Genomic DNA, 72,089 nt, shown 5'->3' with positions numbered 1-72,089 from the left:
AGAGAGAATCCTCACGATGTACTGAGGAACTCCCCGTCTCTTCATTTTATCAAAAAGTTTTCTGTGGTTCACTCGATCAAAAGCCTGAGAGGCATCAATGAAAGACATGAGGACAGATGAATTTTTAGCCCTGTACAACCTGACTATTTCCTTGAGTGCATATATGCACATGTCAGTGCCGTGCTTTGAAGCCAAACTGATTATCCAGAGAAGAGATGAACACACTAACTCTGTCAAACAAGATTCTTTCTAACACCTTAGATAAAATACTGGCTAGTGCAATCGGCCTGTAATTATCCAAGCAGCTCACTTTTGCAGCTTTGTCCTTCATAACTGGTACCAGTAAAATACACAGCATTGAGTCTGGTAATATGCCATGAATCATAAACCCAGTGAAGCAGAGCGCTAAAAGAGGAGCTAGCCTTAAACTAGCATGTTTTAAATGTTCTGCAGTGATGTGATCCAAACCAGAGGATTTATTATCAGACAACCTATGAATGGCTTCATATACTTCATGTGTCCTTACACTTATTGTGTCATTACTCATGTCAAGATTGTCCTCATATGGTTCACTTTTTATACAGTTAAACAACGCACTGTAATGCTGTCTCCATAATGCTGCAATGTTATCTGCCCCAGAAACACCTTCAACAGTTGATGGTAGAGATGGTTTACAGTTATTAAGAGCTTTCACCTCTTTCCAAAAATCTGCCGTATTATTACACAGCATTTTCCTGGCCAAAGAATCTGCTCTCAGCATTTGCTCATTTTTAGTTATAAAGCGAACAGCGTACTTATATCTGGCATTCGCACATTTTTTCTGTTCAAATTCTGGGCCTTGTTTAGGTCTTCCAGCCATGGCCCAACATTTATAAGCTATGCGAGCTTCATCATGGTACATGGATACATGTTCTTTCCAGCCAGGTCTGATGTTAGGTTTCTTATGCTTATATTGTTTATCAAGCAGTGTGCCACTTTTATACAGAGCAGTCACTATATCATCATACATGGAGCAGAGTAAATGTTTATGCACAGCATTCTTACAGTTGACATCTTTGCACAAAATAGCTTCTTTATTTATATGCATATTAATAATCATACGGTTCTTGGAGTGAGTGCATACACTCATGAAGTTTAGTAACGTCAGGTCACTGCAACAAGCCCAGGTACAGTTTACCGACGGATGGGTGCAGGACCTTGAAATGCACCGTGTAGAACGAAAGACCATCGTACGTATCATAAGTTTACCAATCTCACAAATCGTCGTCATAAATACAGATTCCTTAACCGTTTATTAATATAACCTTTGAGCTCAACGGTAATTAATTAGTAGTGGAAATAATTTCTTGTTCATCACAGAAATGTAGCAGTGACAATAATACTGTATGCTGTAATCGTACTGGGCAATTAGTGATACAAAACAACTGTTTTATCCTGTGAATAAAAGTATGTTTTTGTCAATGTACCATAATAACAGAAGCGAAACGCAATATTGTGTCAGGACAATTCACTATTTATGCACAATAAACAAAGGAGCATAGCGCGACAATTTCTGTTCAGCGCCAGACTTGCTTGTAACCTATATCACCAATTATGTTATGAAAATGACGCATTAACTACAACAGCAGACTGACCTTCGTGTAAATGCTTGGAGCAGACTAACCTGTGAGCTGGAGGGTTCTGGGATGTTATATTTGATCTTTGAATGGCTGCAATCCAGGCCATCCATCGCGTCTTTGTTACTTCGGAAACATGGCTTGAACAATTTCTCTTCAACGACGTAATCCGATAACAACCGATCTCTTTACCCGTCGGCTTCCCGTGGCTGTCATGCGACCGGCTATTGCAGTTAATAATACAACAGCTTCTTGACATTTTTGTGTTTCTTTTTATCGCTGTGTGACTGATTTTAATTGAAAGCCTGCGTGCGCTAGTACCGCTTGCCACGAGTTCCCAGAATCCTTTGCGGTTCTACCCGTGAATGACGTCACATTTTCAATCTCTATATAATATGCATGTTAAATTTTATATTTGGGGTAAAATATCAAGTCTTTTCAAGTAAACCGGTTCAAGTCCAATTCAAGTCCCAAGTAATTGGTGTAAAAGTCCAAGTCAAGTCACAAGTCTTAGAACATTTTTTCAAGTCAAGTCTAAAGTCATAAAATTAATGACTCGAGTCTGACTCGAGTCCAAGTCATGTGACTCGAGTCCACACCTCTGGTAGGCAAGACAGGTAACCCTGACTAGCATGGAGACAGGAAGCAGAGAGAGCAGACAGGCATGGTGACACGACTGAGGAGGCAGAAAGAGTAACAAAACATGGAGGCATGACTGACTTATACAGGAGATGATGACGACACAGAGACAAGACTGGGACACACTGGGTTTGAAAGGGAAGTAACATAATCAGACAAGAAACCAAGAACTACAAAATAACCAACTCAGAAGTATGAGAAAGAACAAGCTCAAAATCCTGGGGCTAAGACCCAGCATCATGGCACACAGAGGGCTTGAAACAATATGTAAACCACTGGTAACAATCAGTAACAGGAAGGCAGATTACACTTTGTCCAAAATCTTTCCTAGAAGTCTGTGACACCAAGATTAACTGAGTTGGAAAAGTATGCAGAGGGAAAGGGAAACTTTGACACACAAAACATTATCACTTGTCAAACATGGATGCATGGCGTGAAAAATCTCTCTCTCACTCCACACACACACACAGACACACACACACATATATATATATATACACACACACACACACATGCAAATACCTACAAAAACCTATTAAAAATAATTATGCAAATTGGTTTTGAGTGACTGGAAAATAATTTAATAACCCGAGGTAATCAGTGTGCAAGGTTAATGTGCAGCTGGTCTGTTGAGAGGCTTAACTTTAACAAAAGGAGTCAGAGAACATTTAGCAAAGTTGGTACAGGTGAGTTAGTACAACTTGGTGGTTTCCAAAGTGGGGGGGCAGGTCCATTGCAGGGGTGTTTGAATGCGGAGTATGAATTAAACAAAATGCTTGGACACTGCTAGCACAATGGACAGGTTTTTGACGAGGCTCCCACACAAACATGCTTCAAAACGAGCTTCCTTAAAGTCAAAGACTAGAAAATATGATGACATATCCTGCCTTTGTCTTCACCTGCACGTGGGTACCAAGGTAGGGCTCCCCGACAGAAGTTATTTCCCCTGCGTCAGCAGCAGCTGCGCTGTCCAAATCACGGACAAACAATATCCACTCTCTGCATTTTTAATTCTTATAACGACTAACTACTCCTGACATTTTGGAGATGTTAGCTCTTTATACAGTAAAGTTACAGGAGGCTACAAATAACGTCACGGTGATCCTACCACGATTTGTTGCCCCTGCCCAAATTGGGGACACAAAGTATCTCACAGTCGTTTATGTTTTTGAACCCATTTTGCACAGAGAGGCATTTTTGAAAAATGTGTTGATAGCAATGTTGAATATTATTACACAGGAAAGAAACAACTACACGTAAAATAATGAAACCATAAAGATGTATTTCTGTTATTTAAGGCTGCATCCACACATACATGAGTATTTTTGAAAACTTTTCCATTTTCGTTTATAAAATTCTGTCCACATGTAAATGATAAAAAAACAAAGTCAAACGCTGTTAAGAACATGCCAAATCCTAACCGTGTAGAAATGTTGGCCAATCAGAAGTCTAGCAGCCTGGGGGGGAGTAAACAGCATTTGGGCGCCTCACCAAACCTGAAGCCCTTCTAAAAGGTTTTTGTGTTTTTCTGCAAAGGCAGCTGTGTTACTTTTCAAGTGCCTTCATCATTTAAATGTTAATGACTAAAGACTGTATTTTAGATGTTGTCTCACAGGCTCTCATGGCGCTGTGAAGTACGGCTGGTGTGGACTCACAGCTTTGGACAAAATGCATACAGCAAATTTAATTTAAAAAAAAAAGACATTTATTCGTTGGCGTCGGGATTTGTTTGTGAGAGCGTCTGTGTGTAGATGCCACAAAGTTCACTCTGACGCTTTCTTAAAGCAGGGACAGTAACTGTGCAGTAACAGCATTTTGTCTCTATCCGCCACTGTAGAAATTCATCTTACGTAAACAATAACGTGGCGCACAGCGTGACATCAAACAAAAGCTACAACGCACCTCCACCCGGCAGGAGTTTTTAAAGGTCTCTGTCTTCAGTGATCCAAGACACCGTTTCCGTGTGGACGAAAGGCCCAACAACAAACCCGGATTACCCTAGAAATTAAAGTTGTCCTCAAGCAGAAGAGGAGGGCCTTCAAATCTGGAGACAAGGAGGAGCTGAAAAGGGTGCAGAGAGAGCTGAGGGGACTGATCAGGAATGGGAAGGACAGCTACAGGCAGAAGATTGTTAGCGAGGTCTGGAGAGGCCTTATAACCATCTCAGGCCACAAAGATCAAAACTCTCTGCTGGGGGGTTGATGTGAGGTGGGCAAATGAACTGAATCACTGTTAAACAGTTTGAGAATGAGGAGACTCCACTCAGGCAAGTTTGCTGGACCAGACGGGGTGAGTCCCCGTGTCCTCAAGGTCTCTGCCCCCCAGCTTTGTGGAGTCTTTCATAAACTGTTCATGACGAGTCTGCAGGGGGTCCCAGTGCAGTGGAAGACATCATGCCTCATCCCTGTACCAAAGACATCACGTCCCAGGATTACAGGCCTGTGGCACTGCCCTCCCACATCATGAAGACCCTGAAAAAAACCCTTGACCAGCTCCGACCCATAGTAAGACAACATCTGGGTCCCCTTCAGCTTACCAACCCTTTGTCACGTGGTGTGAGCAAAATCATCTGCAGCTCAATGTGGCTAATTGTGGTCTTTAGGAGGACCAGGAAAATCTTGACCCCTGTTTCAATCCAGGGGGTCAACGTAGACATTGTGGAGGACTACAAATACCTTGGAGTACACATGGACAATAAACTGGACTGGGCTAAAAACACCACAGTACTTTGCAGGAAGGGCCAGAGTCGTCTCTATTTTCTGAGGCTGCTGAGGTCTTTCAATGACAATGATCAGGATTTTCTATGAGTCTGTTGTGGCCAGTGCGATCCTCTATGCTGTTGCATGCTGGGACAGCAGCTTGAGGGTCACAGACACCAACAGACTAAATAAACTGATCTCTAAGGCCAATAATGTTGTGGGGATGGAGCTGGGCTCCGTTAGGGTGGTGTAGATAAGGACAATGCTGGATAATACAGGAGCATGCTCAGTGAGAGACTGAGATTACCCATATTGCGACACAGGAAATCATTCCTGCCTGTGGATTATTAAAGTATTCTGATTCAGTAAAAAGGACTAGATGTTACAGTCCCTGATAAAGCATTGCTTTAGATGGAGAGACTCTTGAGGGATGGCTGTTATGAGGTAAGGCAGCCCAGAAACACAACCTGAGACTGGAGACAGTCCCACAGCTCTGAAAAACCTCTTGTGTGGTACTGGTGCCAAAGACTCCACGTCCCAAGGACCTCAACAGCTACAGGCCGGTGGCTCTGACATCCCACCTGATGAAGACCCTGGAGCGGTTGGTCCTGGCTCAGCTTCGGCGCCTAACAAGCTCATCACTGGACCTACTTCAGTTTGCCTACCAGCCTGGCATTGGAGCGGATGATGCCGTCATTCACCTCCTACATCGTTCCCTCGCTCACCTGGAGACCGCTGGAAGCACTGTGAGAATCATGTTCTTTGATTTCTCCAGTGCCTTCAACACTATTCTTCCCTCGGTTCTGAAGGACAAGCTGGAGAACTCTGGAGTGGACCTCACTACCTGGATTTTGGACTACCTCACCGACCGACCACAGTATGTGAGGACTCAGGGCTGTGTGTCGGACAGGGTCGTCTGCAGTACGGGGGCCCCACAGGGAACGGTTCTGGCTCCGTTCCTCTTCACCATCTACACTGCAGACTTCTCCCACAACTCCACCCAGTGCTTCCTGCAGAAGTTCTCTGATGACTCTGCAATAGTCGGCCTCATCACTGATGGGGACGACAAGGAGTACAGAGGACTGACCCGAGGCTTTGTGGCGACTTTGTAGCGAGCTCAAAGTATAAAACCAAGTGCTTAGCCATGGAGTCTGCCTTTACAGATATTTATGAAAGAAAGAATTCCTCTAAAGACAAAACTGAATTTGAGCATGGTGCTGTAATAAAATGCTGCGTTTGCAACCAATCACTGTTGCATTGCTTCTCTCCTGGGAATTCTTTGCCAACTGGAAGTGGTACTGGCATTGAAGAAGGTCGGGCTAAAATCAAAATGAAATGATCATTTAACGTCCTACACTGGGCTTTGAGTAAAATAAAGCTTACAGCTCTGTCTATTCTAAAATGATTTTTTAGTACCATTTACCCCGTCAATTTTCTTTTTAATCAAGATGAATCTGTCACATTACGCTACTCGGAGACTGTACTCAGTTACTCTCAATAAGATAAATAACTAAGTATACATGGAAAGCTCATGTAAATCTCATATTTCCTGTGGGTGGGCCCACCTTAGGGCCCCTGGGCTTGTCTATATCAGACCCACGCCCACGTGGCTCATTTCCTCCTATAGAATTGAAGGGATTGCCCCTGGTCTTTTTCCCCAGGAAGCTTCTGTTTCCTGAGCCGCTCCCACTCCACGAATAAACGGCATACTTCAGTGTCCACCCGCAGACTCTCATGTTGCTTGACTGACACTCAGACAGGCTCCTACTTTCATTATAAATTGGCTGCATAGCAATCCTCTGTCTAAGGAGCTGTTCCCAGATCTGTGCACACATAACAGCACAACCTAGTCTCCTCCCTTTCCTTTTCCTCCTTTTCTAAAGTTTTACCCATTTGTCTGTTCATCCTTCCCTCCACCCTCCACCCATCCGTTTACTTCAGACACCATAAATAAGAGCAAACAATCTTTTAAGAATGGAAGAAGAATGAAGTTCAAGTTTGTCTGTGGCCTCTTTTCAAAATGCTAAATATGCTGCAGAGAAATGTGATGTTACATCCCAGTTTATCAAAGGACTAAAATACTGACGCTTTTTAAAAATAGTTTGCCTTCAGGATATTGGAATTCTAATCCATTTGAAGACATTAAACAATGAGTATTCCTCCTGCCACATCAGCTCTGATATAGAAAGAGAAGAAGTCAAAACTGGCAGCAAAGACACAGACAGAGGTAATGTTGAGGTTAGACCTCACAGCGTTAACAAAATGCCACATTAGAAAGTCTTTTTCAGCCTAACCGTGGTCTGTGTTTGCTGTCACATTGTAAGAAAATGAACATTATGCAAACTGTGATATAATTTTTTCATTTTGAGGAGAAAATGTTTCACCATGATCATCCATCCATCTTCAAATACAAAGCAGACTTTGATGAGAGTCAAGGTTTTTAATTTCAACTCAATTCAATAAACTTTATTGATCCCAAAGGGTGGCCCCGAAGGAAATTCGGTCTGAAGGAAATTGGGTGGTTTGACTGTCATCATCCACTGAAGTACAGATCTGGTCTCATCAGGAGCTACTCTCATCAGGAGCTACATTACAGAGGGAACACCATCCCCACAGACAGCGCTGACAGGAAGCAGAACAGCATCATATCAAACAGGACCTGAGTGAATGTGGTTACCCCAGCTGGATATTTGTCAAAGCTGGGAAGCTGCCTAAAGAATGCTCCAGACGATCCATGAGAGAAGAAGGATGACTGCTAAATGTGAACTTTCATGTGTCAAAAGTATCAGCCCAGCTGAGATGGATTTTTCTTTAATGCTGGATGTCTGTGGCTTTCAAACATACTCTAAACCAGAAACTGGTCCACCCCAGGAATCAGGTCTAACCGCACAGTGATACAGTGTATGCAGTTCAGCACCAACTGGATAGAAATTGAGGAAATCAAACAACAGCTGGGTCTATGCTGCAATAGAGAAGCAGTCCAGCTACACTGTGCAGTGACCACTCTTTCAGTGTTGTGCATGTTTGTGGACGACCTGGACAGAGAGGGAAGCTGTTTGAATGGGGAGTCAAGGAGGCCTTTTCCAGTCGGGTCCATAAATATTTGGACAGAGACCACTTTTTTTGCTACAAGATACATTTGTAAAAAAAAGGTATTGTTAAAGAGCTGGATTCCCATTAAAACGTTTGAGAAACACATGGTGGTCATTCTGCGTGCTCATGGATCAGGTCAACACTTGGTGGTGTCACTCAGAGATGTGCCCATTTAGCAGCATCTGCAGATAAGTTCTATCTCACACTGAAGCATCTGTCCACAAGCTGGACCCCTGCTGTCGCTCATTCCTCCGAGGCTCCGCAGACTGATAGCGTCCTCTCAGACCTTGCATCTGGAGAATGTTCATTCAGGACAAACACACACACACATTCTCCATCCTTCCACTCCTTTTTTAGCTTATCCTACGTCAGCTCCTTCCTCCCTTTAACCCTCGACCCCTTGTCCTGCCCATCTATTCTGCAAGCAAAGATGTTTGCACGGTTTGTAGCTTAAAAGATCATCAAAGCTTTTCACAAATCACAGGAAGGACACATTTACCCAGAGCAGAACCCCCTGACACTAAATCTTTTCCAAAAAATCTTTTTCACACACACGCGGTTAATGTTAGGCATGCAGCTCCACTTGGTACCACGCTTCTGATAACAAGGTGTGGGGTGTTCTGCCTTGCATCATTACTCTCATACCTCCTCCCACACGAGACATCCTGTGCAGAGCAAAGAAACAAATAATGGAGAACATCTTCCTGATGAAAGCTTTGCAGTGCACACATCATCCCTCACCCTAATGAAAAATCTCTGAAGATGAAACTTAAGCAGATTGTAAAATGCTTACTGAGAGTCAAAACCTGCAGGAAGGACAGATAAACAAAGTAATTATGTTTAAACTCATTTTCAAAGACTGCTGTGCTCCTGAGAGATTCACTAAGCATTACTTGAAAGAGACCAGTTTGTGACAGAGATACTGCAGTTAGGAAAGTGTTAATATCATCAGACTGAAACAGCTCATAGATTCGTCACCACCTCACCCACACCGATGCAGGTCTATCAGCATTTACAGTTTTTTCTGATTGCTTAAGCACATTTTTTGTAACTATTGGCTAATTTTGCAAAACTCTTCACACAAATAAGAAAACCTGTCACCCAATAATCAAAACATTGTAGTTCTCTTGCAAAAGCAAACACAGCTGGATTAACTCTTCACACCTTCGTAAAAATGGTGTTTCCGTATCAAACAGTACACACAAGCCATCATCTACTAAGCACACAATGCGCCAACTGCACACTGATGGTATGAATACAAAACACATCTGGCTTTTGCTTTCTCTGTGCACAAGGTAGGCTATGTCAGTTTGAGCTCATACTTCTGTCATAGATCCATAAGCATAGAGGGATCCAAACTTCAAGTACTGGTGTTTATTCACACACATCAAAACAACCACAAGTGTTTATTTCCAAGTATAGGATTATTTGCAATCGCCATAATGACTATATGGGTTACTTGGTCTGCAGTGAACATGCTTCCTCTGCCCCAGCATCTGGTCATCTAGCAATTCTGTAAAGTCACAACTTCAGTATTTTTACATCAATGGTATTGGTGTGTTTCTCATTGGCATATGGCAGTGCTACAGATCTTAGTGCGAAGTGACTGTACTAACCGATTCTCATTTCAAAATGTCCTTATGGTGCTTGCTACAGTGTAGCGGCTCGAGTTAGGCTGGACCCGTTGGCCAGCTACCCTCAGGGTCATTCCACGGTTGATTACATGGTCCACTATTGTAGCTCTGATGTCATCAGCAATTCTATTTCTTACTCTTCCTACCCTTCCTCTCCCCCCTCCTCATCTTCCTCTCCCCCCTCCTCGTCTTCCTCTTGCTCCTCCTTGTCCTTGTCGTCCTCTTCATCCTACTTCTTCACCTCCACGTCCTCTTCCTCGGCCTCCTCTACTTCTCACTCTTCCTGCTCCCTCCATTGTACTCCGCACACACAGCTTACCTGTATTATAGTGCTTAGGCTGATTGCAAAGTGAACTAATTATCTAAAAAAGTTTTCACATGTGAAAGTGTGCCAGACAGTTGGCAAATTAGTGTTAATGATAGCCATACATGTGTATACTTTTGCTAGGAGTGTGTTGGAAATTTGGTAATTTAGTGTTGTGCAGTGAATTGTGCCTACAGTTTTGCAAAGTGTGTGTTACAAAATTGCAAACTGAGTGCAAAGCAGTTTTTGTGCTTTTAGTTTTGCAAACTCAGTGAGTGGTTTTGCTATAAGTCTGAATAGTTTTAGAGATTGTGCTACAGGAATCACAGTTAGGGTTTAAGCAATCAGAAAAAACTGTAATCATTGAAAGCATGAGGTACTGGCTGTGTACATTCCAGCCAGTGTATGTCTCATCTGTAAACACGAATGCACTGACTGGTTCTTAGATCCTGCTTTTCTGCTGTCTGCACTCAAAGTGCTCACACTCTAGGTGCTAAGGCCTGTTTTTAATCAAAGAAAACAACTGAGAACTTGAAAATAATTACAGAATTAATAATTAATGATTTAGTGAATTAAAAATAAATATGATTTTTGCCATTGCCAGTATGATTGCATGGGATGCAGACCCCATCTCAGTGGTGTCCAATGTCCTTTGCACTGTGCTGCTCTTCATAATCACATAGATTCCTCTTTGACCTGGCTTATGGAGAATGTTCCTTTAGGACACAGACAAAGACAGAAACCTGAAAATGATACGTCAGCTGACCTTTGGCTTGACGTGGGATGTAAACTTCCCTTTCCTGGTTTGGACTTATGTGTGACCCAGTCGTCCATCATAACCAGGCCAGTGTGCCAGCTTTGTCACGTTTGTGAGTCCTGAAGGCCAAACTCTCCACAGGCTGGTAGAAAGTCAGTGAGTCCTAGAAGACTCTACAGAGTCAAAGGCTGCAGAAATACCAGACACAACATTTTGGTTTCTTTTGAATTTCTGTTTGTTTGGGTTTTTCAATCAGTTTTGATCCAAACTGAAAAATAAATACATCAATAAATAAATAACCTGGAAATCTGTCCCCTGAGTTCTTGTAGTTCTTGTCCCTTCACTGTATTCACTTTATTACACAGAATATGTTCTTTTAAAACAGGAAGTTGCAGAAACTCGGAGTCCAGGGAGGCCACCATCTGCAGCACGCATTTCTTAAGGTTACACAGTATTTCTGTATGTTTCAGGCCAAAATATGTAAAAATAAAATATGTAACATCACCACAAGCCCAACACAGTTTTTAATGCTTTGTGATAGACCGGTGACCTGTCCTGTACCCACCTCTCACTCTATGACAGCAGAGATAAGCTCCAGAGACACACACACATTCACACACACAGCCAGTTTGGATGTGTGTGTTTAGACTGTGGTTTGAAGCAGACATCACTCACTTATAAAGAAGTCCAAAGATGTCTGTTACATGGATGGATCTCATCATGGCATACAGTATGGTCTCTTTATAATATCAACTATAAGATTATAAACTTACCATGAAAAAGAACAGCTGTTTGAATCCTGCTCTATTCATGTAAGAGTACCCGCAGTCCAAGGACACGCAGGTACACACAGTGTTGGGCAAGTTACTTGAAAAAAGTAATTAGTAACTAATTACTGTTTACATCGCCAAAAAAGTGATCCCATTACTTATTTTCAAAAGTAATTAGTTTCTTAGTTACACAGATTTGAAGTTTCATTTTTTGCTGTAGTAAGAAGTTTTCTTCCCACGCAGAGTGTGGATGCTAATGTTTTTGTCTAAAATTCAAAGTAATGTTAGTACTTCCAAGCTTTAAACGCTGCATGGTCATACTCTCTCCTGTGCTCCATATTATCCATTGTTGGTCTGCACGCGTCTGTTGCTGCCACGGACGTCGCACACTCGTGTCATGAGACACTCTCACAAACAAAATCACAACGGTTTAGTAACACAGTGTGCTTACAAGAAAGCAACAGTAATCTAATTACTTATTTGCAATAGTAATCCCTTAAATTACTCATTACCTGACAAAAGTAATCAGATTACAGTAATGCGTTACTTCTCTCGCCCCAACCAATCACAGCAGATGGCCCCGCCCCTCCCTGAGCCTGGTTCTGCTGGAGGTTTCTTCCTGTTAAAAGGGAGTTTTTCCTTCCCACTGTCGCCAAAGTGCTTGTTCACAAGGGGTCATATGATTGTTGGTTTCTTCTCTGTATCTATTATTGTAGGATCTACTGTACATTATAAAGCGCCTTGAGGCGACTGTTGTTGTGATTTGGCGCTGTGTAAATAAATTGAATTGAAATTACTTGTAACGTGTTACTGCCCAGCTCTGGGTGCAGACATATTGCTTAAAGAAAGTTTTTTATTTCACTCCAAAAGTAAAAGAGAACTGTGACCTAAACAGAATGTGAAAGCCTGCGTAACAAAACAAGAACAAATCAGCAGCATGTATCAGAGGAGCTGGTCACTGGGACCATAAGCAAACCCATTTACCCTCTATTTCAACCAGCCTCAACCCCAGTGTCCACTCTTTCTGACACAGGAAGGAAACCGTGTCCTCATCACTTGATGATCATTGCCAGATCTTTTTGTCAGTGGCACGGCTGTGAATAGGACAATCCACCAAAGTGAAGGGGGCGGGGTGATTTGCTATCCTCTGTGGTTGGGAAAGAAACGTTTCATCATCACCAGAGCATCTGGATCGTCTCACTCTAGGAGTCCAGGAATGGTTTTTGCTTTGATTTTGTCATTGACTTGATTTATTTTAGGTAAAACTATGGATGGAAAATGTTACATAAAACAATTATCAGGAAAAATAAACTGGCTGTGAGGGGGTCGCTGCACTTTTCCAAGCCTGTGAAAGTGTTTCGTTTTGCCTACTTGCGTAATCAGGTGCTTCTGTGATTAATTTCCTTTTCCTCATATTTTTTACTGATTAAAATTTAGCTCACACACCTTATCTGCTCAAGAAAAAGCAATGAGAAACATGTCCAGAGAGCATTGGTAAACAATCAATCTGCTCAAAGGTGATGCAAAGAATGCCTTAAATCACGGGGAGGATTAGCATCTTATCTCCCTGTGAATGGTACCATGTCTCAAGAGAATGTCAGAAAGCTACATGATAGCCCTGGAGAGAAGCAGGGAGCAGCACCGAGGTGGGAGGTTTGAGCCTGGTGAGGGGGACACCAGGGGGGCAAAAGGGGATGTGTGAGAGGGATGCTATGCAAGATGCAGGGGAGTGTGTATGTGTGTGAGGGGAGTGGATGGTAGGGTGGGGGTATGAATCAGACTGTGAGTGTTTAAAGGAGACCCAGAAGGTGCTGAGGAGGTTACTGGTGGGGAGTTGTGGGGAGGAGAGCAAGGGGAGTGTAAGGAAAAATGTACGCTCACATTCCTGGAATGCCCACCTCATTGTAGCAGGCTAATGAGGCAAGGGAGGGAGCGAATGGTGCTGCTCCAAGCCCGGAGACAGGACAAAACGTGGAGAGTGGCGGACGGCACAGGGCGTCTGAGCTCACGGCGAAGGAATTCCAAACACCGGACATGAGAGCGCGGGCTCCATGCCAGCATCTCTCACCCTGGGATTTAGCAAAGCTGGGCTGCTCTGCAAAATCACACATCATCACAAGCAAACAAACACATTTGATTCACAAGTGTTTCTTTTTCTCTTAGCAGAGCAGCAGAACATCCAGAGGCTGTCTGCACACTGAAGGAGGCAGGGATGGTGGAGACAGAGGGCTTTCACTGACTCCCTGAGTGGAAATGCCACTGGAGAAAGTTACAGTTTTTCTCAAATGCTAAAACACATGTCACAAACGTTACCACCATGTTCCCCAATGTTCCACAACACCCTTTTCTAAAGCTACATAAACACAACCACACCTTCCCACTGCAAAACTCAAACTCCCACACCAAGAGAGCAGCTCGAAGCTGTCAAAACTGTAAACACTATACACAGCATTACACACTACAGCAAAACAATTGAAAACACAATGCTCAATTTGTGAGAAGGTTCTTTGTTTCATAACTGCCAATGCATATTTTAGAAGCTATACAGTAACGGATCGTCGTAGATCTCTGCAGAGGATTAGGCATTTAGATTTGTGAGTTTCATATGAGTAGTATAAATCTATGGAAAATCCTGCATGTACGTACACTACTGTAACACAACTCAATGCAAAAACAGAATCTATTGCACACAACAGTAATCTTGAAAACATGAACAGGGTGTGAAGTTTTTTTATTTACGTTATTCACACCACACACACACCACAATCACTGTGCGGCATCATGTCGCTGAGCTGTTGCTCGCATCTCGTCCGTAATGATGGTGCGAGGTTGTCTTGCTCTCCCTCCTGGACCTTCTCCTCTCCCATGTTGGCCTTCTCCTCTTCCTCGTTGGTCGCTCCTCTTCCTCCTCTCATTTGAACTCCTCTTCCTCATTGGCCTGCTCCTCTTCTTCCAGGGCCAGCTCTTCTCCCTCCTCTGCATCAAATTCCTCTTCCCCTGACTCTGCCTTCATCCATTGTGTTTGTTTGGAATCTTCAGCATACTGTGCACTCTGAACTTGCTTTTACATGTGGGTACAGCATTAGCAACAAGTGTCTTCAATTTTGAGTCATTGTGTGTAGTGACTGACGCCAGGTGTGTTCCCTGTGTTCAAAGATTGGTGACTGTGGCAAGCATTTTGCATCACATGGGCTTTCATTTGAGGATATGAGCAGAGTTGTTTTGCATTGGGTTACCACCAGGTCCCCCACCATTGGGGGACCTGGTGGTAACCATTGGGGGACCTGGTGGTAACGTTTGTGACATGTGTTTTAGCATTTGAGAAAAACTGTAATAGGTAGCTCCTGTTCAACTCATACTGGGAGAGTTGATGCATCCTTAGGCGTGTTTCATCTTTTTAACCACATTGTTACATCAGCAAAGGGCTGACTCTGAATGAGACGCCACCGTGGACACCAGTCCATCACGACCCTCCAAGTCCATAAAACAGCTGAAATAGGATAACTGAGCTGTGACACATCAGTCACAAACAAGACAGGAACAGACATAGAGAGCTCAGAAACTGTTCACATCATCCATTCATGATCAGGTTGTAATTAAAGCTTAAAATGGGAATATTTAGATCAAGACCACAGTTTATATAACTGGAGACTTTCTCTGCTCGTGTCCATCTGTTACGTAATAGCCTTAATTCAGCCCAGCAGATGAAAAGAGTCAGTTTTGTTCAAACTTTTATGGCAATATGTGTTAATATCTCAGTAAATATCACAGTTCCAGTGAAGTTTAATGTCTGTCGTAGCGTAACAGAAACAACATGGTACCCTCAATGCTTTATCTGGTTTTTGCAGTTCTCACACATCAGCAACAGTGTGGGCCTCCTCGGTTTTAAATGGGTTATGATCAGCAGTCTGCAGGGAACTGAAGTGAACATCAAAGTGGATAAAGAACATCCTTTCAACTTTTAGATCACAGCAGGGAGAGTAGTGACAAGAGAAAATATCTCCACCACAGTCAGGAAGCTGTGTGACACATCCTTCCCTTTCCCCCAACCACAATCACTCAGTTTACTGAAGCATGAATGAGCCTCTCTGAGGCCACACAGAGGTGATGCACAGCGATGTGGACCTATGTGGAATTCCACATGCTGTGCAGAGGCTAAAGCTAACATCAAGCATGACTGCCAGCTGTATGCTGGCCAGTGCTCATCTGATGGCAGACAGTGGAAATACAACTGTTTTCTATTCTATTCTATTTTAAGTCGACTGCAGCATGAAGGGATGCAGGGGGGTGAGGGAAAGTGTAGGTTTTACTATATTCTGGCTAAATTAGACAGACATACCCCTCACATACAAGCAGTTACCTTAAATTAGTAAATGAGTTACATTACTAGTTACTTCTATCAAAGGTAACTCAGTTACTTCAAGTTACTCATTACTTTCAAAGTAACTAGTTACTAGGGAAAGTAACTTTGGTTTTACTCAGAATTCGTCAATGCGTTGCTTCTGTAACTGGATACCCAGCCAGACTGCCAGTCTTCTAGCTTGCTTACTTGCCACAGTGCACTGTGCCACCTACCAATAGAAAGGAAAAGATAATGTGCATATTTCCACGAGAGAAGTCCCACGCCTGGACCGTCGTTGACCGCCGCCATGATTCTAGCCTACGTCACAGCGTCATGTGCGCCTTTTGCATCCAACACAAAAACTGCAGTCGTGGTGCTTTGATTGTACTCAGAACTCAGAAATTCTGCCTTCTGAATAGGAAGATGTAGGTAACACCAGACTGCAGATGAGCTGCATACAGGGCTGGACTGGGACAGAAAATCAGCCCGGGCGTTTTGACTAGAGACCGACCGCCATTATAGGAAAAATCATAAAGCCTTTGAATGAAAATAAACACTGTTGTGACAGTGATGTTCACTGTTCTGATGGTATATATGCATCAATCTATCAATCGTTTGTTGTAAGATTCAGATAATTATTTAATAACAGCCAGACATTTTAAATGAGAATAAGAAAGAAAAGTATTTCTTTGTGCCCCCCTCTCCCTGTTAATGCCCTACCTGCCCCCCTGGCAACACTTTGCTAGACCCGCCCCTGCACAGTTACCAGCTGTCAGCTGCTTAGAAAAGGATCCTGGTGTTATTTGTCTCTCAGAAACAGTTCATAACTTCCCTTCAACTCATTCATGTCACCTAAAAGGTAAACCTGTTTCTCCATCACCTGTTCAGCTCTGATGATTCAGTAAGGACATCTCCTGGTTTCATCTTCATGTTTCCCTCTCACCACATATCCAAACCATATCATGACCAGCAGGTTTACAGCTGTGGCTCCAGCAAACATCAGCTGATACTAGAAATTAATATTAAATAAATTCTAACAACAGCTGATCAAACGCCCCGCTGTTGTTTAACGCGACAACGGCTGGTTTCTTCTTTCTGGCGCAAAGTGAGCGATAAACAAACAAGAGAGACGATCAGCTGATCATTGATCAGTTTCATGATTGAAGTAGAAACAAGAGAGGGAGGGGAGAGAATGAGAGAAGAAGAAGCAGCTGTGCAGCAAAGACACAGAATAACTCCAGCTTTGTGTCTTTTCCATTGTAGCTGTCAGCACAATGAAAATAAACTCCACCTAAACTTGGTTTATATCTGACCCAGATACCTGAAGTTCAGTTCACCTGACACTCAGACCGGCGGCCGCCTTGGATCTCTCCTCCTCCTCCTGCCTCCCCTTTCCCTCATCCACCTGCTGGCCATACCATATCACCCTATTAGAGCACTTGGCTCTCGCTCTGCAGGCCTACTTGTTGTTCCTAGAGTATTTAAAAGTAGAATGGGAGGCAGAGCCTTCAGTTTTCAGGCCCCTCTTCTGTGGAACCAGCTTCCAGTTTGGATTCAGGAGACAGACACTATCTCTACTTTCAAGATTAGGCTTCAAACTTTCCTTTTTGCTAAAGCATATAGTTAGGGCTGGACCAGGTGACCCTGAATCCTCCCTTAGTTATGCTGCAATAGGTGTAGGACGCCGGGGATTCCCATGATGCACTGGGTGTTTCTTCTTCACTCACTATGTATTACAGTTTTTGCCCACTGCTTGAACACATTTTGCAAAACTCCGCTCTCTGTGCCAAAACTGTACACACAAGTACACATGACACAACACTGGGAAATATACCATTCACATCTGTGCCAAATTGAAACTCCACTCCCAAAACCTAAACTCTGCTATCAAAACCTAACATTCCTCTGTCAAAATGTAACTCTGTTGACAAAATGACACATACTTGCATCATATGCAAACACTGACAGATCAGGGGGAACACACTAGTCTCCTTTACATAAAACACTGCAGTCCTTGATTTCCATTGTTTATTCAGAAGGCACATTTACAGGAGACACATTTCCAAACAACCAAAAACGCAAATAGACCTACTCAATACTGTACATTGCAGTACCATGAATTCAGATAAAGCAAAAAAAAACAACAACAACAACAACACAATAATACTGCAATAGAAAAAACACTATACTGTAAACACAAAAAACCATGACAATTGTGCATAAGTGGGCTCATGGATCCCGCCGTCTGTTGGGGTCTGGCCACAGGACCTCATCAACATCGCAAGCAATGTCCTCTCCTGCTAGGCACCGGGGAAAATATCCTCTTGCATGTCGAAACCATCCATGGATTGCTGTCACCTGAATGTCGCCGCAGGCCTGTTCCATTGCCTGCAGAAGAGGCATGCGGGCATGTGGTTGGCGGTCATATACTCGCCATCTCCAAGCCGAAAAAAATTCCTCTATAGGGTTTAAAAATGGTGAGTAAGGGGGCAAGTATACCACTTCAAATTGATTGTGGTTGGAGAACCAGGCCTGGACCAGAGCAGCCCAATGGAAACTGACATTATCCCATATCACCACAAACCTGGGCTGATCTGCTCTGTTCTGTACAACTACAGTGGGGCAAAAAAGTATTTAGTCAGCCACCGATTGTGCAAGTTCCCCCACTTAAAATGATGACAGAGGTCAGTAATTTGCACCAGAGGTACACTTCAACTGTGAGAGACAGAATGTGAAAAAAAAATCCATGAATCCACATGGTAGGATTTGTAAAGAATTTATTCGTAAATTAGGGTGGAAAATAAGTATTTGGTCACCTCAAACAAGGAAAATCTCTGGCTCTCACAGACCTGTAACGTCTTCTGTAAGACGCTTTTCTGTCCCCCACTCGTTACCTGTATGAATGGCACCTGTTTGAACCCATCATCTGTATAAAAGACACCTGTCCACAGCCTCAAACAGTCAGACTCCAAACTCCGCCATGGCCAAGACCAAAGAGCTTTCGAAGGACACCAGGAAAAGTATTGTAGACCTGCACCAGACTGGGAAGAGTGAATCTACAATAGGCAAGCAGCTTGGTGTGAAAAAATCAACTGTGGGAGCAATCATCAGAAAATGGAAGACATACAAGACCACTGATAATCTCCCTCCATCTGGGGCTCCACGCAAGATCTCATCCCGTGGGGTCAAAATGATCATGAGAACGGTGAGCAAAGATCCCAGAACCACACGGGGGGACCTGGTGAATGACCTGCAGAGAGCTGGGACCAAAGTAACAAAGGTCACCATCAGTAACACACTACAACGGCAGGGAATCAAATCCCGCAGTGCCAGACGTGTTCCGCTGCTGAAGCCAGTGCACGTCCAGGCCCGTCTGAAGTTTGCCAGAGAGCACATGGATGATACAGCAGAGGATTGGGAGAATGTCATGTGGTCAGATGAAACCAAAGTAGAACTTTTTGGTATAAACTCAACTCGTCGTGTTTGGAGGAAGAAGAATACTGAGTTGCATCCCAAGAACACCATACCTACTGTGAAGCATGGGGGTGGAAACATCATGCTATGGGGCTGTTTTTCTGCCAAGGGGACAGGACGACTGATCCGTGTTAAGGACAGAATGAATGGGGCCATGTATCGTGAGATTTGGAGCCAAAACCTCCTTCCATCAGTGAGAACTTTGAAGATGAAACGAGGCTGGGTCTTCCAACATGACAATGATCCAAAACACACCGCCCGGGCAACAAAGGAGTGGCTCCGTAAGAAGCATTTGAAAGTCCTGGAGTGGCCTAGCCAGTCTCCAGACCTCAACCCCATAGGAAATCTGTGGCGGGAGTTGAAAGTCCGTGCTGCTCGGCGACAGCCCCAAAACATCACTGCTCTCGAGAAGATCTGCATGGAGGAATGGGCCAAAATACCAGCTACTGTGTGTGCAAACCTGGTAAAGACCTATAGTAAACGTTTGACCTCTGTTATTGCCAACAAAGGTTATGTTACAAAGTATTGAGTTGTATTTTTGTTATTGACCAAATACTTATTTTCCACCCTGATTTACCAATAAATTCTTTACAAATCCTACCATGTGGATTCATGGATTTTTTTTTTCACATTCTGTCTCTCACAGTTGAAGTGTACCTCTGGTGCAAATTACTGACCTCTGTCATCATTTTAGGTGGGGGAACTTGCACAATCGGTGGCTGACTAAATACTTTTTTGCCCCACTGTATATCATGGAGAGCATCTAGAAATGTGAGTATGTGTTGGCTATTGTATGGACCTAGTATTGCATGATGGTGCAGAAGCCCTCGAAGGCATATGGCGGCACATAATGTGATGTTTCCCCCGCGCTGCCCTGGGACGTGCACAATTGCCCTTTGGCCAATTACATTACGACCCCGTCGTCTTGTTTTGCTCAGGTCGAATCCAGCTTCATCAATGAAAATGTATTCATGAGGCTGTGCAGCTCCATCCATGGCCAAGATTCTCTGGAAAAAAGGGGAACATATCACTGTACTACAGTGCTACACATACAGCACCCTCACCCCATCACACAGGTACCTGTGTAGCTCTCAGAATAGATCCATGTGGTACTGATATGGTACATATTCAGCTGCTACTGGACTTCACCAATACTCTATTGTAAATGTAAGGGACAGTTACACGTACCCGTACATATTCAGCTCGAAGTCCTTTGACCCTGTCACTGTTCCTCTCGAATGGGACTCTGTAGAGCTGCTTCATGGTGATGCTGTGTTTACCCAAGATGCGTCTGATGGTGGTGATGCTCACATGGTCTATGTTGCTGAACACTCGCCTGTCTGCAAGTATTTTCCGTCGTAGCTGGTGGAGACGGATGGCATTGTCTGCCCTCACTAGGTCCACAACGGGAAGTTCCTGCTGTTGTGTGAACAGGCGTTGGCGTCCTCCCCCAGAAGGTCTTCGAGTCATTCTAGAGAAATACAACCACATATTGTCATCGGTTTGCTTATTTTTCTTACAGTACTTTACTGTATGTACTGTGTCATCCACTGTACAACACTGTACTTCAATATAAGGAATCAGCCACTTTGGCTGCAAAAGGAGCATTAGCACCCCGTACACTTGATATGGTAATGTGATATACTGTAGAACAGTGCTATGGAACCATCTGAGTAGAGCAGAAGGTATGGAGGTGAAGACAGACCTGTTTTCTAGTCGGAATGTTCGTATTACAGATGCCACTGTGAAGCGGCTTAGATGTGGGTGGACTCTCTGCCCAGCTTCCCTCATAGTCAGGCCATGGTTGATGACATGGTCCACCAAAGTTGCTCTTATTTCATCAGAAATATGGGTCCGTTCATGGCCTCTTCGGCCTCCTCCTCCTCTTCCTCCTCCTCCTCCTCCTCTTCCTCTTGCTCTGCCTCCATCCATGCTTGCAAAGTTCTTGAATTGGCTAAACTGAGGGCTTTTTGTAGTTGGCTAATTGGTGTTCGGTTTTGCAAGTAAGTGCCTTCAGGCGTGTATTTGAGTGGTTGCAATTACCCGATGTGTTTTGTATTTTGGATACATGTGTTTTCCAAATGGCACCCTGAGATTTCATTTTGTGAGCGAAGTGTCTTATGTATGAAATAGAGTGTAGTATGCAGGACCATGTGTGTTGCATAAAGGAGTAGGTGTGTTGCATAATTGGAACTGGGGTGCAAAGCAGCGCTTTTGTTCAAGGTATGGGTACATGTGTTTGAGGTATGGTAACAAAAGCTTCAAGGTGTGTTACTTTAGTCTAAGCATGGGTTTATAGTGTTCAAGCAACGGGCAAAAACTGTAACAGACCTCTCTGCACTGACTCATACCTGTTATTAACCTCTGTCTCTCTTCCACAGCATGTCTTCATCCTGTCTTCCTTCTCTCACCCCAACCAATCACAGCAGATGGCCCCGCCCCTCCCTGAGCCTGGTTCTGCTGGAGGTTTCTTCCTGTTAAAAGGGAGTTTTTCCTTCCCACTGTCGCCAAAGTGCTGCTCATAGGGGGTCACTGTTGCATCCTTTCTACATGCTTGATATCCTGTCGTTGGTAGATATAAACTGGATGTACATGATGGCCTTTGTCCCATAGAAGAGGGTGGAGTTCATTTTCTAAACCACAGATGACAGACTCAAATCTAAAAAAAGAAAACTGTCATATGATCTACTCACACTAACTGAGATCTACTGGTTGATCACAGTCGGTGTACGGGGAACCTCTGCTGCAGTAATTCAATGCCCCATCATACTGTGTGAACACCCTGGAAGAAACTCTACCAGCATGGAAACGTTTCATCGTAGGAGATCAGTCAGAGCAACTTTGTATCAACTAACAGGGACTTTTCACCCTGAGGGCACAACTCAGCCCAGAGTGTAGCGGAGGCATCACACTGTCTTGTGTCATTGTAGCGTCTTCACCTGACATTATAAGGTGCCTGCTGTTGTGATTTAGTGCTATATACATACAGGGATCGGAGGGTCAGGGGTTGAGGTTTCCCTCATTGACAGCTCTCTGTGTCTTTGGGTAAATATTCATGAAGAAACAGGCTAACAGCAGGATACACCACAGCTCACAGGAGTGATAGCAACACACACGTGCTCACACAGTTGCAATCCTGACATCATTTAGTGTAATTTTCACTGTCTTGGAGTCCGAGCGTGACTCCTGATTGGTGACTATGTCTCTGATGCTCAGGCTTTTCATTAATGACTTCTAAATGTTCCATGGTAGGAAACACCCTTGAGAACCTCCACACCCCTGATCTTATCTCTCCTGTCTACATTTCCTTTTACAGACGCTTCCCATCAACAGGCGGCAGAGCCTGAAGGTTTACTTTGACTTCATTTTTATGTGCAAATCATTTTTCAGTTACAAAATGATTAACAATAATGAATGCGACAAATATGAGAAGTTAAAAATAAAGACAAAGGACACGAAGAACTATTTAAAATGTGAACGAGTAAGAAAAGAGAAGAAAAACAGCAACATACTTATATTCGTGAGTGATAAAGGCACTAGCATTTATAGAAAGCCAAATAATAAAACGATGTGTCAGGAAGAGATTTTAAAAAACGGTTACAAGATTTGCATCTGAGGTCGTCGGCCAGGAGACTCCAGAGCTGCTGAGCTCAGACTGAAAAGGCAACAAGAACATGCCAATATCCCAGAACATAGGCAGCATGTCACAGGTAGAGGCGGGGCCAGACTGTGTAAGGACAGTGAATGAATGATATTGTTTTATGATGCATTATACTGCTGAGTTATAAGAAATACTGTTCGCAGAAAGTCATCGCCTTATTTGTCTGATTAGAAGAGAACATGCTGGAGTTTTCTGCCCCATCTCAGCAGGAGCAGATAAACAGGGAGCCAAGGACGTAGCTTAGGCGCTGTGAGAGAAAGCATGTGAATGTTTAGGCTTTTTATGATAAGGTGGGGGCCACTAGAGGCTATAAGAGGTTGATCAATGCTCCACCATTTTGAGATCTGATGCTGTCTGCGTACGGTGTCCATCTCCCACGCGTGTGATCATTAAAATCATCGTTTGACTCAACCCGGCCGGACCAGTGTTGTTATTGTGGTTTTTCTCTTGTCTCCATCCCCAATATTTGAATCCGTAACAGGTACCAATCACACTTTGTTAAAATAAAAAGTATTTTGAAATTGTGACAGGTTGTGAAAGAAAAGTGTTTCTTTCTTCCTCGAGTTTCAGGTCATGAGCAAACATCACAATCTTAAAAGCAGACAGGAAGCATTGACTTTGTTCTTTTTCCGTTTTGTCTCATTTTGTAAATGTCTTAATTCCTCATTTAACCAAAAGAGAGCATTGGATTTTAATATTCTGGAGCTGACTGGGGCTGCAGAGCACAGAACACATCGTGTTTACTGCTCAACACATTGTGGGAAATCAAAGATTAACATGCCGAGGTGCTTCACATGTGGAACCAGAGTGAAGGACTCGATCTGTGATCAGAAAATTCTTACATTAAATGAAAGTCATCTTCTGGAAACTGCAGATTAAAGAACATAAAAGAGACAATTTACACTTCCACATAAAACCGACACATTCAGAATGGAATAAGTCATCATACACACCCGAGTGCACTGTCACAGCAGTTAGTCTCACTTAAAGAAGTGAAGTTTATACTGTAGTAGTTTCCTTTTGCATTCACAGAAGGTTCTGGATAAGATCCAGTGCCATTCAAGTCAGATTTGGACTCTTATGAATGGAGGCATAGTAAAAGTGTACTGCAAGCAATTCCTGGAACCTTTGTAAATATTCGTCATCGTGGCTACTTCGACTCCGGGGTTCCAGTAGGGCAAGAATCCAACAAGCTGCCAGAGTTGAATCCAAACGTCAAACACAGCACCAGCAGGACCAGTGTGACCCTTTCTAGAGTCGGTGCTATTGGAGGATAACACCAAGGGACCAAATAAATATTCTTTAAAAACTTCCGCTTGAACAAAAACAACTAAAACGTGTTTAAAGATCCACAGTGGGAGAGAATGGCAGTGATAATCAGGGTCTGGTGCTTTTGATTGAATGCTGAATAAGAATAAAGGTAAGCAGTTGGCTGATCAGTGTTTGCAGTTTTTAAAGTCTGTTTTCTATATCACAGTTAACTATATATATATATATATATATATATATATATATATATATATATATGCAGTAATGCAGCGTCTGCATTACTGCAGCTGCAGCCCCAATCCGTCTGTTGATCTCCGGCTCCCTTCTCCCATCACTCGCGAACAAGACCCCGAGATACTTGAACTCCTCCACTTGGGACAGGGTCTCGTCCCTGACCCGGAGTGGGCACTCCACCCTTTTCCGGCTGAGAACCATGGCCTCAGATTTGGAGGTGCTGATCCTCATTCCCGCTGCTTCACACTCGGCTGCGAACCGCTCCAGTGCGAGCTGGAGGCCCTCACCCGATGAAGCCAACAGAACCACATCATCTGCAAAAAGCAGAGATGAGATTCTGAGGCCACCCAAGTGAAAGCCCTCCGCCACTTGGCTGCGCCTAGAAATCCTGTCCATAAAAATTATGAACAGAACCGGTGACAAAGGGACTACTGCGACATATTGCCGGCTATGCGAACCAAGTTCTTGCAACGGTTGTATAGGGATCGAATGGCCCGTAGCAATGGGCCAGACACCCCAAACTCCCGCAACACCTCCCACAGGACACCCCGAGAGACACGGTCGAATGCCTTCTCCAAGTCCACAAAACACATGTAGACTGGTTGGGCAAACTCCCATGCACCCTCAAGTATCCTGGAGAGGATAAAGAGCTGGTCCAGTGTTCCGCGACCAGGACGAAAACCGCTTTGTTCCTCCTGTATCCGATGTTCGACTAACGGACGAACTCTCCTTTCCAGCACCCTGGCATAGACTTTCCCAGGGAGGCTGAGGAGTGTGATCCCCCTGTAGTTGGAACACACCCTCTGGTCCCCCTTCTTAAAAATGGGGACCACCACCAGGGGCTCTGCCACCAAGGAGTTGTTTAACTGCCTCAGTGACCTCGCCCCCGGAAATTGGCGGGTCATCCCCCTCATCCCCAGATTCTGCTTCCTCCTCGGAAGACGTGTCAGTGGGATTAAGGAGGTCCTCGAAGTATTCCTTCCACCCCCCGACAATTTTCTCAGTCGACGTCAGCAGCGCTCCGTAAGCACTATACACAGTGCAGGTAGAGCACCGCTTTCCCCTCCTGAGACGCCTGACGGTTTGACAGAATCTCTTCGAGGCAGTCCGAAAGTCTTTTTCCATGGCCTCAGCGAACTCCTCCCACACCCGAGTTTTTGTTTCAGCCACTGCCCGAGCCGCATTCTGCTTGGCCTGTCGATACCTGTCGGCTGCCTCCGAAGTCCCACAGGCTAACCAAGCCCGATAGGACTCCTTCTTCAGCCTGGTGGCTCCCTTCACCTCTGGTGTCCACCATTTGGTGCAGCAGCTTCAGCAATGGAGATGCTGAACATGGTCCATTCGGACTCAGTGTCCCCAGCCTCCCTCAGAATGCTGTTGAAGCTCTGCCGGAGGTGTGCGTTGAAGATCTCACGGTCTTAAACTATTCGGATTCTGATATTTCTCTATTAGAATATTTACTTTTCAACAATGTTCAACTGTTGGTATTATTTGGTGTTCAAAACAACTATCAGTTAAGCAAGTTTACGTAGACCTTTAATAAACCAACAAAGACTTTGAGCAGATAAACTGCTCTCTCTCTTTTATTACAGCGAGCCTCAGTAGACACTCCAGTTCGTGGCACTTACACAGGTTTCATTTTTCAGTCCAAGAGGTGGCCAAACCTTGTCTGCTGGGCAATACACACACACACTCACACACACACTCACACACACACACACTCACACACACACACACACACACACACACACACACACACACACAAGAATCCGGGTCCCCTCAGTGAAGCAGGCATTTCCTTTGATCCGGCTGCATGTGTGACTTCACCCCGCGTCCTCCAGTCAATTTTGATCATTTTAACTAATGAATCAAAGTCAGTGGAACACATTGTCTCACTGCTTCCTATGTTATCCAAAGTGTCAGGAGAAGCGGTGAGTTGTGGGACTGGATCTGCCCCTGCTTTCTCATGATAAGGGAGGCAGGGCAGTGCTTCTGGTCTGCAAACAGCTGAACACTTTGCAGAAGAGTGAGAACTGACGATACAGCAGTGGGAGAGAGAGCCTGAGGAACAACGGTGCAGCCAAGGAGACCACAGAAGCACTCTTCCCCCAAATCCCCGACTCTGTGGAGAGAGAGGGGAGAAAGACGCGGTGCACACACACAAAGACATTCTTGGCTTTCAGTTTAAAAGAAGAAGAAGAAAATTACAATACGTGGGGCGCGATCATTTGTTCTGAGATACAAATTCAAGAAGAAAGGCGTGACAGCCGGCTGCAGGACTCAGTTTTACCATTAGCGCAACATCTCCCGATACAAAGTGAGGGATTGTAGCGCAGCGCTGCATGAAGGATAAATCCATCCGGGAGAAGAGAGCATCAGAGACAGGATGAGAGCGACTCTGCGGATCAAGTGGCTGACAGTTTTACTCGGTGAGTAGCCCACGCGTTCACATCAGACAGCTCCACTGGTTTGTTTGTTCAGCCTTTCTGTCAGAATTCGGGCTTTTCTATCGTTTATGTCTCTTTATCTCTTCATTGTGCGTGAAAGAGTGCTGCAGCAACAGGTGCTGGATCCCGGTGGTCTGTGTGACACGTTTTTTAAACTTTTGCTGTCTGTTTGTTCAACCTCCTAAGACCCAAACTCTTTAACGGCATGCATTTTTAATTTCTCTTTGCTACCTGGGCTGATTGGGAACTGACGAATGTAAAAACAAAGAATGATCTTTTTACCTGATTTTGCTCTACAAAGGCCTGATATCAGCGTAGTAGGACATTCATTTGAAATTTCAATAGCACAGGGGCAGTATAACGTCCTCACAAGTGGATATCAGCCCTTGTACATATGTGGACGCCAGGTCCTAGGAGGTTAAGTGCAGTGATGAACCAGTGAGCTTTTAAAGCGTTTAAAACTCCTTTTACTTCTAACAGTCTGGTAAAATTAACAAAGCCATGCTTAAGTTATAGGAAACATAAATTGTAGATGATAACCAAACACAGAAGTCAACTGTAAAGTCGTCTGCATGTGCATATCGTGCTGGACTCTTTTACATACATCACGCCTTAACAGTGATGGAGCACACGAAGTACACAGTGCATTACAACTATGAGCTTAAGATGTGAAATCAGTGGAATAAACTTATTAGCATCAAAGCAGAAACACTAAAACCTAAAGGAATACTGGCTGTTTCATTAGCTTTCCACTCTGTTAGTTAAACCTGGCTGTTTTCTGGGGATTTGAGGTCAGGTCTTAATTACTGACTGCAATCGTCTGTAGGTGGAAGTGTGCAGCATCTCCTCACAAAAGTCTTGTGTAACCTTTAAAATAGAAAACAGCGTTGTCACTTGTAAAATCTAACATTTTATTTACTCATGTTGGCACTGCAGAGTTGTTTCTTTCCCCTCGTCGTGTAAATTCATCCCAAAAAACATGTTCGTGTGTGTGTGTGTGTGTGTGTGTGTGTGTGTGTGTGTGTGTGTGTGTGTGTGTGCGTACTGTAGCTACATAAATGCCAGTTCATTTCTAATCTTTCTTCTCATCCCCTCTGCTATATTATGTGGTTGTAGAACAACAAACTGTAGCTCATATGTAGGATGCAGGTTATGGTTAGGTAGTAATGCTGCATCACACAAACACTGCAACACTCTAATGTAGAAACTAGAAAAGTGTAAATGGTACATGAGCTCAGGATCAATGAACCGAACAGTGACAGATGAAGGAGTGAGTTTGGACTGACGAACACTTTAAGCCTTTTTTATAGATGCTTTTATTTCAAACTCAGATTCTGTCTCAGCATTAATAATAAGAGCTCTTTTCTTCTTTGCTCCGTTTTTCCACCGTTTTTGTCTGAAACTTGCAGTAAAACAGTCACAAACACAGACCAAGTGGCGCACTCGGGCTCAGACCTGAAACATCTGCCTCCACCCCCCACAGTCGAGGACTCACCACTGCTTCGCCCTCCCTCCAAAAACACACAAAGTCCACTCAGAGCTTTGCAGAGAGACAGAAGGAGCCTGAATAATGAAGTGCAACCCCTGACCCCCCTCCAGGGCTGAAAGACCACAAAAGTGTTTTCCTTTAATTACGCACCTGCTGCTTTCTCACCACTGCAGTAGGTGATTTCAGACGGGAGGCTTTTATTCATTTATTTCTTGTAAGCGTGTGAAAAAGAGTAAGCGACACAGCCCCAAAATTCCACCCGAAGGCTGTCAGCACCTTTTTTTCTAAAGATAAACGCTGGCATGTTTTTGTGCTTGTGAACAGCCACCTGTGTCTATTTGTTTAACACTATGTGCATGTAAGTAAATGCTCCACACATGTGCAAGACCTACTGCTTTTGTCTCTGCTCTATGAGATCACTCTAAAGTGAGCGCTCCTGATGTCTTATTGTTTTTATACATATATGAGATTTCAGTGGTGCTGTGGTTTGCACAGTCCGCTGTAAAACTCAAGCTTGCAGAGCAGCCTGCTGTGGCCACACGTTGCAGGATGGGAGCGTCTCCATGAATATGAATCACTGGCCTTTAAGTGCAGGTCTGGATTCACAGACTGTATTACAGCACACAAACCTTTGCCACTGACAAACACCAAGCATATTATATTTAAAAAGACCTGAATTAACAATGAAATGAATCAAAACTAAACAAACTCTTTGAACACTAAGTGAAACTAAACTCCAGAATATGAACCACAATGAAAACTCGGCCCAGTGATGTGAAAAAGAAACGTTTTCACAGGAGTCACTAAATGGAATCTAAGAACTGGGAAAAACCCTGAGATTCAGCAGCTTGTAGCAGAGATAACTTGAAGTAATCAGGGTTTTCTTTACAATATTCCTTCATTTCATGGAGCTTTGTGCGTAGTGATTAATGCACAGCTCTCTTGGGGTCCCGCTGCAGCAGGTGGAGGTCTGGACTTTGACTGGGGCGTTGCACCACCTTGATTCTTTTCTTTGTCAGTTGCAGATTTGAATTTAATGCTGGTGAATCATTGTCCTGTTTGTGCCGAGTGTTCGCTGTCCTACGGGACTGATAATAGACATAGTGGAGTCTGCAGGGTGCCCGGGTCCTGTGGCTGCAAAACAAACATCAGCTCTCCACCACCGAGCTTCACAGCGAGCGGGTTTGTTCAAACGCAGCTTTGCCTGTAAAGTAATGCTGCCATGGTCTTTGACCCTTTAACACCAACTGTATCCTGTTTGATGCGTGAGAAGATGTTGAAACCGTTACATCATCAGTGTGATTTCTCCCCTGAAAAGTAACTTGCACAATACATTTTATTACTTGAAGATATCAGTGCTTACTCAATAAATAAGATGGAATTTAAGAAGAAGGTATCATTTCTTATCAGTTTGCTCCCGGACTTCCTAACTTCTTCTCACACCATCTGCTTTTCCTTTATCACTTCCTACAAGAGAACAGACAGTCAGGGTTCCAGGTTCAGTCAAACACCAGCGAAGAAGCTGCCTGCCTGGCACACTCGTCTGAGTCTGCAGCAGCCAGTCGATGGGAGAAAACCGAGTAACAATAGAAGGGGGGAAATACCTTATCAACATCCCAGTTCCCAAGGAGGGTGTGGTGACAGGAAATGACCTTGAGCACCGTGTTGCAATCAGGCCTTTTTCTACAGAACTGTTTTTAAGTCATTGTGGTTTCAGTTCAAATGAATGTTAACATAAAGATGAACTGAAACTGGAGTGAAGAAGGTCCTGGGTTTGAATCTGGTCTTTCTGTGTGAAGCACGTTCTCCTTGTATCTGTGTCGTGGGTTCTCTCAGGTCCTCGGGCTTCCTCCCACAGTGCAAAGACACGCACTGAGTGGGGTGCTGTCTCTCTGTGTTAGCCCCGGGACAGCGACCTGTCCTGAGTGGACCTCGCCTCCTGCCCTAAGGCTGCCGTCATAGCGTCCGGCCCATCCACACCCCTCGGTTGGATTATGGAGGGAAATACATGGGTGGGGCTCCACAATGTTGTGCACCCAGTTGCAAACCAGTGGAACCAGTGAATGCTAATTAAGTAGATACGGACAATTTGTTGGTTTGATTTAAACTGACTAACTAGTTAAGTTACGCTCTCTCGTGTTGCTGCATTCAAACGCAGTAATAACTCTGATGTCCATGCACTACAAGAAGAGCGCTTTGCCAACATGCGATCCGTGCTGTGGAAACATGTGAGCTCTCAGGTTTTTTCATTATTGTCATACGGAAGTTGTTCATTAGTGACAGACATATTATTTAGTTTTAAATGAATATATATTGTACATGCCTGTGTTTGCTGGTCCCTGCTCACAAAAAATGGATGCGATGTCATCCCAGTGTCCTCCTGTGTGCTCGGCCCTGTGGTGCAAAACCCACGAAGCCTGAAGCTAAAAGGCTGCTGCTGGTAAATATGTAAAGACAGAAAAAAATGAGATTTTTGTAGATATAAACTTTCATATGCCAAATGTCATAACATTTACACCTCACAAACGCAATAGCTGAGAAACAGCTAAGCAGCGTCTGAAAGCACCTTTACTCTGCAGACGAGCTGATTTTAAAGGCCAGACACTTCTGGCAGCCACGTGCAGGTTTTATCAGGGAGGAACTTTTACTCTCCGTAAAGCCAAGCCATTCATAGCTGTCCATCGCTGCAGCCTTCAGCTTCACCTCCAGAACACACTCCTTCCCTCCATGCTACGCTGGCACCCAGGTGTCCATTAATCATCGCTGTGGCTGGTACCATCAAGGACGTGAGCTTACCTCCTCCTCGTTCTTCGTCTTTCACTCCTTACTGTCTCAGCACGATTCTCGTCTGCCTCATCAGTTTGCGAGCACTCCCCTCACGTCTCAGCTTTCAGAGCAAACACAAAATTGCTGTTGCTCCATTAGCTGGGATCAAACTGTTTGTGATTTACCCTCCTAATAAAATATTTGTTCGTTCAATAAGAAACACCCTCACTTTCTGCTCAACAAGATCAAACGTTTGGTTTTAGCCTCATTTGCTTGCCTGGTTTAAATCATTAACAGTAAATGAAAAAGAAAGAAATAATAATAATGTGCATTATTTTCCAACACCAAGTGTATTTGATAATGGGGTTTTTTTAATTAGTACAACAGCAAAAAGGGATATTTTGGGTCATCAGTACAGGTCGGTGTCATTGATGACATTATAACTGTCACACCTGGACTAAAGGTTTGGCTCCAAACTGGTCTGAGGATAAATAAACATGTATGCATCCTTCAGTCACGTATGTTCTGACCTCAGAGGAGGTTAGGCTTCAGACATGGTTACAGGACAGAAGAAACTGAGTGTACTCGCATGTGACAGGAGGAGCGAGCTGACGCATGTCTAACACTCAACTTTTGCAATGAGAGCACCGACTTGTATAAACACACATACCAGTCTGCTTCCAAGGATAGGGAGTGTGTTGTTTGTGGATAATGTGTGTGTGGTCAGTCGTTACCATGTGGCTGGTGGAATTACTGCTCTTCATCTTATTCCTCTTTCTCACCGTTTCCCTCCCTCCTCCCTTTGGCTCGTCTCTGTCTTTTATTCTCACCGAGTGCTTTTAGATTCACAGCTTCTCGCCTCCTTTCAGTAAAGCAGAGGGACCCTTTGCTTCCTTACCCACGCACCACCAGCAGCCCACCCCAGACCCACAGAGAGCTGAAATACCTCTCTCAATAGGACACAGATGGGGGCCTAGCTGCAGCGGTCTGCAGCGAGGAGGTGGCTCATCCGTGCGCGACCGAACGAGGGGCCTTTGTGTGGACTGTCAACAAGCTAATGGGGTAGCACTGCCTTACCAGCGCTTTGGAGTGACAGCCACATTCATTTATTCCCTTGGCTCAGTTTGGCGTGTTCACATCAGGCTGAGCTTACAGTCAGACTGCTTGGCATGATGGAGCGATAGCTGACGCTCACACAAAAGGCCAGCCTGCTGGTTTCTCTAAGCCCACAGATCAACGTGTACTGAGTTCTGGCTCTCTTCCACTGTGTGGCTTTTGTCCCGCCTTCCTCCCTCACAGCTGGTTGCCCTCCCCGAGCCTGCTTCTGCCAGAGGTTTCTATGTATTTGAAGGGAGTTTGTCCTTCCCACTGTCGCCAAGTGCTGGCTTGAGTGTTTTTCTGTATTATTGTCTGTGCCCTACAACGTAAAGCGCCCTGAAGCGACTGTTGTTTTCATTTGGTGCTATACAAATAAATACAAAGTGAAATCAGTGTTTTCTGAGGAGAAATGTTTTCAGGAATACAAACGTGAACAGCTGCTCAGGAGACACGTTTTCATAAATCATGGGAGCTGTGCCAAAGACGACAGCACATTCAGTGAAAAATGAACACCTGATACAGTCCATAATAACTTCGAATGAAGCTTTTGGTTACTTTAAGAATAGAAAAATGTAATTCCTATCATTAGTACAATAAACACACATTCTGGACCATCCATCCATTTTCTTCAGCTTATCAAATGTGGGATGACAGGGGAGGGCTGGAGCCAATCCCAGCTGCCGTAGGGTGAGAGGCGGAGACGCGCTGGCCACGGTGCCAGGCTAACACGGAGACAACCACCCCCAGACGAGTTTAAACCCCCAGTTTCATCTCCAACAGCTTTCGTCATGAACCTTCTTTTTGCATCATCCTTTATATCACTGCTGGTTGTTTGTCGAGGCCAGAGGCCAAACCGCTGATCTTTAACAGGAGAATGATGGGAGGCCGTCATGGTGGACGAGCCGATGGTGGCTCTGCTGTCACGGCTCTGCTCGGTTACCACGTGTGCATCTGTGGAAACATCGAGATTTATGTCTGGAACCTCGGTGACAAGTTAGAGTGCAGTTTATTAAAAACTGTCTCGATGACATCAGCGAATGTTTGGGTCAGTAAAACAAGCAAATTGATGGAACTGATTTCTCTGATAAATCACTTGGTTAAATAAAGGCACAAAGTTTGCTGTCCTGTTTTGTTACAACACCTTAATCTTTCTCTTTATTTTTAATCCTTAAGATCAGGCTCTAATACTCTGAATCCACCTTTTAAAAACAGCGTGTAGACTGTGGTCCTTACAAGACAGCCAACAAACATGATCACATAGAATATTATACACTACTGGAGATTAAAGACAATAAATAGAATTTAGGGTTAAAAGTCTAGAGCAGTAATACTGATCCATGTAAGACTGCTTTGACCGTTAATGTTTTATCTACAATTTGCCAATAAAGCCATTTCCTGTGTGGTGAGGCGCTTTCATACTGTTTCACTGCTCCATTTCTAAAAGAATGGCTCTAAAAGATCCTCCACCACCCTCTAATGTTAGCTAATACTACTTATTTAATAAATAGTTATTTAACAATTAAATGTTCTCTCAGCCAGGAGTGAGTGGAGCGAGATGAAGCACAGGCGGTGTTTCAGTCATGTGCTCGGATAATGTTCTCAAATTAAAACACCATGAGTAGCAAACGCCGCAGCGAACGACCGCTGCTGTAAGCGGTCAGCCAAGTCGTTTCCTTTCCTCACTTTACAAATCAAAATGACAGAAAAACCAAGATGATGACTCGGCTGTTGGTTTTTTCTCATGTTGTCAGTTTGAAGTTTTATTTAAACAGAAGTAAAGACGGGCGGAGGTTTCTCTGCAGCTGTCAGTCATGATGCTACACCCAAATTTCACATTAATTACTAAATAAAATATTATTGTGGTAAAAACGACGCTTTGAGCCCAAAGCAGCACAGATGACCTGCTGACGGTTGGAGGAGCTTTATTGCTTTAACCCAGCAAGGTGTCGGTAACATCCCAAACTAGCCGGTTCTCAGGCAACACCTCGGGGAATAATGTGCTTCAGACTTCCCATTTCCTGGAACAGACTGAGGAAGAAGGAGCTTTTCACCCCACTGCATGCGACCATTACATGTTTGTATCCGAGTACAGATGTTCTGGTGTTTCCTAAACTGATGCTAAATGAATATTGGCTTTAAAAACCAACACACGCTCAGCAGACAGAAACACGTCTGCAGCCGCCCTGATCGCGCTCTTCCTTTGCAGTAGCACTGGTGTGTCGGTTCAGGTACCAGGGTTTCCTGTAACCCAAATTTATTTATATACTGATGTTGATCCAATTCACAAAGTCCCAAATCACTGAGCTGTTTTGCCTCACTGAAGGGAGCCAGAAAGAAGAGCCAGGGAAAGGACAGCAGGTCATTTCCCACACAGGCTGCTGTCTGACGCCCAGTGATGTCTGACAGATCACTGTCATGGCAAAATTCAGATCAGAAAGGTCAGACAGCTTCAGATGACGGAAGATGTTCAGAGGAAACAGCAACAGATCGAGGTGATATTTTAAAATTCAGAGCTCGACAAGTGTCCAAGCACAGGAAAGGACGTCTGTTACTGAGAGCTGTTCAAATGAAAGATTGTGACAGCTTGTAACATTTTATTTATATAATACAAAATTTGGCATTTAATACAAACAATGTATTTACAGCTTCACTGTATGCGCTGTAAAGTCTACAGTCCTGAGGATGGGCCGTCTATGTTCTCTCAAAAAGAAACGTCAGGCTTCACGACACAATAGCTTTCAGTCCATTTTAAACAAGCTTTGCTCCACAACAGACGGTGGCCTTTCTTATCAATATTAGCACATGGCTTCTTTTGTGGCTGGTCTGTCAAACTGTGCAACGATTTCCATGACAGTCGTGTTTTTATGTCTCCTGGAGATCACTGCTGTCCCACAATCATCTGTGGCCTTGTCTCGTGAATCTTTAGATGACATCATGTGCTGTAGATGACGAGATATTCACAGTTTTACATAGTTCCACAATTTGTAGATGCAGTTTCGTTTAGGTTGAGTGAGCATCTTTCCGTCTCCCTCTCCACGATGCCAGGAAACCCAATCAGGTCATCCTGCTTCTTTTTCAAGCTCTACATACTTTCTCTCATCTTGTTGCTCCGTCTCAACTTTTTAGAGGCGTGTGGCTGCCATCAAATTCAAAATGAGTTAGTATTTATCATGAAAGGACAGAAAATGTCCCACCTTAAATACCTGTTTATGTACTATATTTAATAAAATATGATGAATAAAATGAGCAGATCGTTTCACATAGTGAGCGAGCGTTTGGGATTCGTGGTGTGAGCTCTTTGTGTGGATGTTTAAATGTGATTAACAGGTAGTGTGTGTGGTGAGGAATGTGTGGCTGAGGTAAACAGAGGCTTGGTGCAGATAACAGCAGGACTAGCTGCTGCCGTCACATGTTAAGAAGCAGATACATCAGTGACAGGGTCACCGGGGTCAAGACCAACAAGACAGCACATCTGGGGGAGGGGGCGCGTGGATTGTGAAGACGCGAACAGTGCAGACAGGCCTCACCTCTGACTGCACTCGTGTAACAGTGGTTCAGCTGATTGATATTTTTGTATTTGTGGATCAATTTCTGCCACACAAAGTAAGAAAACATACGAGCATCTATTAGGAGAGCCTCTAAACTCTGAAATGCAGTGAAGAAAAAGCAGGTTATCTGCTGTCAGGAGACTTAGCTGCAGATAACGCTGACACTCTTAGTCTCTGAGTAGCAGTGTTAAGGCAGCGGGCTGACAGGAGACAGGCCAGCCTCCGTCTGCCCGAGAGGATGCAGCAGATTCACGGGGTAAACTGACCGCTCACATCTGCTTGATGTTATAACACAAAATTATATGTTGAGCAATATTTCAGAATGAACCAAACAAACTGATCATTAACGTGATGATGCGTTTGTCTGGGAAACGGGCCGTGCACTGTATGTAACAGCACTTTACTGGTTTGTCTGTTTATGCACCAGTTTGGATTCAATCATTAGGTATTATTCATCTCTGGCTCTTTTCCAGAGTCCGTCCTTTGTCCTGTCCCTCCTCTAACCCACAAGTTGAGCCTGGTTCTGCTTTCTTCCTCTTCCCACCGTCGCCCGGCTCACTGGAGTCATCTGATTGATGGGTTTTCAGGATTGTCTTTATCTTACGATACAAAGCACCTGGTTGTTTTTACTAAACTGACATTGAAGCTGAATTGTAGGCCATAAGAAGCTTGAAGCACAGATGCAATATTGCAATATGAAAGAAATGTATTGCTCACTTTCTATACAGTGACGATGCTAAAGAGGAGTCAGCTGACTGAAAGCTGGATGTGAGCGTACAAACGCCACAACCTTTCTGCTCAAACATTAAATAATGAACACGATGTGCAAACTAAACTACAAGTTAGCCCCTCGTTTCATGTCTTATCTACTCAGGACAGTTTGGTCATTGTCTCTCATTTAGCATGTGTGTGTGTTTGCATGTATCAGCAGAGATCTATGGTGAAACTCCAGCGACTGAGCATGGAGCGAAGCTGCCATGAGGTCATACGAGGGTGTATAAGGCCATTGTTTTCTTGGTGCTGAGGAGCGTTCGCAGAGGGCACTCCAAACAGGCTGTGGTCAAGGGTGTGGTGCCTCCAAGTTTATTGTGCACAGCATCCTGTCCTCGTCCCTATAAATAGACCAAGAGAAAAAGATAGCTTACAGTTGTCAGCACAGCAGGAAGTCCAGGAGTAGCTGCTTCGAGCTGAGGAGAGCGGCTCCACTCACTGTGAACAACAACAGCACAGAGAAAGAAATGTTCGATTCGAGCTTTTTCATGATGCGTACTTTCCTTTTGCTTTACAGTTTCTCGTTTGTTGCCAGCAGCAGCAGATAATGTTCATTAAATTACAAGCAGACCACGTGGTCAGTAGCAAAGAGCAGGCAGACCGCGAGCTCAGGAAGTGGTCCAAACATTTGTCTTCAGAGTAGGCGGAGACTAAAATAGACATACAGGTAAACAGTGAGTGCTTATTTGATCTGCATTTTCTGGATACTCCAATATATTAGGCTGCAGTTCTCTACTGTATGCACTAATATGACTGTACTGCCCCCAAGTGACTATTACAAATGCAGGTCTATAAGATGCTGTCTTTGATGGGTTTGATGCAGAGCCTCATGCAGCTGTGCTGTGAAGGTAACCGCTCGTGTCTTTTCCTCCTCAGGCTTTCTGTGTCACAGCGTCTATGCAGATACTACTGCAGAGACAGCCACTGGGACACCTGCTGATGTCACAAGTGTTGCTGCCACAGATGGGGATGAACCTACAAAGACTACAGCCACAACTGTGTCAGCAGCAACAGCAACAGCGGGAGTCACTACCAGTCAGAATAACACCGACAAACAGAGCACAGCAGTGCAGACAACACAGACTATCCCAACTCAGAGCACAGCAACTCTCAAAGCAGAAACAACAGGAACAAGCCCCACAGCAGCTCTCACTTCTCCCACCAAAGAGGCTACGACTGCGATCACCACTTCGACCTTGGCTGCTACACCCACGCCAGCCCCATCAGAAACAGTCACTAGCCCCAGCACCCAATCAGTGCTGAGCACTAAGCCTTCCACAGTAACGGCATCAACATATTCTCTGTCCAGTAAAATCACTGCACCATATGTGTCATCAGCGAACGAGGATCAACGCAAGAGCACAAACAGCCCCACAGTACCAACATCCAGCGCTCCAGCTTTGACCACTGTAGCCGCGGCACAGACGCTTCCCACAGGTAAGGACTTTTGTCCCCTGGATGTGAATCTGAAAATGAAATATTTAAAGTGAGAAGACACCACAACAAATACTTAAACCTGACCGAAGTAGTATAAATAAGACTGTGAGAGCGTGGCGTTCAAACTGCGCTCCAATGACATGAAAACTTGGATGTGAACAGCTGTGAAAAAGGGTAAAAGGTCTCGTTTCCAGGTGGAAGCACGGCGTGCGCAGGTTTAGGTACCATGTGAATGATTTTAACGTCGTGTATTTTACAGGGAAGAAGACGCAGTTTGCACTTTACGTACTTTTAAGTACTTCATAATTCCTTAGTAATTTTGGGGAAAGCAGTATTTCTGTCTTTCATGGTATGCATTTTTGATTATTATTCGAGTGTTCCTACTTTAAGTATTTGTTGCCTCATGTGACGGAGACCACACACACACTCCTGACCCTGTTAAACTTGGTATTGTACAAGCGTTGGTCCATCTGCTCAGTTCTTCAAGTAGCTGGAAAGTTAAAGGAGGTGGTGTTGACTGTGGTGTATTTTGTTCTTTTAATACTTCCTCCAAACCTTAAAATGTGACGTGGCTGTCACTGATTGGCTGGCTCAGAGGGATCTGCATCACTACGACGACGCTTCCTTATTCTTGTTGTTCTTGTTGTTATTTCTGGTCCAAGTTTCCACCGAAATCCCTGAATCTACAATAGTACCTGGAGAGGCCAGAGCGAACACTCAGCTTACAAACCCAGGGGACTCCAGCACCTCCTCCATCACCTCCTCCATCACCTCCTCCAGCACCTCCTCCATCACCTCCTCCAGCACCTCCTCCAGCACCTCCTTCAGTGTGAAAAAAGGAGTTAATACAGCAACTACAGATTCAGCCATGCAAGCCACCACGGCCACTATCAAGACTCCAACATCCACCCAGAAGTTTGTTGTAAGCACTGAAGTGGCGCACATACAGCTTCTATGTTGTTATCATTATTACTTGCATCTAATAGAAGTGTCGGTGCCTTTGAATGAGATGCTTGTTGTTTTTCTCTGCAGTATTTCCACAAAGGCAACGAGGAGGTAAGATTTTGTTTTGCTCTGATCTATTTGAGAGCCTGCAGACTGAATGCCGTTACCTGTATCTATGCAGGGCAGAGTTTATTAGTAAAATCATGAATCACTGAGGGATCTGTGGATGCACAGTCACATGCTGCATTTCCTGTGCTTACACTCGTACTGTTCTAGGTGTTACTGAAACTTTTTACCTTTGAGCCTCGAAACTTTACAAGATTCAACAGCTGATGACCATTTGTGTTCAGACAGGCGCTGGGTGGATCTGTTAGGCGTGCGAGCTTTGTCTGAGTGGAGCAGTGAAGCCTGCTATTAAAACAAAACAACCATTTCAGTCACTGGGTGGAAAAAGTGTCTTAGTGGGAACCCTTCCTGCCTTTCTCTAGTTTCCTTTGTTCCCACAACTCTTTTTGAAGCAGCTTTGACCCTCTGAGTCCCTCAGTTGTGCCCTTTAATAGTACACCAGAAATAAGCAACACATCACAACACAGGAAAATACGGCCTTGGCTGTGGCCTCTGACCTTCCTGTCCTCCCACTGGCAGCACGGCAGCGTAGAAGAGCGCTTTCTGGTTCATGAAACAAAAAAGGACTTGTGCTGCGTGCATCAATGTTTTTGTTTAACAGCATTTACAGACGTGTCATTTTTACGCAGACCAAAGAAAAAGATGGCGAGAAAAATTTCAGAAAAGTGTGCAAGAGGCTGATGGAGAGCATGGACAACGGATCCTGCACCGTGAACTGGCTCGTCCAAAACGGATCAGTGAAAATCGAATCTGTGGAGATAAATGGCAAAGGTAAAAGAATATCCTAGTCCGTTCAGAAAGGGGACATTCACTGAGTTTATAATTCAGATTATTTTTCTCTGGAAATCAATCAATGTGATCCTGATCTTTCAGTGAACGAAAGCCTTGCGCAGCAGTATTATGACGAGCTCGCCCAGGTGAGGATTCGGCTCTTTAGATCAGCCTCGGGACCCTCGGCCTCTACAGCAACTACTTATTCCTCTGTTTGTTCCTCTCCTAGAAAGAACAGATAAAGACCGATAACAAAACCCTGATCGCTATCCTGGCCTCCTGCGGAGCCCTTCTTATCATGATCGTCATCCTCGGTGCCTGCGCCTCCCACCACCGTAAGCCTTACAATGAGAACCAGGTAAGAAGAGACATCCATCCCACTATCCCCAGTATGCTTCCATTATAGTCTGAGTTTCCAGAACTAGTGAACGTATTAGCTGCTCGCTTTGCTTCTTCATTTATAATCTGACCTCTTTCAAAGAGGAATAGAGATGATGAAACAGGAAAAGAGATGTTCCAGATGCTTCACATTTCAAGGCTACATCAGCCAATCATATGTGCTTATTAGGTGCTTATAAAATCTTTGATGAGTGTTGGCCTGGGTTGTTCCAGACATGGTATTATTCGTTATATCTTCTAAGCTAACCGGTGATAGACAAACGATGACACATCGATTCATGTTTAACTTTTTATTCTGTGTCCCTGCAGGTTTGGTTCATGCTTTAATGCCACTAATTTTTGTTTCCCCTGATTTTTCACCCCTCTCAAATCTTTTTTGTTTTTTTTTCCTTTTTTAAAATTTTGCATCGATGTGGTGGGACTATCGTTTCAGCAGAAACCAATTTTACTTTTAGCCACTGAACTACCAAATACCTGACAGGAGCTCCAGCAGCGGTGACCTACGGGGGTGCCTGACACTTTCAGAACTGTGTCAGGATCAAAACTCGGTGTTTAATTGGTTTTCTGAATATTCTGTGGAGAAAACTTTTAGCAAACGTTCTAGGACATATGACCGTGTGGGGACGATGACTGGGCAGGAGCAAAGGCCTCCTTTTTATCTGTTTTGATTCTGGCCTCTTCTTCTAGCCAAAATTCCTTCTGTGCCGAAATACTTTTCCAAAAGGAAAGTGTCGTATCGTGCAGTGCTTTCATTTAAAGCTGTGGTAGCCTGAATCCCTGATTCATCCACGGATAGTTGTTGGATTTGTGGACTTTGGAGTATGTTTAGAAGTTAAACAACAGTCGTGTGAGAGCAGTTAGATTCCACTCAGATTTATGAATTTTTTTAAGACTGGGTCTGTGTAACAGGAAGTAACAGTGGGCATGTTTTTACTTTGCCCTCTCAATCTCCACAGCAACACCTAACAGAAGAGCTGCACACTGTGGAAAACGGTTACCATGACAACCCCACGCTGGAAGTGATGGAAGTGCAGCCCGAGATGCTGGAGAAGAAGATGGTGCTGAACGGAGAGTTCAACGACAGCTGGATGGTACCTTTGGACCACCTGTCGAAAGAGGACCACCCCGAAGAGGAGGACACCCACCTGTAAGGACGGGTGGGAGAGGGGCGGGTCACAGGGCGCGCAACGCCACAACAAATCGAGCTATACCCACGCATCTTAAACTCTTGTCTCTCATGCCCTTGTAGCCAGGCAACACTTCCTCCAGAGCAGGTGACGGCGTGGCGTGTAGAAGCTGCTCGGTTCGATGTAGCAAACTTCATGAAACATGTTTGAAAAATGCACCAAATCAATCACTGTTGTGTTTATGCTGCACTTTTCCATGCGCGTGACTTCCTGTGGAGCACAACCTTTTCATATTGGTTTTTACACATATTTCTGTGCCTGTTCGCTATTGTACTAACAAAGAGGTTGCACACTGTGACCTGTTTTTGAGTGTTTTCTTGCATCTGACGAAGGAGCGGCAATATTACAAACCAATCACTTTGCATTCGCTCTTGAGGAACAGAGGTCATCTGCGTTGACCACTCTAGAGTTACTAACATAGAAATGTGATCAGGGGGCACTTTAAAGCCCCCAGTGATTTAAAGATAGAGGCTGTGCACTAACCCTACAGAAGGAAGGACACGGCCACAGAGATGCTGCTTACACTGGGCGGACAAAGGACCGGTTTGAATCCAAAGTGCCTCATATTGACTCTGTTGTGTATGGAAAGCCAGAGACGACAAATTCTTGTCCTTTAAAGTCATTCTGATGCAAACAGGCGTCATTTCTGTTCATCTGAAATCCTGTATTCGGGTTTGCATAGGAGAGCCATGAAGTTGTTTCTAGGGCCAACAAGGCAAAGCCCACATCTTTTTATGTTAGTGTGTTTTAAGTTGTTACCCTGAAATCTAATTTCATGGTGACCTGCTCATGTTGGACTCTACCATGTCAATTGTGGCTGTTGTACAATAAACACAAGCTATAATCATGCCAAACTACTTTTTAACTACTTTGTTAGTTGCATTATTAGTAAGCAGACGTGCGCCCATTCTCAGTCAGCTGAGCCACGCTGTAAATGGCTGCACGCTCTTTGTTGGTGAGGCTGGACGGAGTCGGGCTAAACCCTCACAGCAGAACCCCAGCTTAACACTTTTATTTTGAAATTCTCATCAGTCCAATAATTTCAATTAATATACATTTACTTTCACTTCAACCTATATTATGTGCAAGTGACTCAATCACACTGGGCTCTCCAGTCCAGCCAGTATGTTTGCTTGACTGCTGTGAGTGTTTGCGTCTGCCACTGTTATCATAGTTGTGTATAGTTTCTCACGTACGTTACTGTACCAGGATTTTATGTATTTATGGTTTGTTTGCTGCAGAAGGCAAACAGCAGGGGTCTGACACACTGGAAGCTGTAAAGCACGGATGGTCTCGACTGGTATTCTGTTGTACCTGTTCAGGTTTGAAAATAAATCTTTTTCCCACTTTGGAGACTTTCCTTTAAAATGAACCACACAAAGATGGCAGTTAGGAAAACTTGAACAAAATACAATCTTTATTCATTATATACAGTACATACAATGCAATACTGCAAGGCTTTCTACACATTCACTGTAATCCAGAGTAGTGCTCACTGATCATAGAGTACCAGCTTTAAAACTCCTGAGTCCCACCCAAAGAAAGACAAAGAAAAGTCGTATTTGGCATTGTGTGTTCTTACAAAGGTGCTTTGAATTAGTCTTGAACACAAAACTAACGCTACAGCCAGTGTGGTGAGCCCTGCATGTTATCAAAATGTCATCATTTTCTTACTTCTTCACATTTCTCCTCGTCCGAAACAGATTAGCAGACAAAAAGAACATTTATTAGTGTAAACTGTTACACTTCCTCAGTATGTAAATTTAGGCCACTTCTGCTGATCCCTGCTACCTGTCTGAGATTAGTCACACATGAACATAGAACAGAGCATCTCCATCCTGGGAAGGCTCCATAGAAGGAATAAAGGGTGAACAGTGAGGAGTCTTGGCTGAAATAACTGGATACAAATTCCACATTGAGACCTGTAGGTGGTGTGTTGATGTCAGAAACTGAAAGGATCACCTCTGTGAGGTCATTAACGTGACCACACACACAGTAGGCCATTTGTTACAAACCACACATCGTTAAAGAACAGCTGACACAAAGTGTGGAGGGAAGCAGCTCGGCTGGTCTGTCCAAACGCTCAAAGACGAAATCTTTGTCTCTTTTGTTTAATCTGTAAAACCAAACATCAACTTTCAGCCTGAAGCACCAAGTCAATGAAGAACTGCCAATAAAATGTAGTCGTTTGGAGGCCGTCTCCACACACTCGCCATCGTTCATCTCTACAGCATTGAAAACCTCTGGCCTTTATGGACACTTCCTCCTCCATGACAGCATAGCTCGTCCCAGGTGTAGACTGGTGAGGCTGAGTTAGGGGCTTAGCTGTCCTGACACCACCCAAACATTTCCAAACTCATCTCTGTGTGGTGGTGCAGTGGCTACGCTCCTATGGACAAACACTTGCTATGTGCTCAGATTAAGATTATTCATTTACTGCGCCTTGTTGAAGTGTCCTACCATTATGGTTGCCAGGCAACCAGAAAACTATGCTGACTATGTTAACAGTTACAAAGCTGGTAACAGTGTTGCAAGTGAAGCTTCCTGTTAGAGTGTATCACTCTATCAACACATGTCAAATGTAGTGCACAGATATAGTGTGGTATCCTCTGAGGCAAAGATAGTAACATCGTCATAGCAGCAGGAAGTCAATGGAAGCAGTTACACGCAGCTCACGTTATCATCACGCTGTTTGGAGGTCGAGTGTGCTAGAATTTCACTCACTGCTCTCATTTTACGAATGAATTTGATTTGTTCATATTTTAAAACACATTTTGGAGCTACAAAAGAATCGAGCAGGCGATGACAAATCCAGGTCTTTGTACGTTTGAAGCACAAAGGAAGCAAGAACACTGCCGTGGATTTGTGATGCATCAGCGGACTAACAGCTCTCCAACACTAAGCCCCACAGCTCAGGAAATTATGGAAGTTTATTAAAAAAATAAAAACAAACAGAAACGTTCTTAAGGTTCTTTAATTTCAAAATAAGAGCATTATCTATAATTCATGTGTCCAATGAATGAGATTGAATCAGTTGGCATCTTTGATTCAAACTATGAGGGAAAGAGTGTGAAACGTAAATTTGGCCTGCGTTACACGACTGTAAAAGAATCCACTCTTTCATTAAACTGTGCCGAACGTTCTTTGAATCTCCCAGGAAGAAGTCTGTTCAAGTACAGCATACGCTCGACGGACGGTGCTCAAGAGTCCCAGCAGCTGTGTGACTGCGTCTGTAGTGTTCTACTGCATCACAGCTATCAGAAACAAAGCACTGGAAGAAATATAAGCGAAAAGGTTTCCTGTGAAATGCAATTAGTGAGAGTCTGACTCAGTCAGGGAAGACGGCAAACAGGAAGCGAATGGGGAGTAAGCACCTGCATGAAACACGGATCCCTCAGAGGTGACAGAGAAACTGCAGCTGCCACAGCTTCAGTCCATTTCAACACTGCTACACATATCCAGCTACTCGGACCTTCGACATCCTCCAAAAGCATTTTATCCAAACTTCCCAGCTCAATGTTTTCCTTCCGTATGTGAGGTTACAATCAGGTCTGTGTGTTACACATGGTTGGTAAGAAAGTCTCAGGCGTATAATAAAAATAAGCCGAAGCAGCTGAGGATCAAATTTTACAAACTGCAAATGTCTCCATGATCTGAAGATGCGCCTGTTCGTGGACCAAGGAGTCCTCAGCGAGGCTAATCGCACAATGAGAAGCTTCAGGATCTCCTTCTGTGTTTGTGTGATCAGGAGGTACAGCAGCCGATGAAGGAAGGTTGTGTGTGTTCACGACAACAAAGGTGGGAAAGGTGACCCCAGCACATTATTTTGCCACCTGACCAATCAGCATGCTTTTATGTCACAGACTCTGCTGAACCTAAAGAACAGGGTGGGATCCTTTCTAGCTGTAACTGCAGCACATCCAGGTCAACCACAGGAACTCAGTCAACAGAAGATTAATTAGCGATACCGGTTTGTGCTTCTTTTTTTAAGCTGCTCTCCATTTTCTTGGGCCGAGCCAGCAGCTCGTTGGTTACACGATGAGATTAGTCATGAAGATCATAACTGTAGCCCAGTTGAGTTATTATTAGTGCTGTGAGCGTTGATCCAGTTGAAATCACGTTAACGCCATAACCGCTTTGAAGCGGCAAATCTCCGTTAGCGAGTTAACGCGGCTCGCTCGTTGGGCTGCACGCCACCAACGGGTTAGTGCTGTCCAGCCCCACGCACGGGCGAGCCACGCTAACTCGGAGATTTGCCGCGTTAATTCAGGTATGACGTTAACGTCATTTTAATGAGATTAACGCTCACAGCACTAATTATTATCAGTACAGAAAAGTTGATAACCCAGACTTTAATATTCAACACAGATTATAAGCTGGAAGTTCCATGATCGTATATGTGACTGACTGATAATCAGACCAGAGCTTCATGCACTTCATCCTCCCATTGAAGGAACATGCTGCCAAACTGAAAACACCTTTAGCTGCTCTGCAAAGATCACGGTGGATACCTGCACCAGCACCTCACTCACGTCTCGTTTAAACTGTCCTTAGTAAGTAACTGCTAAATGTGGAGCCACAGAGTGACTGGACCCTGATGTTTTTTTGTTTTTGACATTTGTTGATAAGGATGGGGAGAAAGAGCATGACCTGACACAAGCCCAGGACACGTGGAGCAAATTCCTATATGTATATTTACATATTCTGTACATCCACTCAGAATTCAACGACAGGCCAATCATTTCACTGTTATCAGCCAGTTTTACAGGGATAGCAACCAAAACCTATATACCTATATATTTAATATATATATATTAAACTTTATCTCATAGAATCATTCCTCTATTGTTCCTACGATGCTTAAAACTGCTGACTTTTTCCAGCCTGTGCAGCCGTCACGCTCATAAATAGGGGCAGGTGCTGCAGGAAAGCCAGCTTACCAACTCATTAAAATGACGCTGACATGTGGTTTTATAGGAGAAACAACAAAAAACAACACAATCTTAATTTTTTAACAACTGGCCTCAGATGTAAACATGTGAATGGACATGTGTGGTTGATTCTGAAAGCACAGATCGAAGAAGAGTCAGCAAACAAATGTGCAAATTATTTTTGTTTAGCTTGAACAACAAAAAACAAACAAAAACAAAAGTGATGCGCTGGGCTTGGCTCCTGCAGTCTCCATCAGCAAGACAAAAGGAAAAAAAGCACACGTGTACACGCACACGCACACACACACCCTCAGGCTGTTGTAGAAATTTCACGTATTCAACAAGGACAGCAGTGTGTGTGTGTTTGCTGCCCTCATCGTCATGGTAACGCAGCCCGTGATAGCAGCAGATCAGTGGGGTGGAGGTGGGTGAAGTGTGATCCCACCAGCAGGGGGCGTTCCAGAATAGAAAAATAACTGGTCTCTGTCTCCACACGGTGTGTGCGGCTGGGCGTTCAGTCAGAGCAGTGTGGCGAGCGGCAGGCTGGGAGGGGCTAGAGCGTGATAAGGTCTACCAAGTTGCCCTTAGGTGGAGTCATGCTGTCTGGGAAGAAGTTGACGAGCGTATCGAAGAGCTGTGTCCGCTGAGCGTACGTCTGGTCTATGTCTGAGAAACCTGAGGGGGAGAAAGAAAACGCAGGTGAGCAGAGACGCATGTACAGAGCAGAGCGCCATGCTTTCTGCTCCTCAGGCCGGGTCTAGAAGATGCTGACTGGAAACCATCTGTGTAGACTCAATGCACAGAATCAGGCCTCAGCACACAACCTCTCAAAGTAATCATGTAGACACATATATGGCTTTACATCAGCCCTCTTTTGTTTATGTGATGTAGTTTGTGAAACACAGACAGGAAGCAATAAAATATCATTTCAGCACCTTCTTGATGACGTTTGTCACAAGCTGGTTTTAGTCAGTGTGCAGTGAAGACAGGCTGTACAGATATCTGGTAATCCTGCACCTTCATCAACCTGAACAAAAGTGCTGCCTGAAGTGAAATACTGAGGTTTTGCAGACACATGACTGGTGACCATGTGACATTAACTTGTCCAGCATTTGGGACATGTGACAATCAATGAATCATTCTCCAGAGACACGGGAATAACGAGGGGAAAATAAAGATTATTATCCAACAGACTGAGTGGCTGCTGGAGGTGGATGGCAGTCGCTGGTAAAGCTTCAGTCTCACTGTAAACCAGTCAGTGACCCATGGTCCCATCCCATGGTAACCACCCGTCTCTAGGGAAAAATGCCTAACCCCTACTGGTTGGCAGAGTCTTTTCTACAAACACTGGCACTCTGCGCAGGAGTGGAACTGTGAAACGAAGACCATTTGCCTTCAAAGTAAAAGTTGTGCCTCAGCGTTGCAACCAACTTGTTTCATTAAGTGCAACTTTTACTCTGAAAACCTCTCCACTTGCAGTTTCTGTCACACTTTTATAAAGACTATAAACCTGATGGTTCCCATGTGTGCAGAGCGTGAGCTTTTATGAACTCTGAACAGGTTCTTACCAAGAGGGATGAAGTCAGAGCTGGACTTGAAGAGCGCCGAGGGCAGCAGCTGGAACTGAAGCACACAGAACAAACGTCTGAGTCACTTTAACGTTCAACAGCAACGAACAAACAAACGCACTGATCAGAGTCCTGCTGCAGCAGGTGCTGCGCCGGTCTGAATGCAGATGAGGGCAGGATACACCTGAGCTCACGTCTGTCTACACAGACTCAACCTACCAACTGCAGCAGAGGCTTAACGCCTGCATTACTCACAAACCAGCAAGTGTTTAAAGCAGTGCTGTCAATAGATCGTGATTAATCGCGCTTAATCGCAATTACTTGATCAATAGCCTGGCTGTAATTACATTTTTTCAACTTTATATTTAAGCTTGTAACTGACATTTATGCAGTTACAAGATACTAATAGGGAAGTATACACTAATATATATATTAGTGCTGTCAAACTATTAAAATGTTTATGCAGACTGATCACAGGGGAACTGTGGATTAATTTGGATTAATGATTAAACATCATTTATTTTTATTCTATATTAATCACGTTTCATTTTGCATGAGCAAACAGACTCGAGAAAAAAGGGCAAACATCGCACTTAACATGTTGAACATTCATGTAAAAACTCTGTAAACATGTATCCTCTCTCTGTCTGTCTTGGGGAGGCTTCACGTGCTTGAACGAGGAACCAAAGCTGTGTAAAGGTTCTCAGTGATGTTAACAGGTCTGCAGTTTGTTCCGCGTGGCGTCAGTCGATGTGTCCGAGGTCGACTTCCTGAGGCCCCGATGCTCCGCGAGTGTCCAAGCTGGGTGAGGCGTTAGCCAAAGTGCTAGCAGCATCCTGGCTAACGTGTGCTTCGAGTCAATGTGATATTTTAAGCTGGAAGCGCTTCAGTGAAAACAGAATTCCTTCTTGCACAACGTGCAAAATACCTTATGTGGGTCGACTGTTCCCTCTTATTTTTTTAATGCTAAATTTCCCACGGAGAGGGCCGAAGCGCGTTTATCATCTTCCACATCGAGTTGATTGGTGCAGCTGGCCGTCACTACACACCAGCTGCCCCGTGCGCATGTGCGCAGCTGACTCTACTTGGACAAACTGCCCGAAATGCCTTTATAGAAACATTGCAGGGATTCTGAGTCGCTCTGCACTCCAGGTGTGTTAAAAATTGTAATCCTGTTGCCCGTGATGGCAGATTAATATTAACACGTTAATTTTGACAGCACTACTTAATATTCTCAGTTTTATTATATGCACATATATGAATGCATTAAAAGACTGGATTGTATACAAACGTAGACGTTTAAGGGAAATCTTGTACCTCTTTGGTCTCATCCGGGTCTGTGTGGTCTACAGTGAGAGACAGGTCGTTCTGGAGATACTTCAGTGCACTCAGTGGCTCTGACTGGGCCTTTTCTTCAAACCTGTGAAACCAACACACAGTGATGGCATGAATACCAACAGAGGAGGCTGCAGTTACAGCTACTGGCAACTTGATGGCAACAGAAGCAAAGAAACTAAGTGCATGCTAGATTCCCAAAGGTGCTAGACAGGAAGTACTCATCCCTTCTCACACAGATCTGCACCTCTGCATTGCTACTGCTACAGTTACACTTACTCTTTTTAACTTTACGTATGCAAATCATGTCACCACAGTCACAAAAGCTGCCCCAATTTATAACTTTATAACTATAAATGAAGCAATTTAAAAAAAAATCATATTTATTGTTAGTTTATCCCGTTGGTCACAGCGGGAAGAAAAAAAAAACTCTTTAACAAGAAGAAGCCCCCAGGAGTGCTGGGCTCATGAAGAGGCAGCTCTCTGCTGCAGCCGGCTGGGAGTGAGAAACAGCTTATATGTGAAGTAAGAAATAATATGAAAGTAGAAGAAGAATCTCAATAATAAAATCATTTAGATCGTGAGAGAAATCCAGAAGATTCCACGTTAAACTTGATAAACGGTTCACTTTAGAGGTGGAATACTTACTGAGCATTACTGCTCCAAGGTAAAGGGTTCAGGGTATAGACTACACTGCTGGCTGCTGGTAGCTTTTAAAGGCACAGACCTGTATTTTCTGATGAGGTATCTGCAGTGGCGGAGCAGGTATTCCTTGGAGGGCCGACACAGTTTGAGGGACCAAAAGTCATCCAGGCGCATCTTAGGAGAACAAGACTTCCCGGGGTTTCCCCCAAACAAGTAATGCACCTGCACACACACAAACAAGGATAAGATACATTTATCATTCACTCTTTAGTATGTTTTAGATATGTGCACAAGATAAATCTGCCTGTTGGTGTCTGCCGTATGAATAAAACACACCGCTCTCATCTGAATTTAGCTTCTAAAATACGTGTTGATCTGATCGAGCTGTAGGCCCGATGCAAACGAACCAGGCCTGTACTAGGCTTCGTTCCACTCCACTGTTAATCCACACTTCCTTCACATTTACCTGCTGTCTGTTTACACAGGAAGTCTCACTTTTACAATACAGTTTGAAGCACTTAAAATAAAAAAAGGTCAGACTTGTTGTTAGGTTAACATCGGTCAGAATGTCAAAGGGAAAAATGCTGGACTTCAGTCAAGCTGCGCAAATCGAAATTCTGCAAGTGACATAGTTGTTTGTTCATAGTGATTCTCCTTCTTTATTAAGGAAAAGGGGACGACCTACAAACAGTTTAAAGCATCATTAACTGAATTTTTGTTTTTTCACTGTAAACATTGCAACTTTGCAAGCACTGAAATTCTACGCAAGCGCTTCGTGTTGCCAGATGTGTGAACGGGCAGTGGGAGCTGGGCTGTGTTTGTGTAATACAGTGTACATTACTTTGTGCATCTCATCGTAGACCAGCTGGTGAGCAAAGCGTGGACATGGCTCCTCCTCCTGCAGAGCCTTGCTTGGGTTTTCTTTCACTGCCTGATCGTTCTTATACACACAAGACCTGAGCAGGAGCACACACACAACTTACATCAGCGGTAAAGATACACAACACTTCCTGAAGCCCTCGGGAACAACTGTTTGTTACAGCACAAACACACATTTGTGAGAAGCATTACTGACAATACTGCATTTCCAAGTCCTTCCAGTCACATTAACCCACAACTCCAACCTAAACCTGAATCATAAAGCCAAGTGTGAAACCTCAAACAACCATTTGATCGAGTTAAGAAAAATGTTTACGCCCCAACGTTTAAAAGTTGGCTGTCTCAAAGAAATGGGAGCCGCTCACACGATGCTGCAGGTGTCTCACTGAAGGATTTCACTGGACACAGAGTACAAGAACATTTACTGAACTCAATGTTCAGGAACACGGAGGCCTGCAGCCTCCGTGTTCCTGAACATTGTTAGACATTGAACATTGTGTGTTCCTGAACACACACGCACACACACACACACGCGCACACACACGCACACACACACACGCGCACACACACGCGCACACACACACACCTCTCAGGGATTACCAGCGCTGTGTGTGGAGAGGTCGTGAAATACTCTGCAGTGCTGACATTTGTATAGAAATGTTGAGTGCGAAGCGCATGCGAGTAGTGTTTGCATGCATGCTCTGCTGTGTGTTGTGGTGAACATCTTGGCTACAAAGAGCTGGTGTGTGAAAGTACTTCCTGTGAGTGTTGTTGTGGTTATGATCAGAGGAAGTTTTTAGTAGGACGAAGCGAGTGTTTATCTCTCCGTCTCCTACCAGTTGTTGCGGGCGATGTCGTAGATCCAGAAGGAGTTGCGCACATTTTCCTCGCGTTTGTCCTTGTCTTTACTGAGGCCGGACAGGACATGGATCTCGTTGAGTTCAGGGTCGATGGTGGCTCTCTGGGTGAAGCCCGTCATCGGCACTGCATACACAAGCGGAGCAAACAGACGGTCAAAGACAAACACATTTACCTACAGGTCTGATTTAGCTAAATCAGGTCAGGGTTTCAAGCTGATAATAGCAAAACTTCTGTCTCCACAAAATGAAAGAAAGCGGCAGCGTTAGGGGCCATCAAAGAAAACTACTCGATAACATAGCAACGAGCACCATGGCAACAAGGACTGACACAGAAAGAAACAATGAACAGCATGCAAATGCAGCTCGGTGTGATCAGACATCCCAACACACACGGTTGATCTTCTACGATTACAGCGGGCTAAAGGATCGAGCCAGGTTAAAACAGCACGGGGGCGGGGTCTCTGCAGATCAATGATTAGAGCGAAGCACAGGAGGAACTGTGCACGGTTATGATATGAAATCCTAACGAGGAGCTCGAGTCTGCCTGCAGGCCTGAAGCACACATCGTTTACATCTTCATACTGCGCCATTTCATAAAATCAGGAATTCAATTAAAACCACAAATGCGGAGTTCTGGGTCAGCTATAACAAAACGTTCACACGTTATGACGCTGGCAGGTCAATCTAATGCAGCGCAAATGTCCAGTAGAAACAGTAGCCACAGCTCAGCTCACAGCAGCAACATGACTCCACTGTCAGCACGGCTGCTTTTCCCTCCCTGAATCGTCCACACGATGGGCAGAGCATGAAATAAGCTGCTGACAGCGCAGCACTCAGCTGACTCAGGATGAGATGCTGTGGTGCTGATTTCATTTCTGGAAAATTACCATTTAAATGTGTGAAATTCAACTGATCGACTCAACAAATGTGTGTTTAATGAATTATTAATGATATTTCCGACAGAGCAACAGACTGTAAAGCTTTGTGAGGGGAGCCAATACTGGGTCAATGAGTAGTAATAATACAAGTTATTTATACCTTTGTTCCTTAAATTTTTAAACACATATCTGTACTTTGTACTCCTTAAACAGGCTCGTATACTTTGGCTTTTGACTGGACTTCTTTCAGGTCACTGGGCCTTATGAAAGGCAGGTGTGTTCAGGTACGAATCAGCAGCGGATGTCACACAAACACAGATGAAGAGTCGCAGTCAGGGGTCGGCCGGTTTGGAGTTTTGGCACAACACTGGAAGAAGTGCAGATGTGCAGATGTTGTGACTGCAGTTCAGCATCTAGTTGGCGATACCGAAGAGGAGCGTGCATGAAGGGAGTGACGTTTTCTGTTTGTCAGGTCATCGTAAATGCAAAGTTTCTATCAGCTCAACAAACATCAGCAAACACACAAACCAACACGACCTGCCTGCACCGCCCTCAAAAAAACCCCCAACCAAACAAACAAAAAACCTCCAACAACTTCAAGAACCGAATGTGTTAGCTTCACCCTGCAAACTACATCTGTTATAGTCGACAGTTACCAGTCAGCACAACAGGACAAGCTGGCGTTTCAGTGCTGAGCTCACATCAACATGAGACGTGTTTGGCTTCATAATCAAATCCTTTCGGTTCTTTCCTGCTCACATTTTTCATCAAATCATACAGATTTGATGATAGCTCCAGCAGGGTAAGACAGAGGTAAGTGGTGGGTAGACAAGGTCTATTTATACTGGCTTTGAGGTGAAGCTGAGACTGTAGCAGACATTTTAGTCGATCTGGCAGGAAGTGTCTGAAGAGTGGAGGAGCTCCTTAACCAGACAATCGTCATCTCTGTTCTGATAGCTCACAGAATCTATTAGCCTCGATCATTTTATCATATTGTTAATGTAGCTGAGTCAAACAGAGCCCAGAAGACTACGAGGCAGCTACCACAAACGTGCAAATGAATATCTACCACGAGAGGAGTGCTCTCAAACAAAGCTGTAGGTTTTTAGTATGAATTTATCAATACGTTTCAGAACTGAAGCTAGCGAGCTAGTTTAATAAAAGGGTGATATTTGTTTCCAGGGATGTGTTCAGTAGCGCCTCGTTTTCAGGGTCGGGACAAACCCTTAACATACGCTTAAAGTAGAGCACTGCCCTGAATACAGGATCTGTGATTCCTCTAATAGAAAACAGCGAATTCTCCTTTTCCAACGGTTCCTCGGCTCAACTTGGTTTTCAGGGTTTCTCAGTATAATACCTGGTACCAGCTACGCTGTTCAAGTGAACCGAGTCGAGCTGACACTCGGTGACTGATGAGGGACACCACTAAAATCTAAATCACCACTTTTGAAACCCGGCAGTGTAAAAAACTGATGAGGTCTGAAAATACGCTACGATGATTACAGGCCACCTGTATTTGTTGTTACTGATAGCTTAATCTGTGTCGTCTCTCCCTGTGTGCAGCTCTATAAACCAGTGGACCTCATCATCCAATATGAGATGTTCTTACCCATCCCAGAGTCTTTCTTGGTGCCATCAGATATGATTTCTACGTGATCTCCATCCACATCGTAACTGAAGAAATCATTGAGGTACGTCTTTGACCTCTGACCACCAAACACGTAGAGGCAGCGGTTCCTCTGGCGAAGAAACAGAAATAATGGCCGACATTAAAGTCAGTCGCTGACGGGATTGTCCTCAGAAATAGATCCAATGACGCACTCACAGTGTGGAAGAGCATGCAGTGCCCGATACGGGACTGAACATCCTCTGGGCCAGCGTTGCACGAGTCCTCCCGCAGGAGGCTCCACGTCCCCAGTTGGCAGTGGTAGGCGTACAGGCCGCTGAACTGCGGCTCCGACGTCCGGCTGTCATCCACGCTTCCATTACACGTCAGGATCCGACCGCCAAACGTGTAGATCATGTGCTTCTCAGAGTCCATGCACATCTGCAGGAAGAGCAGTTTGTCACTGTTAATAAAAATGCATCTCTGAGCTGAAACTAATTTACTTTGATTTAAATGCTTCAGATTAAATCAAAGCTTCCTTCATTACATTTTCTCCATTTGTTTTTTTGAGTTGAAGCTTTTTAACTGCCTTGTGTTTTCTTGGACACGACTCAGCTTTAAAATCATTCTGCCTAACAAATGTCCAAAGTGGGGATGTGTGCGACTACACGACTACTCGATTGCTCGTTGCTGTTCTTACGAGTCGTTTAACTAACTGTTGAAATTTAAATTTGATGCCCAATGCTGGTCAATTATTGTCCTAAATGTTATGCAGACATCTGCCACCAGATGGCGCATCGTTGTTTAAAAAAACTAATCCGTTAATAGGCTGATATTTTTGTTAACACCATCAGAATGAGATGGGCTCTCTATTAGTGCTACTCCTCCACATCAGGAGGAGACAGCTAAGGCTGTCAACTCCTGGGTAAGGCGTTCAGGCCCAGCACGTCCTACTGGGAGGAGACGCTGGAGAGATTACACCTATCGACTGGCCTAGGCGGTGTTTCCCAGGAGGAGGAGGGCCCAGAGGGAAGTCTGGGCTTCCTGCTGCACCCAAGATCCAACTTCAAAATAAGTGGGAGCAAATGGATGGATTCAGATCTATATTTGGTATATTTTAATAATAAGTTAAGCTCTTCTGTAGTAACACACTTTCATATCATATTTTAGTAGAACATGTGCTGTTGATAATGCAGGATGTGAGGTGCTGCGCTGTGAAGCAGCAAGAATGTGGAAAATGGTTTAAAATGCTCTTGGTTTTCAAGTTTAACTTGATGCCTGAACGTTTCTTGGTCGCCAGCAACAGCCCTGGTCCAAAGTGACAAACATCTGCCTTAGTTTCACCCCAACCCTAAGGTGACATCTTAGAGCTTCTTTTGGATGATGTTAAAAATAGTTAAGCTGCAGCATCTAAACGCTGCCTCTCAAAGAGTGAGGAGAGCACAGCACAGACAAGTCTCCACTGTTGCTGTGAGGTCACGTGTGCGTCACAGCTTTGTCGATCAAACAAACATGAACGCCAGCAGCAGCTACAGAGTATGACCACAAAGAGCTGCTCGTGTTTTTCAGCTTGGGCTTAGCCAGGACTCAAGTTGACTTCTGCTGGAGCTAAAAGTGGCAGCAAGACTAAGCCCTTTCAAACCAACGCAGCAGTGAAATGAAACCAATGTATATTTAACATTAGCTGTGCCACTTTCCTTTATCTGACATACACAAGGAAACTACACAAGGTGCACCTACCCTTTCCCCCTGTGGTCTTTATTTATGTGCAGGTTTGATGAAAACATTTTTGAATCCTTTTGTCTCGTACGCAAGGAAACGATGCACCGAATACAAGAGTTGTATTTATTTATACGTCACGGGGTGAACACCTAGTGCAAACATACTTTTACTCCACGTACATGAAGGTTGGAAATGTTTAAAAATGTGTGAACAAAAATTAAAGACATTTAGAGCTAAAACTAAAGATTTGCAATTACTAATCAGCTAAGGTAAGGCTTCTCCTTGAGCTGTTAAACTTAAGCCAGGTTCAGACTACACACAGCCCCTCCATCTCACCTCCTGTTGGTTCAGGAGTGGAGGCCCCTGTTGTGTCCGACAGTGTTCGGACACAATGGACAAACACGAGGAAGATGCAGTGAGTACACGTATTTAAAGAACTGGAGTCAACTAAGCAACTGACGGGGGTGAGTGGAGCTGAGTGTCAGGTCTGATGTGTGACAGAAGGTTAGCAGCAAGAGTCAAAGGGAAGGTGCCCAAGATGATGGTGAGACCTGTTATGATGTTTGCTTTGGAGACGGAGGCACTAACAAAAAGCAGCTGGAGGTGACACAGTTGAAGATTTTTGTTTTTGGAAGTGACAGGAAGGAACAGGACTGATAATGATTAACTCAGAGGGACAGGTCAGGTCGAGTTATCTGCAGACAGAGGAGGAGGAGGACGGCTTAAAGGTTTAGGACATCTACAGAGGAAGAACGGTGAATGGACGGGACAAAGGATGTTGAATATGGAGGGAAAGTGGAGTGTAAGAGATCGTTTTGCCTTTGCAGCTACCTGGTGGTCAAACACCAACTTTGGCCCTCCGTCGGCCGACGTATCCTCGCTTAGTAGCGTCCAGGTGTTGGCGTCTATGTCATAGCGGTAAAAATCGCTCTTCAGCGACTTGCTGTTCCTGACACTGGAGTCCAGGTAGCGGCCCAGCGTGTAGATCTGTCGCCGCTGTGAGTCGATGCACATCTTGTGGCATGAGCGAGCACTCGGACCACTCTGTTACACAGGAGACATGCTTACACGTGTGTCTAACATGCACAGACAGTGATTTTTCTTTTCTAGTCAAAAACAATCAGAAGACACTGGTGAGTGTTTGATCACCTCTTTCTCTGTGTCTCTGGAGATGCAGGCCCACTGGTTCTCCTGCACACTGTAGGCCCAGAAGTCTGCCAAATCCTGCGTCCCATCCCAGCCTCCAAACAGGTACACCGTCTCTGTGGGTTAGAAATGACCAGCACTGAGCCTTTTGTAACCATGCTCCTGCAAACAAGGTTGTTGTTTTTCCCTTAACCTCCTACGACCTGAACTCTTTCAGCATTTTGAACGTGTCTTTGCTATTTGGGCTGATTGGGACCTAAAGAATGTAAAAACAAAGCATCACCAGATTTTTACCTAATTTTTGTTTCTGAGAAAAATGAGATCCACATATGAGGACATTTGTTTCAAATTTTGATAGAACAGTGGCAGCATGATGTCCTTGTAAGTGGATATCAGGCCCTTGTAGAGAGAAATTAAGTATTTTGGTCTAGACGTCCCAAAATGTGACGTCCACATATGTGGATGGTCCTAGGAGGTTAAATAAGCATCTGTTTTCTTATTGTACATGAAATCAGAAAAGATATTATGTTGCAGTTCACAGCACCCACCATCACAAGTCTCTGTTCAGAACTACGTTTTATCAATAACACATGGTGGTGGGGGTTCAATTAGTTCAATTCAATTAGCAGGAATTTGGGATTTAAAGTGCTTTCAGATCACATTCCCCCTTTGAAGTGACACACTGTGTGGAGGTAAATATGACGCTCGTGAAGCAACAGCTTTGTTAAAAAGCCCGTTTTGTGCCAGAAGGGCGATTAAGCAAAAACATAACAAAAGGTGACGGGAAAGAAAAGGAATATATGAGCAGGGTGTTTATAAAACACTGGTTTCACCATGAGATCATGATGTGCTTGCTTCATACAAAGTGGAAATCCCCTATTCAAGTTCTTTTTAAGCATATCAGCATCTGTGGCAGTATATGATGTATATGACCGAGTGTACATAAGCCTGGAAACGGCTGCAAATGAGCACTTGGAATGAGGCAAATATATGTAATTATATCCAATAATTAATAATTCTGCCATAAAGCAACATTTGAAAGTCCATAACAAAAATGTTATTTTGTATCATCATCTAGAGGCCGAGCTAAAACTACAGAGCAAATCAACATTTCTGCAAAAACAGCCTCCGTGCCTTCCTGTCAGTCCATCTTTTTGCTGACTGCAGGTCTTGTCAGATGAAGGCAGCTAGCATGACATGAGTATGATTGGTTTAGTTTGGTTGGCACCATGGCACCGTCATTCACCTCCTACATCGTTCCCTCGCTCACCTGGAGACCGCTGGAAGCACTGTGAGAATCATGTTCTTTGATTTCTCCAGTGCCTTCAACACCATTCTTCCCTCGGTTCTAAAGGACAAGCTTGTGAACTCAGGAGTGGACCATCACCTCACTACCTGGATCCTGGACTACCTCACCGACCGACCACAGTATGTGAGGACTCAGGGCTGTGTGTCGGACAGGGTCGTCTGCAGTACGGGGCCCACAGGGAACGGTTCTGGCTCCATTCCTCTTCACCATCTACACTGCAGACTTCTCCCACAATTCCACCCAGTGCTTCCTGCAGAAGTTCTCTGATGACTCTGCAATAGTCGGCCTCATCACTGATGGGGACGACAAGGAGTACAGAGGTCTGACCCAAGACTTTGTGGACTGGTGCCAGCTGAACTACCTCCAGATCAACGCCAGTAAACCCAAGGAACTGGTGGTAGACTTCCGCAGGCACAAGCATTCTCCACTGCAACCACTGAACATCCAAGGTATGGACATTGAGGCTGTGGACAGCTACAGGTACCTTGGTGTTCATCTGAACAATAGACTGGACTGGACTCATAACTCAGACGCCCTCTACAGGAAAGGGCAGAGCAGGCTGTACCTGCTGCGGAGACTCAGGTCGTTTGGGGTGGAGGGCCCACTCCTGAAGACCTTCTATGACTCTGTGGTGGCTTCTGCTATCTTTTATGGCGTGGTCTGCTGGGGCGGCAGCATCTCTGCTGGGGACAGGAAGAGACTGAACAGGGTGATCCGAAGGGCCAGCTCTGTTCTAGGATGCCCTCTGGACCCAGTGGAGGTGGTGAGTGACAGGAGAATGGCGGCTAAGCTGTCATCCCTGATGGACAACATCTCCCACCCCATGCAGCAGACTGTGACAGCACTGAGCAGCTCCTTCAGTGGGAGACTGCGGCACCCACGGTGTGGGACGGAGAGATTTCGCAGGTCTTTCCTCCCCACTGCTGTCAGACTCCATAATAAAGACTTTAACTGAACAAACACACACATCCACACATGTGCAATAACACTAAGTGCAATAATCCTTTCTGTCATCGTTGTATTTTTACTCAGTTGTATATAGTATTTGTATTTGTATTCTATTTTTATCTTATTGTATATTTATTTTATTTTATTCTACTGTATATAGTATTTTATATTATTCTATTCTGTACAGTTGTGTACTGTATTTATTCTTATTGTATTCTAATTTTTGCCTCATAACTTTTGCACTGTCCACTTCCTGCTGTGACAAAACAAATTTCCCACGTGTGGGACTAATAAAGGTTATCTTATCTTATCTTATCTTATCTTATGTTTGCAATGCAAACTTCGACCGGCTGGCGTGAGAGCTGAGAGCTGCTGACATCCTCAGCTCAACATAAGACAAACTGGTTTCCGCTGACATGTTTCAGGTGTTAGTTTGTATTTTGTTAATCACATTATTAACTAGGGCTGTTCGATGTAACGATATATATCAGATGACGATATAAAAACATCTATCGTTTCATTTTACGCTGTCGTTTGTTTCGTGGTGTCGCAAAATAAACTGTTTACAGCAATATTTGTTCATGGTTCTGATGTCACTGTAGTGGTTATATTAATTTCTTCAAGTTCTCTCTTTCTCTTATATTTAATATAACCACACTACAGACGGACAAGCGCCTGTTTTTATGCGTTGTCGTTAGCAACAACGACGGTAAAACCATCGCGTGTCTGCTTGTTTATGTTCCACATAAACCTTTCACAATAAAGCTCAAGATCCTGTTGAGACTTTTCAAAATAAACGGAATCACGTGAAAGAGCAGATTATTTACGGATGAGAAGTAAAAAAGAGCCGCCAGGTGCTAAAAAATAAACCTTAGACTCAAACGTTAGAACAGGCTTCTCCCCGCAGCACGCCGTGTAATAAATACTCACAAAGAAAACGGCGCCGTTACAACTTATGTCTAAAAATGTGTCGTTTCATGCATCGGTTAAAACACTCGACTCCAGCTACACGACGCCCAGCAGGAAACACTTCACCTACCTGAGATTCACAGAATTTACAGAAAATGTTACATGTTTGTGATTTATATCGTTATCGGACGACAGATGTCTGATATCGGGAGATGAGATTTTGGTCATATCGCACAGCCCTACTATTAACTGCAGCTTTCCACGTGTCACGCTATAATAACTCCCACCATGTGGCAACTGTCTGAAAGGACTCGAGGTTCATGTGATAGAAATATAATTTTATATGGTATAAGTTTATTGTTAAATTACTGAGTAAAATATATTCATCAACTTTGTAAGTGTACTGTTAAATGTTAAATCTACTGCATTCTTTGTATTTTGCCTCCAAGCAGCCAGACTGTCATTTTTTAAACTGTTGTCTTGTGCAAGCTTTCTAAAAGGTCTTCCAGAGTTTTTCTTTGTGTTTGTATTGTTTCATGTAAATTGTTGTAATGACAACAAAATGTCCAAACCAACAGGCTTTACTGAAACACAATCAGTGCAGCCTCCCACACAACCACAACAAATGCTGCATATCATCCAGAAACCTCAGGAAAACCCTGGATAACCAAGTGTTCTGTCCCTTTGTCCCTCTCATGCCGTAAACATTTACCAGATAAGCTGTGTGTTCAAATAGAGAGCGGTTCATCATAACCAGAATGTACAGTACAAATCCCAACAGCCAGTAAAGGGACTCAGATCAGGGGCTGTGACGCCATAGCTTAACTGGTCCTTCCTTGTGTTTAAATAAATAAAACAAACTGACAAGAAATTCTAAATAAAATAAAATAACACTAATTACGAGAATGTAAACGATATCAGGCACCGGACAGAGAAATCACTGGGAAGTCCTGCACCACGACTCCTGTGGTGGGACACAGAGGTCAGTGTGTGCTGCCTGATGCAGAGCAGAGATGCTGCCTTCTCCCAGCTCATACACGAGCTGCAGACACTGCATCACTCAGTCTCACATACACACACTAACAATGCAGGCTTCTGTTTTTCCTGGCAGCCAGCAGGGAAGTACACTGCCAACAATGTTGTCAGATCCAAGGGTTAAAATAAATTAATTCATTAAAAAGCAGCGGTGCGTCTGTCGAAACAAAAGCCGAGATTAATGTGTTTTTACAAATAGAACGGTTTGGTTGGAAGGAGAACGTTCGAGGTGGGGGAACTGTGGAGGGTTCATTTGATTAAACGGCAGCAGAGCTTTGCGAGCTCAGTGTGCATAGGTGGACGTGAGTCATAGCCAAGTCATAACAGTGCGCTGTGTGAGTCTCACCAGTTTGGACGTCAATGACCATTTGATGTCCTCCCCTCATCCCCGGCCTGTTGTCGTCACCGTCACCTGCAAAGAGAAAAGAGGATGGAAAAGACAAAGATGGAGTGTGAGCGTGGGGGGGACAGACGACGAAGCAGAGAGGTGAGGCGTGGATCAGGCAAAATGGGGTGGAGCGAAGGGATGGGCGGGGCAGCAAACAGACAAGAAAGACAGCGCTGCTTTAGACAGGTGGCAAAGTTGTCAGCATGTATTGAAATGTGTGATAAGCGGGAACATTTCCCACTGGAAAGATGGGCTCACTGTTCATTTCGTCGTGGTTGATTTCTTGGGCGCTTGTACCTTTGTTGCATTTGGGGATGATCTGACTCCACCTGGGCTTGTACTCCTGCTGGCTGATGTACTGGTTAAACAAGCCGTCTAGCAAGAGGACACATGAATCAAATATGAGAAAGAAAACAAGCGTAATCCCATGAGCATTTCTCTCAGTCAGAACAAACACTATGGCTGCATACCTCTCACAGCTTTGTCTATCAGCTCCTCACAGGCATCAAAGTCTCCTTGCAGCACCAGTCGGTCGTGCAGGTGGGTTAGCATGGGGTGCTCCAGAGCTATTCGAGTCTTCTTCTGCAGCGACTCGAAGGCCTCTGTGTAGTTATGCTGTCGGAAGTGCTTCAGGCAAAGGCGGATGGCTTCCTGTTCTCGGTACTATAAGGACATGATGGAGAGCAAACTGATGAGTTCAACTCACTGCACGAATGCTTGGACCACACCCGACTCAGCATCAGGTCTATCAAACACGTGTGAAACCAAATGACACTGAAGGTTGAGTATTACGCCTCAAAGCTTTTTTTAAAAACAAAAACACAACGCAGCGCATGATGCCACCAGTCTAGTATTTTACATTATGCTGCCTTCACACGTATATGAACTCAAGCGACGTTCGATTCTTAATCCATACGGTGGTTATGAGCATCGTGTTCCAGAAGCGCATTCGTGAACTCAGACACAGTGATGCTGGACGAGGCCTGGCTCCCAGTCTCCACTCCAATTCATCCTAAGGGTGCTTTTTTGGGGTCGAGGTCAGGATCTGTGTAGGCCAGTCAGGTTCTTCCACACCAAACTCCCTTATCCATGTTCCAACAGGACGGCGACATCCCCAACTGTTCCCACAAAGTTGAGAGCATGAAATTGTCTAGAGTGTCTTGATTTGCTGAAGCATTAAGAGTTCCTTTCACTAACGGGCTGAGCCAACAGTCCCACCCCACAGTCCCCCTCACCAAGCTTCACACTTGGCAAAACGCAGTCAGACAAGTAGCATTCTCCTGGCAACCACCAACCCAGACTCATCCATCAGATTGTCAGATGGAGAAACCTGAATCATCACTCCAGAGAACACGTGTCCGCTGCTCCATAGCGTCTAGGTGTGGGTGCTTTGCACCACCGCACTGGATGCTTTACAGTTGGAGGACTAGATGCAGCCGCTCAGCCATGCAAACACCCGACAGGTGTAGCCTGCCAAAACCTGCAGGATACTGTTGTTCAGAGCAGCGGCTACTGTCGTCCTGTGCACGACTAGTTCATATAGTTAGTTAAATGTTTCTGCCATTGTTAAGGGACCGGTGTATCTGTGCATTGGTCCTACACAAAGCGTGTGCACTGAACCATGTTGTGGCCGTGTACTGTCACAAGGAGGCAGCAACAAAAATATATGGAACATCGAGTCTCTGGGAAATTCTTTTTGTGTGTGAAGTCGTTAGTCCTTCAGCCGACTCTGAACAAGACAGAACATCTAAGTTACAGCTTGGGGATTTTGACTCAGTCTGTGCTCCAGATGGGTTAATTATTAATCGTGTTAGTCGTGATGATGGCACATTAACACTGACAGCATTAAAAAATATATATATAAGTCGCCAATTTTGGATGAAAGGGGTAAACCTAAGGATGTACTCAAAGCGGTGTGCTGCTTGTGCAGATGTAAAGTGCGAGCAAAGTACTCAAACACGACTAACTTGCATGAGCATGTACACGTCCACCATCCGGCAGAGTATGCTAGGCTATCACCAGCGTCTGCAGCTCCATCAAGCATTTGGGCGCACTCTGAGATGTTTAAATAAACAGCTGTATATTGGCTATAATTTGTAAACTAAAGTAAACTGGAAACAGCTGAACTAGTGAAGCAGCAACAAACCACATGCACAGATATTGTTGATGGTTACGGGTCAGGGAAGGAATGGCTTGTGTTAGCACTGTTAATGTTAGTCACTAATCCAAAAGCACCACACATTTCAGCAGTTTGTTAGTTCTCTGTTTGTAGGAACCTCCCTGATCAGAACACGGCTGCTGCTGGTTAACTCGAACAGTAGCAGGTACAGTTATTTTATATTCTTCATGTTGTAGTAAAATATACAAGAAACGATGTGGTCGTAAGAAGCACGGGTATAATGTCCCGGCTCCTTCATATGCAAGTTAATGATTAAGCTAGCAACACATGTAGAGCAGAGACCACACGATACCACTTTACAGCAACATTAACTCATGTGAGCAGGTAGGCGGACGATGAGAATTGTCAGCAGTCTGGAGATATTTTAAGACAACAAACGTAAAGGAGCCTGCCAGCTCGGCTCTGCTACATCGTCAGAGGAGGAGGAGGACTGAGAAAAAGTTCATTTGTCTCATGTAAAATATCTAAAGTCCTAACCAAACGCAAACTGCAACGAGTCTGCTAATGTGTGTGGAAGCAAATGGCGACAACCGACACTGGAGACATCACGGGAAATGTCCAGAGGCAGACAACCAGCAGGAGAAACCAAAAGAAACTGCAGCTCTTTGCCTTTACAGGATTACAGGATAAATTTAAGCCTAAACTCGAATCAGCAGATAAAAGCAGGTTTTTCTTTGCTTACATTTGAAAGGCATGGCCTAAAATCCACAGAGGCCAAACTATCTTTTGTAATTAAGTAATAAACTACGATATTCATAAATTACATGGAATCCAACACATGAATTTAAGACAGACGTGAAACTATGTGAATGCAATTAAAGAAACTGTCCCAGAGACAAACTGAGTTTGTGGGTTTCCAAATGTAATCAGCACCTCTGACATCCCAGAAGTTTTCATTCAAGCTGATATTACGCAGGAAGGCAAATCCACTCTTCCACCTCTGCCCCACCCCTCTAACATCCAGGCTGAGGCCTACCTTGCTATACCAGTTAAGGCAGGGCTGCACCACATCTGGGTCTTCAATTCCATGCAGCTCAATGTACCAGATGCTGAAGTTGAAACTCGGACCCCAAGACATCAGAGGCACTGAAGTTAAACAAACAAGTGGTAAGAAGTGTTAACAGCAACAAACACATGACAACACAAAGCGTGCCAAACTGCTCTCACCTATTTTGACAAATCTGCAGGGGAACATCTGCTCGTCGATCTTGTGCTTTAAGGTGAACGTTTCCTTGTTGTAGTCATTCTTAAGGCCACTGGCAGATGGAGAAAGACAATCAACATGACACAGCTGTTTCACTAATCCTACTGGTGAGTTGAGATACCGACTGAATCCATTTGCTGGACAGCCCTCCACCTCTGGCAGCTAACTAGACTTCATGTGTGGCCTTGCAGCTGCAGTTCAGGCTGTTAACAAACATGCAGCCTGCTAATGCAGCTCTTCAGCTGGATGGACTCATTTGCCAGTTGCAGGTTCTCCAGAAACAATTTGCAACAATTGAAGTTGCACATTTACAACTACTACAATCCTCTGTTCTTTGAATTTGTATTTATTGAAGTTCAAATTCAACATAACACCTGAGGCAATTTATTACTTAAGACAATTTAAAAAAAAAATCTGTTCAACCAGTGAATTTCTGTCAACTAGAAGTCGTCTCGACAGCCACAATTGAGAGCACTTCTGATGGCACTGTCATTCTCCTGGTATTGTGTCTACCAATAAAGACACTACAGGACCAGACAAACACAGAAACATGTCTCCCTGAAGCTACAGGGGCATCTCACCTGGACAAAAGCTCGGTCATGTTTTCTTCGCTCATCCCACCAAACACTTTGAACTTCTTCAAGTTGCACACATGAGTCTTCTCATATTTCCCAAAGGTGATGCTCTGAACAATTGCTGGCCTTTCCAATTTTAAGATTAAAAACTGTGGAAAGAGATCAAGACAGGTGAAACAGACTGAAAGCACAGAACAGAGTTATGACGTATTTAGTGCTTGTAGAGAGCTCCAGGAAATTTGCCTGAAATTATGCCTGCCCCGTCGCTGTGAAGGGATTCTCTCCTTATCTAAACGACTACAGCATCAGGTAAGTGGCAGCACAACACACTATGAACTGCATCCACATGTCACTGGTGCTCTAACAAGCCAAGACATCAAATGACAATCCACCCATGGCCACAGCACCGATTAAACAGGAAATGTGAAAACATTTAAATCCACAGAGACCAACATGTTCACATCCGCTGTGAAAGCATCAATATCAATCTGAAATGAAGCATTAATGAATCACACAAACTCCCCACCTTTACGGTAAATAAAAAAGTAGCAACACTGAGTTGACTTTCCATTTTGTGTTTGTAATGAGACAACGTGTGATGAAACAATGGGCTCCTCCCATCACCCTCCCGTGACGACTCACATCCAAGGTTATAATTTACTCACCAGTAATTTGGCACACAGTTTTTTAATTAGTCGATGGAGGTGGGGGTACGCTACTGATTTGAACGTCATGTTTTGGACAATCACACCAGTTTGAATTTAACCCTTTAAGACCTGCCATAGAACCAAGTCCACCAGAGCTTATAGTATATTTTTAAATGCTGTGGGGCCATTTTTGGGAGCATTTCAAGTTGCAACCATTACAGCCCAAATTTTAATAATATGTCTGCATTAAGTGCATAGTAATTACATAAATTGCGAAAAACTACAAAAACTTATCCCTCAAAACTGTAAATACAAAAAAGTTAAAAGTTACACAAACTAGTTTCCCACCACAGGAAATTTATTTTAAGAGTCTTCATAGTTTTATTTTTGAAATACACCAATTTTTATATACTGCAGGAAAAACGAAAATAAATATTATAATGCAAATTTGCAAAAAAAATAAAATAAAATAAATTCCACAAAATGACGTCACTTCCGGTTTCGGGCAGGTCATGGCGGACATGCGATAGTTCACGCTGATGGACGTAGGAAGTGTTACGAACAGCTGATCGGATCGGCAAAACCTGTTTCTGGAATATTATGTTTTTGTTGCTGCAAGTGCTTTTTATGCAGTTTTTGCAAAGCTATATGTGGAAGGAAACCGTGACCGAGGACAAGCTGATGGCATAAGATGTAAGTACAACTCCTCCGGTTTAATATGCAAAAAAAATTATTGCGCTAGCTTACACGGTTGCAGAGCTACCGGGATTTAAAAATAGTTACACAAAACGGAGCGTGCTGCTCTGACCGGCTTTAAAGGGTTAAAAACGTATCCCAACGCTGAAGGTTTCCCTGTGGACGGTGAGCTACATGACCTGCTGCTGTCAGTGTGGATTCGTGTGAAAATGCTTCCACTCTGGGATTCGATCATGTGGTTTTCAGAAGCAGCACAAATGAACAATCTTAGTGTTGTTTTCTTTATGAACAGATCCCATCGGCAAGGATGCAATCTCCCAGGGGGAGGACAGAATGCCCCCCAAGCCCCAAAACTGTTTAGTTTATGCTCCACGTTTTATAAAAAATGGAAAGAAATGTTCTGCATCATTTCTCATGGGGAACTGTTACTTTAGATTGACAAATCAATTGTTTAACCAGCAGTTTTCTACCATCCAAACACCGCCTACTCCTACTCTAAATTACAGGCAGATTCCTGCAGTTTTCCTTCATTTAAAGCATAAAGGACATACCTGAGCTGCAGAATTATTAGAATTTGTGAAGCCTGCGTAACACCCAGCTGCTCTACTAGAAACAGAGTATTTTGAGTCTGGGGTGCTCAGTCCTCCAAGTGAGTGGTTAACCATTGTTTTGCAATGTTTCACTTCCTATTGTCAGTCAATGCAAACTTTCAGATTTAACCTCAAAGTCGTGCAACACTATCTATGACGGTGTTGTCAAAGGGAGTCAATGAGTTCAAGAGAGAGGAAGGCAAACTTTTTCTTTCAGAAGTGTGAACGTAAACAGTTGCTGTTGCTGCTCACTGCTAGGTGGAACCTCCTCATACAGCTGCAAGATAAAGTTAGTGAACTCTTTGGAATTGAAGCCTTAAAAACGAAGCCTCCTGCAGTCGTGCTGCTGTTCGAGGACCCGTCACAAACCTGGATAAATGGGAAGGTTGTATTTGGTGTGAAATGGGGATCCGTGCACTGTGGTAACCCCCTGGGAAATAAGAGAGTAGCTAAGAGTAGCTAATCTACATCGCCTGTGTAGGCTCTCAGTCATCCAGGCCATAGTTAAAATTAGGGCTGTTCGATTTAAGGAACGACATATATCTAAAGACGATATGAAAACGCCTGTCGTTTCATATTAAGCTATCATTTGTTTTTTTTCATGGTTTTGATGGTCACCGTAGTGGCTACATTCATTCCTTAAAGTTCTCTAACCTTACTCCTAAACGAGGGGCTCCCTCTGTAACATATGGTTTGTTTATGTCTGACACGGACCAGAAAACTGTAAAATTATGCAGGAAAACGAACCCCAACTCAGACTAGGGCTGTGCGATATGACCAAAATCTCATATCCCGATATATATATCGTTATATCAAACAGCCCTACCTCAGACTCAAACACGACAAACCTTTTCATACACCTACGCAAGAATCATGTGAGGGAGTTTACGGATGAGAAGCAACAAAGAGCCGTCAGGTGCTCAAAATAAACCTCAGACTCAAAGGTAGTAAATACAAAGAAAATGGCGGCCGTTACAGTCAAAACACTCGACTCCAGCTACACGACGCCCAGCTGAAAACACTTTACACAAGTCGAGCTGCCTGAGATCCACAGAATTTACAGAAAATGTGAAATTTTGTGATACATATACCGTTGTCGGGGCGATAAATGTCTTCTATCGGGATATGAGATCTTGGTCATAGTGCACAGCCCTAGTTAAAATAGACCCAGACCATGATGCTTCACATGCGAAATTTAGATACTGGCATTCATTCTGCCCAAACATAGAATCGTTTTTGCCAAAAATGTCATATTTGTCTCATCTGGTATTAAAACTTTACTATTTGGGTTTTTTTTTAGGTTTTTCTTATATCAAGACAATTCCTATTCACTTTTTTATTATCATCTTATTTGTAATCGACAAAATAAACGTCCTTTTTGTTAACATTGATACATTTGTTGGACCTAAAGTAAAAACTGATGACAGAGCTGCATCTCACCTCCTTACTATGAATTACAAACATTCACTTAATGTTTCTTATCTTTGTCCAACCCTTTGAATTATTATTTCAGTTAGTTTGTGTATAACTGACTTTTTTTTAATATCACATTTAGGCACATTCACACTTGCTGAGAAGCTTTTAATCCACTCACTACTCTTACATCAACTTGAGTAACTGAGACCTGACTTAAAACCATGTTACATTCAGGCAGATCAAGGTCAGCCTTGAGATATTCCATGTACTGAGCACTCAAATATAAACAAGCCCAGCAAGACACTGTAAGCGAGGCCAACCCCCCCAAACAACTGAAAGCATAGGTATGCTTTTCACATGACTTTACCATTCAGTTAGAAAACAACACTGTGTAAATAAACATTAATAGTTCTACTGAATAACATTGGATTCATTTTTATTAAACTGTAAAACACAAACGGCATAAACTGTTGAGAATTCACACCTGCAAGAAAAATAAGTCTAACAGAGTGAATGTATAATGGAATTGTAAAGCGCTTTGGGTGCCTTGAAAAGCGCTATATAAATCCAATCCATCATCATTATTATTATTATTATTATTATTATTATTATTATTATTATTATTATTATAACAATAAAGAGGAAAAGCACCAGACATGATGAATGATGGTCTACCAGCAACAGCTGGAGCAAGGTCGAGCCAAAGAATGTAAGTGTTCAAGTGGAGTTACAGAAGTTGATGAAAACCCATCAAGTTAAATGCAAAGGAAGAATTCCCACAAGTGTTACCTGTTTAAAACAAACAAACTTACTTTTTTGGTGAGAAGGTTACAGAAAATGGAGTACTGGTTATTGTATCAGTAATAACACAGACGTGACGCAGAAGTGTGATTGACATGTTTTCAAATGCCCCATCTTAAAATGTCAAAATTTCCCAAAGAGCATTCCCAGTAAAGCAAAGGGTTTCTCAATCCCATTGGCCTCTCTGTGCAGACTGCAGTTTCCTGTTTATGCACCTTCACAAGATGCACCCTCTCTAAAATATTAATGTTAATTAATTAGCCAAGCCAATTACCTATGAACTGTGACGCTATGAACCTACACAAATCACGACTTTCATAGACAACTGCTGTTCCAGGTCAACAAAATTAAAGCTCATCAGAAATGAACCTACCTGTGGAGGATAGTTGCTCTCAGAAGACCACCTGGAGGACTGATCGTTAGGTTTATCCACCAAGATATTCCTAAACAAAATAAAGAGACAAGTATTTACCCACTGTGGAATACCATCCCACCAAGTGAGCAGAAAACGCGGAAAGACAGCAGTGCAAGGTTGAGCCGAATACAGGTCTGTGTGTCCTGGAAGCTTATGACAGTAGATTTATCACATAACAAAACTACTTTCTTGTAGTCACGCTACATTCTGTTAGAAAGCTCATTTAGGTAACTGTTGTTGTTAGCCAACTAGCATTAAGTCAGCTACTGCTGAACTGTTTGCTGAGTGCTGAACCAGCAACAGGCGAAAGCCGCGGAACTATGGGTGACTTCGTTTATATTAGATTAAAACATGGGTGCTGGCGTGAGCGACAAGTAAGTTTTCCTTTCGTTGCAACAGTTTCAGGTAGCCTATAACCAAGCTCATTAGCATAGCTGCTAAAGCAAAGCTCTATGGTTAGATAACAACAGCTAGTTGCCTACTTCAGCTCTGGAGTCCAGTTAGCTAACGTGGACGTTCGTTTTTCACGTATTAAGATACCGAAGTGTACACTACGTAATCAAAGCGTAAAATATTATACAGCTGTGACAACGGAAGTAACAAAGAATAATCTGGGCGTGTTCCAATGCCAAGTTTTCGGGGTTGTCACTCTAGAATAATATAACTGTAAGAGAAGAATACACCATTCAGTTGCTTTGTTTACGTTTTGAGATAACGCTCCAATTGATATCCTACACTGAAGTAGGAAACTGTCCCTTAGTTGCCCACACATTTCACAGAAATTACTGAGCGTCATTTCATCACACAGAAAGTACATCGTAAGCTATTGCTTCCAACAAACGTTTAGCGGAAAAACAACATTATCATTATCGGGCGGCTAAATATCCGAAACCAAACGCCCCACACGGTAGCTAGCGCTAGCTTGCTCGCAGACAAGCTAGGCCAGTCGCGCAGGGTGGAAGAAACACAAGTGCGCCGAGATGACAAAAGACCACCTTCCACCGCAAAACCTAATGCATACGCTGGGCCAGAGGATGGGAAAGATACTCACTCAGGTAAATATGTAGACGAGTAAGAGCTCCATTTAAAAACGCTGAAAGTGAGGACTCTGCTCTCGGGAGCGACAGCCATCTTGTTGCAGAAAATAACAGACAGCGAGAGGTTAGCAAGGAGCGAATATTGACAGCTCTTAAAGAGACAGTACACATATTTGTGTTGTTTACGAAGCCTCCTCGGTAGCATGAACACACTGCACGATACAGTTATCACGTCAGCTCTTCATATTCATCGTAACAAAACTCGTATTTTTTTAAATTATCATTTTTTCCGAATATCATTCCAGCTGAAACATGTTAATTTCAATCGATAAAACATAAAAAGCGAATGATAATAAAATAATAACAATACCTCCATCACATTAATGTGGCCACAGGCCAAAGATGATCTTCTACAGCCCCGTTCCTAAATATGTACATCATCCCTAATTACTACACAGCTACACACACACAGCTACTGGAAGTCGAGTTAACCAAAACTCTTTAAACCTGATCCATAAGTAGGGGTTTCGAAATTAATGCATACATATAAATAGAATAAAGACTCCCACAGAAATAATCAGCCGATCATATAGTATCATACAGTTGACTGCAGTGTTTCCTTTTTGAGACAAAGACAGCAGTGTCCCTTTTCAAACAGCGTAGTGTTTTACTATATGTGAAGTCATTCTAGCTTAGAGTGGGTGAGTCATCTGGTGACTAATGCGCTTTATTCCGGTTAGACAAAGCTACTCAGCCTCCTAATTTGCAGCATACACTTTGAAAGAAGATGACTCGACATTTTTTCATCTTGACATTAAGCCAGTATGTAGTTGGTTGTGCGTCTTGCTTTGAGCTAAACGCTATAAATTACCTCCACGAATTAACATACAACTG

General features: G+C 43.9%; 2 protein-coding genes across 3 annotated transcripts; one reads left to right on the top strand and one right to left on the bottom strand.

Moving 5' to 3' along the window:
- Positions 1-26,326: 26,326 nt before the first annotated feature.
- Positions 26,327-42,824, top strand: podxl (podocalyxin-like). Its single transcript, XM_085436042.1, has 8 exons — positions 26,327-26,921; positions 37,488-38,048; positions 38,711-38,970; positions 39,081-39,104; positions 39,749-39,890; positions 39,993-40,036; positions 40,120-40,248; positions 41,246-42,824. Exons 1-8 carry the CDS (start codon positions 26,879-26,881, stop codon positions 41,438-41,440), a joined length of 1,398 nt encoding a protein of 465 aa, XP_085292168.1. The 5' UTR covers positions 26,327-26,878; the 3' UTR covers positions 41,441-42,824.
- Positions 42,825-42,865: 41 nt separating this feature from the next.
- On the bottom strand, positions 42,866-71,334 carry mkln1 (muskelin 1, intracellular mediator containing kelch motifs). 2 transcript variants are annotated; one of them, XM_085436040.1, is made up of 18 exons: positions 71,210-71,334; positions 70,117-70,186; positions 65,600-65,742; positions 64,982-65,070; positions 64,791-64,900; positions 62,106-62,298; positions 61,894-62,010; positions 61,594-61,659; positions 57,050-57,162; positions 56,732-56,944; positions 54,398-54,619; positions 54,182-54,311; positions 51,671-51,818; positions 50,797-50,911; positions 50,038-50,177; positions 49,293-49,395; positions 47,976-48,030; positions 42,866-47,082 (listed from the first exon to the last, which is right to left on the bottom strand). In XM_085436040.1, exons 1-18 carry the CDS (start codon positions 71,287-71,289, stop codon positions 46,961-46,963), a joined length of 2,229 nt encoding a protein of 742 aa, XP_085292166.1. In that variant the 5' UTR covers positions 71,290-71,334; the 3' UTR covers positions 42,866-46,960. The 2 variants fall into 2 exon arrangements, with proteins under 2 accessions (XP_085292166.1, XP_085292167.1); XM_085436041.1 differs by having other exon boundaries at positions 61,933-62,010.
- Between the last annotated feature and the right edge of the window lie 755 nt (positions 71,335-72,089).

Source organism: Copadichromis virginalis, linkage group LG17, assembly GCF_057382275.1.
Source record: "Copadichromis virginalis isolate Kocher_CV1m ecotype Utaka linkage group LG17, C_Virginalis_male_GT1.1, whole genome shotgun sequence".
In the NCBI taxonomy this organism is placed as follows: Eukaryota; Metazoa; Chordata; class Actinopteri; order Cichliformes; family Cichlidae; genus Copadichromis; species Copadichromis virginalis.
The sequence above is the reverse complement of the archived record's forward strand: the minus strand, read 5'-3'. Positions and strand labels throughout refer to the sequence as shown.

What these genes read in the sequence shown, in the direction of transcription:
- podxl (XM_085436042.1), top strand. Translation starts at nt 26,879, where the DNA reads ATGAGAGCGACTCTGCGGATCAAGTGGCTGACAGTTTTACTCG. An exon ending in GTGGCTGACAGTTTTACTCG is followed by an intron (nt 26,922 to 37,487) that starts GTGAGTAGCCCA and finishes TTTCCTCCTCAG; the next exon opens with GCTTTCTGTGTCACAGCGTC. An exon ending in AGCCTTACAATGAGAACCAG is followed by an intron (nt 40,249 to 41,245) that starts GTAAGAAGAGAC and finishes CAATCTCCACAG; the next exon opens with CAACACCTAACAGAAGAGCT.
- mkln1 (XM_085436040.1), bottom strand. Translation starts at nt 71,289, where the DNA reads ATGGCTGTCGCTCCCGAGAGCAGAGTCCTCACTTTCAGCGTTTTTAAA. An exon ending in GGTCATTGACGTCCAAACTG is followed by an intron (nt 57,163 to 61,593) that starts GTGAGACTCACA and finishes TCTAACCCACAG; the next exon opens with AGACGGTGTACCTGTTTGGA. An exon ending in GACATCGCCCGCAACAACTG is followed by an intron (nt 50,912 to 51,670) that starts GTAGGAGACGGA and finishes GCTCCTGCTCAG; the next exon opens with GTCTTGTGTGTATAAGAACG.